At 35.6% G+C, this 72089-nt stretch overlaps 7 protein-coding genes and 2 non-coding genes across 10 annotated transcripts; 7 read left to right on the forward strand and 2 right to left on the reverse strand.

Annotated features, from left to right (window-relative positions):
• Positions 1 to 2028: 2028 nt before the first annotated feature.
• Positions 2029 to 2746, forward strand: LOC145068733 (large ribosomal subunit protein eL27x-like). Its single transcript, XM_079015734.1, has one exon. The coding sequence runs from the start codon at positions 2107 to 2109 to the stop codon at positions 2512 to 2514; it is 408 nt and encodes a 135-aa protein (XP_078871860.1). The 5' UTR covers positions 2029 to 2106; the 3' UTR covers positions 2515 to 2746.
• Positions 2747 to 14022: 11276 nt separating this feature from the next.
• On the forward strand, positions 14023 to 14637 carry LOC145069626 (histone H2B.3-like). Its single transcript, XM_079016575.1, has one exon. The coding sequence runs from the start codon at positions 14091 to 14093 to the stop codon at positions 14511 to 14513; it is 423 nt and encodes a 140-aa protein (XP_078872701.1). The 5' UTR covers positions 14023 to 14090; the 3' UTR covers positions 14514 to 14637.
• Positions 14638 to 17902: 3265 nt separating this feature from the next.
• LOC145069984 (histone H2B.4) lies at positions 17903 to 18494 on the forward strand. The gene has a single exon (XM_079016910.1). It carries the CDS (start codon positions 17981 to 17983, stop codon positions 18386 to 18388), a length of 408 nt encoding a protein of 135 aa, XP_078873036.1. The 5' UTR covers positions 17903 to 17980; the 3' UTR covers positions 18389 to 18494.
• A 5969-nt stretch (positions 18495 to 24463) lies between these two features.
• On the forward strand, positions 24464 to 25996 carry LOC145066523 (phosphoserine aminotransferase 2, chloroplastic-like). Its single transcript, XM_079013806.1, has one exon. The coding sequence runs from the start codon at positions 24503 to 24505 to the stop codon at positions 25775 to 25777; it is 1275 nt and encodes a 424-aa protein (XP_078869932.1). The 5' UTR covers positions 24464 to 24502; the 3' UTR covers positions 25778 to 25996.
• On the reverse strand, positions 25930 to 30073 carry LOC145066521 (pyruvate kinase 1, cytosolic-like). The gene is made up of 16 exons (XM_079013805.1): positions 29778 to 30073; positions 29409 to 29505; positions 28812 to 28909; positions 28517 to 28672; positions 28343 to 28420; positions 28138 to 28269; positions 27976 to 28056; positions 27814 to 27885; positions 27622 to 27711; positions 27359 to 27503; positions 27174 to 27262; positions 27007 to 27102; positions 26852 to 26919; positions 26573 to 26672; positions 26420 to 26479; positions 25930 to 26258 (listed from the first exon to the last, which is right to left on the reverse strand). Exons 1-16 carry the CDS (start codon positions 29844 to 29846, stop codon positions 26106 to 26108), a joined length of 1584 nt encoding a protein of 527 aa, XP_078869931.1. The 5' UTR covers positions 29847 to 30073; the 3' UTR covers positions 25930 to 26105.
• Positions 26718 to 26802, forward strand: TRNAM-CAU (transfer RNA methionine (anticodon CAU)). The gene is given in 2 exon segments: positions 26718 to 26755; positions 26767 to 26802. It is a non-coding gene; the product is annotated as a tRNA-Met (tRNA).
• Positions 30074 to 30748: 675 nt separating the features above from the next.
• On the forward strand, positions 30749 to 31694 carry LOC145065501 (uncharacterized). The gene is made up of 2 exons (XM_079012497.1): positions 30749 to 31167; positions 31415 to 31694. Exons 1-2 carry the CDS (start codon positions 30841 to 30843, stop codon positions 31553 to 31555), a joined length of 468 nt encoding a protein of 155 aa, XP_078868623.1. The 5' UTR covers positions 30749 to 30840; the 3' UTR covers positions 31556 to 31694.
• A 44-nt stretch (positions 31695 to 31738) lies between these two features.
• MTM1 (Myotubularin-like phosphatases II superfamily) lies at positions 31739 to 37866 on the reverse strand. 2 transcript variants are annotated; one of them, XM_079012496.1, is made up of 19 exons: positions 37672 to 37866; positions 37459 to 37527; positions 36737 to 36808; positions 36297 to 36368; positions 35639 to 35708; positions 35488 to 35537; positions 35124 to 35410; positions 34947 to 35020; positions 34742 to 34805; positions 34582 to 34647; positions 34402 to 34501; positions 34195 to 34308; positions 33950 to 34119; positions 33767 to 33851; positions 33478 to 33702; positions 33320 to 33379; positions 33167 to 33231; positions 32793 to 33072; positions 31739 to 32714 (listed from the first exon to the last, which is right to left on the reverse strand). In XM_079012496.1, exons 1-19 carry the CDS (start codon positions 37789 to 37791, stop codon positions 32202 to 32204), a joined length of 2556 nt encoding a protein of 851 aa, XP_078868622.1. In that variant the 5' UTR covers positions 37792 to 37866; the 3' UTR covers positions 31739 to 32201. The 2 variants fall into 2 exon arrangements, with proteins under 2 accessions (XP_078868622.1, XP_078868621.1); XM_079012495.1 differs by having other exon boundaries at positions 37459 to 37530.
• A 31463-nt stretch (positions 37867 to 69329) lies between these two features.
• On the forward strand, positions 69330 to 69436 carry LOC145071571 (small nucleolar RNA R71). The gene has a single exon (XR_013690577.1). It is a non-coding gene; the product is annotated as a small nucleolar RNA R71 (small nucleolar RNA).
• Positions 69437 to 72089: the final 2653 nt, after the last annotated feature.

The following is a 72089-nucleotide window of genomic DNA, read 5'->3' on the forward strand; positions in this document are numbered from 1 at the left end:
TTTGATGTTCATAGTCCCATACAAGCTTACTTTAGTTTAGGATCCTATTTTCATACGAGACAAAATAGTATCATATATTCAATCAACTCGGATTTCATTCAAATAGTACGTTTATGGTTTTTTAAATACAAACAATACTACCAAATAATTTTTTAGATTATAAGATATCATATGTTTTATTGAAAATGCCGAGTTTTTTTTTTCATGAACCTAAGTTTAATATATTTAGATAATGACAAAACTTCAAAAATGGTCCTTGTGATTTTCGAAAACATCAAGTTTAATCCCTAAGTTCAAAAAACTTCACAGATCGTCCCTGTGGTTTCAAAACTTTTAACATTTGGTCATTCCAGCTAACTCCGTTACCATTTAACCGTTAAGTCATGAACATTTTTGTTATTTCACTATACAGGGACCATTTATGAGGTTTTCAATTACTTTTTTTAAATAAATAAATAAATAATATTTAATATGTAATGGGTCCCACCCTCTCTCTCTCTCTCTCTCTCTCTCTCTCAAGAAATGCAGAACTTCCCCTCAATCCCATGCCCACCACCACCACCGGTTACCCATAATCACCACCAGTTACCGATAACCACCACCAGTCACCGATATCCACCACCCACTTATTCCGGCACCACTACTATCTACCTATTCTGGAACCATCACAACCCACATTATCGATTCAGCAAGTGTTACCCCAAGATCAAATCCCAAAAATCAAACTTGAACCTAGAAATTAAGACCACAACAAGATCAAATTCTGAAATCAAAACCTAACCAAAGTCAAACCCTAAAATCGTGAATCAAAACCTAAGCTGAAATCAAAACCAAATTTGGAAATCAAAACCCAAACCGCAAATGAAAGCAGACATGAACACCATTGTTCCTCTCTTTCTGGACGATGTCGATGAAGCACATCAAAATCCTACCCCAGATCAAGCAACATTGGAGACCCCAAATCAAGTAACATTGAAATCCGACCAACATCTAAGTATCTAGTCTCGTTTTCTTCCGTCTTCAATCTATTTTACTTCCTCTCTTCTCTTGATAGCTCCGATGAAGAACACCAAAATACGCCCCTAAAACTAACATGAATCAAAAATCAGACTTACGATTGCAATCAAAACCAAAATCCGTAATTTCACACATCGATTAATCAAATAAAGTGAATCAACTGTCAAACCTGAAACTAATACATTTGAGACTGTAATCAAAATCAAACTTCATCCAATTTATGTTTCAACGAGGATTTTAATACCGGTGGTGGTCGGAGATGGAGAGGTGGGGCAATAATGGTTTTGAATAAAGAGAGGAGCCAGTGATGATGGGATTTGTAAGAGAGTGTTGCGAAAGAAGAAGGGTGATGGGAGAGGCGGTGATCGGAGATGGAAAAGTGGTGGTGATGATTCTCTTAGAGAGAGATGGCGCCAAAATATTATGATGTCAGGTGAGATACGGAGAGGGAAGAAGGGTACTTGAAGCCTGCCGCCTGAGCCTTGAGTGAGAAGTTTAGCGAGAAGGTCACTGGTAGTAAACTTAGGTTGTCGGTGGTGAGTTATTGCACTTTTTATGTGGAGAGAGAGAGAGAGAGAGAAAGACCCATTACATATTAAATATTATTTATTTATTTATTAAAAAAAGTAATTGAAAACCTCATAAATGGTTCTTGTATAGTGAAATGACAAAAATGTCCCTGACTTAACGGCTAAATGGTAACGGAGTTAGCTGGAATGACCAAATGTTAAAAGTTTTGAAACCACATGGACGATCTGTGAGGTTTTTTGGACTTAGGGACTAAACTTGATATTTTCGAAAACTATAGGAACCATTTTTGAAGTTTTGTCTCAGATAATTGTATAGTTAAAAAGAAAACAAACATGGAAGAGACACTTCAAACTTCAAGGCGCTCGTCTGCACCATGATGAAAGAACAAGGGTATAAACTGCATAAGACCAAAGAGAAAACCTAATGGCAATTCCGTGATTTTATTAATAAGTACATTATAAATAGAAATGGTCAGTCGAGTTTTCGAAACCCTAGCAATAGCTTGGTGCATACTTTTGTGTGAGCAGCGGCGGCGGAGGACATCGAGAGGAATCGGAGATGGTGAAGTTTTTGAAGCCCAATAAGGCCGTCGTTGTCCTCAATGGACGCTTTGCCGGCAGGAAGGCGGTCATCGTTAGGCAATTTGACGACGGCACTCGTGACCGACCTTACGGCCACTGCCTCGTTGCCGGAATCGCAAAGTACCCAAAGAAGGTGATTCGCAAGGATTCAGCAAAGAAGACAGCGAAGAAGTCTCGTGTGAAGGCATTCATCAAGCTCGTTAACTACAACCACATCATGCCGACGAGGTACACCCTCGACGTAGATCTGAAGGACATTGTAACGGTTGATGCGCTTCAGTCACGTGACAAGAAGGTTACTGCTTGCAAGGAGACCAAAGCACGGCTTGAGGAGCGATTCAAGACTGGAAAAAACCGTTGGTTTTTCTCGAAGCTCCGCTTCTAAGTATAAGATGAGTTGTCTCTGGTTTAAATTTTGTTGTCTTCGTCAATATCATGATAGACTTTGATTACTGGTAGTTCACATTTATTTTTCAAGTGTTTTATTTTGAGTGATATTTCTGTTACATTTGATAGTTACTGAATCTATTAGGTAAACATTTCTTAATCGAGTTTATTGCCCAATGAGTATGGGATTTTAGCATCATTGAGGACGATGATGCCTAATTTGGTTCGAATACATTGGGCAGGAATGTGTCTTATTATCTATTTCCTCCAATGAACATGAAATGATAACGTATGAAAATAGCAAAATTTGATGGAATTAGATGTGATTTCCTTAATCACTGAATGATTTCAGGTCCTTGTGTATTGAATTCAGTTTCGCCTTGCATCCAAAGAATCTATTAAGATTAGGGATTTGATTTTTCTTTAGGGTTGGCTTAAGAATCAATTTTTCATGGATAGATCTGGTCTTTGTTATCATTCATATCCTGTTTTTGTTTGGAAAAGATTTTGTTCGCATAAGCAAAAGTTATCTCTTTGATCTTTTGGATGTCAACATCATTGGCTATCAATCTGTCAATTTTTTGATACAATGGTGATTACAAGGATCAAATGTTGGCAGTTTCATATATAAACAATTTCAATTATGTGTTTGATAGAGGGATAGCAGGACTGAAGTGATTAATCATAAACAATTTCAATTAAGTGTTTTACCTTAATGCTTTTTATTGTTCTTTTTGCTGCATTATCTTTGTTTATAAACATTTTTTTTTTTTAGATTTTTGTTGCCTTTTTTGATGAGTATAACACCTTTCATGTTAACAAAAAGCTCATAGATTTCGTGACAAATTTACAAGATTACCTTTAAATTATTACTTATATATTTTTATCTTTTCTAAACATTTTTTCTCTAATTTTATGTATTTTAAAACATTTATATACAAATAGAAGTTATTGCTTCTACTAGCTACAACTTCTTGCACTCATGTAGTTTTGTTGTTTGCGTAAAATAGTGATGATATATACAACTATATATAGTTGTTTTTTTATTAACTTAAGGCTGTTTGACAACCTTTTTTCAACTCTGAATATTGAATGATTTGGTTGATTCATGGCTAAATGATTCAGATACTCTTAATGAAATTGCATATGGACGAAAATATATTGTTTGGTTGTGTCTTTGAATGTTTGTGTTGAATGAAAAATGATTTACCCTTCAGGCCTTAACTTTAGAATTGCATGACAAAATCAAATCAAGAACTTGCATTAAAACGTGAATTGTCTTAAATAAAAAAGAAAGAAATTTATGAAGAAAAATATCAGTTAACTAGACACTTAACACCAATACAGATAAAAGACGATGAACGACAAAACCAACTATAGCAAAAAACTTTGTATATTAAAATCAGATTGAAATAAACAAAACCACAACCTCAATTGAAATTCATGTCAAACAAAATTCCATGATTGATTAGCATATACTTGAAACTTACTGGAGTAACAGCAAACTGAAATGTTATGCTTACACTTAGATGCATCATTTTTCTACTACAACAAGCCAGCTATCATGGGTACAAAGATCCACGTGGTTACTTGTCCCACCAGCTTCCCTTCCTGTTTTCCGCTGCAAACATTCGCGAACATGACATCACCTATCCTCCTTAATTCATACTAAAATGAAAATGCACCTCCAAACATCAAATTTCACTTTTAAATGCACACAAGCATATAAACATGAATATACAAATTCCAAGCCAAAATTATTTCAATTGCTAACGTTACATATGTGATAACGATCATAGGACCCTTAAGTGATTAAAGAACACATTTCAGCACGTTTTTTTCCAAATGAAATTACATGACTTAAATAAGAAAATGTTACCTAAACTAAATGCACTTTATTGGAGGACATGGGCAATGGAAAGGAGATCATACATGCTGGGAAAACTATTTCTTCCACTAACTAAATTAACATGTATTAACATGTGTTTAATGTGATTGACTAAATTCTTTTGAACCTCCTGGAGCTTTTATCTCGACAACAACTCCCGGCCCAGTTGTGGTCAATGGATCTTCAACAATGGGCTTGTGGTGTTGAGTTTAGTCTAGGACCGTATCAAACACTATCATTAAATTGGCAAGCCTCCCACCACTATAACCCCATGTTTAATGTCATGGTTCACAAATGCAAAGGAAAAAAAATTGCAGATATTAAAGTTAGGGGTGTTCAAAACCGGATATCCGAAAATTCGGATATCCGAAAATTCGCATAGTTGATTTTTAATATCCGAATCCGTATCCGAAATTTTGGATATCCGAAATTTCGGATACGGATTCGGATATTAAACCGGATATCCGAATTTCATTAATTTTAAACCGCATCCGAACATTCGATCCGTAAAATCACCGCAACTCTTAAAATTAATAATAGCAACTATGTTAAATCTTGGACAAAACTGCAAATTTAGTCCTTGTGGTTTGCAAAAAACTTTGGATAGGGTCCAAAAAGTTTCCGACTTGCATGGAAGGTCCAAAATCAAGGTTTTTCTGAGTTTTTGGTCCAAAAAAACTTGAAATGACGGTTATACCCTTTTAATTTCTTTTTTATATTTTTTTTAATTTTTCAAATACTATTTTAATTTACAAATAAAAAGAAAAGAAATTAATTATCCCCAACACACACATTCTCTCTCTCTCTCTCTCTCTCTCTCTCTCTCTCTCTCTCTCTCTCTCTCTCTCTCTCTCTCTCTCTCTCTCTCTCTCTCTCTCTCTCTCTCTCGCGGAAACGCAAAGTGAAAGGGGACATCCTTCTTAGTTCTTCATTCATCCCCCATCTGATGCGAACCCTAAACCTTAAATCGATCTATGTATATATACGACTAACTAGATGAAATCCTTTTCATATCTTCATCTCAAACCAAAATTATACAGATAGATATAGCGATATGTATTTAAATCGAATTTCTTTTGATCTGGAAAAAGAAAAGGATGATCAATATGTATGAACAACAACAAGAATGAAGACAAAAAAATACATTAAATCCAGAAATCGACATCAATCCACATTCAACGAATCCACACATATATGGGTTGCTCTGATGAATGCTTTGAGGATAGTTTGATGGGCGGTTGATGCTCCTCCACCACCAGGATCACCGAAGCTTGGATCTGAAGTTGTTGATGTGTCGTCAGTAGTGCTCGTCGATACAACATGTCCAGGTGCCTTAAATCGCTTGATGGACAGATCAAACCAGAAAGCCCTAAAGGAAGAACGATGAAGAAGACCCGATTTTCAATCTCAGAATTGATATTGATTTGAAGTTTTTAAGAACCAAGATGTGCCCCCTTTCTTTCCCCTCCACACAGGTCCAATAACAATGTTTATTCTCCAAGAAACGTGAAGAACCGATGAATTGGGTCTTCTCCACCTGCAATTTGTGTTCATGTTGAAGGTGGATGAAGATCTGTTATGTTTTTCGGAAAAACCCTAGCATCCGACGCCACCAACCTTTGATCTGTAAGGAATCGGGTCTTCTTCATCTCATGTTTTCCCTTTTTCTTTTCCTAATTGTCAAGTTAAATATAAAAGGGGAAAAAGACGTTGAAGAACGGAAACAAAGAATGATAAAACCATGGTGCAGAGAGAGAGAGAGAGAGAGAGAGAGAGAGAGAGAGAGAATGTGTGTGTTGGGGATAATTAATTTCTTTTCTTTTTATTTGTAAATTAAAATAGTATTTGAAAAATTAAAAAAATATATAAAAAGAAATTAAAAGGGTATAACCGTCATTTCAAGTTTTTTTGGACCAAAAACTCAGAAAAACCTTGATTTTGGACCTTCCATGTAAGTCGGAAACTTTTTGGACCCTATCCAAAGTTTTTTGAAAACCACAAGGACTAAATTTGTAGTTTTGTCTAAATCTTGCGACATAGATGGATATCGATAGCAACAAATAAATATATGTAGCATTTACGAAATAGTTTTTGATTAAAAACCAACGAACCTGGATTATAACAAACAAATATATAACGATTGTAAAAAGAAAGGTTTGCAATAAAATTTGGAAAGAATGTTCACTAAAAAGTTGAAAATAGTGGGAAACATTAGTCCATTAAGCATGTCAATGTTTCTAATTTCTCATTTTAAAATATTAAAAAATAAAGAAAAATTATTTTTTTCGGATATCGGATATCCGAAATATCCGAAACTTTATAAATTCACTATCCGTATCCGAATCCGAAAAACCGGATATCCGAAATTTCGGATCGGATTTTCGGACCGGATATTTCGGATGCGGATATTTTTGGACACCCCTATATTAAACCAACGAAAGTCCAAGTTCAAAGTTAAAATGGTTGAGAATCTGTAAAATCCTCAAAATGGGTCTAAAAGATTTTTCCTTTTTAGTGAAAAATGTTTTTTTTATGATTAAGGGTCAAAGTTGTTAAATCGTGAGAGTTGATAATTGACTTTTGATTGACAAAATAGCACTTTAAAGTAAAAAATTATACGGAGAAGGATTATTTAGGAAGTATTAAGGTACTAACGAGTAGGGATGTTATTCGGGTCGGAACCGAACCGAACCGACCCGAATCCGAATAAACCGAAAATCGAATAAGGGTAATTATATGAACCGAAAATCGAACCAAATAAGCAATACGGTTTCGGTTCGGTTCGGGTATTATTCGATTCGGTTCGGTTCTGGCCCGAATAACCCAAATAACATGTACAAGATGATTAAGGAACCGAATAACCCAAATAACATTTACAATGTGATTATAAATATTGTATTTTGTATGACTTTTGTAGCTTATGATAAACACAAATAACACGGATTAACTATTCTTGATATATAAAATGTAAAATTCAACCACCACATTCTTAAGATATAGTTATTAAGCAACATATTAAACACTAAACATTAAACATTTAAAACACCCAAAAATCTATATATAAGTATATAAGTTAAACATTAAACATTACGTGGGTATTTTGGGTAACGATCGATCGAACACAAGACCGAATAAGCAATCGTGCAAGTGGAAAAAATGTGACTTTTCATATTCGGTTCGGTCCTTTTGGACCGAATAAGACCTTATTCGGGTAACCCGGACCGAATAACCCGAAAACCGAATAAGCCTTATATAGATACCTGAAAACCAAATCGAATTTCTTATTCGGGTCTAATTCGGTTCGGTTCGGTTCGGTTCGGGTTTTCGGTCCAAATTCTCATCCCTACTAATGAGTTTCCAAGTCAATATAACGACCTCGGTGTGAACTTTTGAAGTTGGATGAACAAAACTGCCAATTATGCAAACTTTAAAGGACTTTGACTTACTCATGACCATATTGATATTAATGGGAAATTTATTAGGCAATGTATGAGAATATAAGTTTCATTAGAAAAGTTGTCAAATTGTGACTATGTTGAAAATAATAAATCTATATAACAATCTTATATTTATTTTTCTTATTAAGATAATTAGAATAAAAATTGTTAAAAGGTTGTTGTATGTTCAAAATGGATTCTTTAGGGTGCTAAAAGGAAACTTGAAGGTAAAAGAAGCACGCGGGTTGTAATCCTGAATCGGATTTAGTCCGGATATTGATTGGATCGGTATATAGCTAGAGAGAGTGAAAAGTTGTTCATTCAGTCGATATTTTCAAATCAAACGTTAGGGTTTCTAAAAGAGGGTTTCTTTTCGTCTCTTAATCTCTCAATTGTTCATCTGTATTTTGAGTTTGTGTATACTCTTTGTTTGTGTATTGATTTGTATAGGTTTTATATATTGTTAGATTAGATTAGGCTGAGTGTTTCAAATCAAGAGAGTAGATTAGGGTTTGTGTAGTGAGTTTTCAGTTGTATGTTCTTGAAAACCTTCTATTTCTTAATCCTCTAATGATATAAGAAATGAAGATGTTGGGAGATATTTGTCTTGTTCAATTTTAACATGGTATCAGAGCTGTAAGGCTCTTGTTTCTCGATCCTGATGTTCGTCGGTCACTTGACGCTTGGTTTCGACGACGATCTGTGAAAGGTACTCTTCTTTCTCTGTTGATCCTTGTATTTAGGTTCACAGTTGTTTCTAGTCTGTGTTAGACTAGTTTTTTTGTTTCTTTAGGGTTTCCGCTTTAATTTCCCTGAAGATAAACTTTATTTTGTTTAGATATTGGTATTGCGAGGTTTGTTTTTTGGTGTTTTGTAGATCTTTGGAATTGCTCACTACCGATGATGTTTTGTTAACAACCCGTGGTTGATTTTCCGAATCAAAGTTGACTAATCCCTCTAATATGAAATAACTTTCTTGAGGTCGGATTTCATCACCGATAAACTCTTGTAGAGAACGGATTCAGGGAGTCGACTCTCGAACTTCTCTGCTATTGCACTGTGAGGGTTTCTTGTTCCCTTTTTCTTTTTCTTTTTTTAGTTGTAGTTTTTGAGATCCTGGTTGTCTTGTGTACACCAGTTATTGTTTCTTAATCTGTTTTTTGTGCTATGTGTTGATTGTCTTGGGCCCCAACATACTGTGGTGACCATTTGGACATTAAGTCAACACAGTTGTTCTTGTTCTATTTGATTTTTTGTTTCTGTTCATCATGACTGGTGAGATACCTGAAGGGAGTGGTACTCCTAAATATCTTATTGTTGACTTTGATGACCCCCTATATGTTCATCCATCTGATAACGTTGTAACCTCTATTGTAACAATTAAACTAACTGGGAATGAAAATTATCGTTTATGGCGTAGTGCTATGACAAGAGGTCTTAAGGCTATGAATAAACTAGGGTTTGTAGATAGAACTCTTACTCTGTAAAAAAACTTAATCTTCTAAAGCCTCTAAGTGGTAACGTGTTAATGATGTTGTTTGCAGTTGGATCTTAAGGTCAATTTCTGAAACTATAGATGCTAGTCATGTATATTCTGATAAAGCTCAATCTATTTGGAATGAGTTGTTTGAAACTTATAGTAAAGTTTATGGGTCTGAAATCTTTAATATTCATCAACAAGTTAATATGTTAAAACAAAATGGTTTCTTCACTTTCTAATTATTACAACAAACTTGATTCCTTGTGGAAAGAGTTTGATGGATTGACTAGTTTAACTGAATGTGTTTGTGAAGCTGCTACTAAGCTTAATGATCATTATAAATTGATGAAGCTAATGCAATTTGGTAGTGGTCTTGATGATGTATATAATCAAGTAAAGAGTCATATTCTTTTAATGGAACCATTACCAAATGTTAAGTCTGCCTTCTTTATCCTTTCTAGAGAAGTGTCACTTCAAGAGAATGCTTCTTTAAACTCCACTAGTTCTTTGAAACCAGAAGTTTTTGTTTTTAATAGTAAAGTCAATGGTTTTAAAAAGAGACAAAGTCAGGATAGATCTAGAAATCAGGGATTACAATGTAAACATTGTAATCTTAAAGGTCATTCGATAGAAAGATGTTTTAAATTGATTGGATATCCAAAAGATTTTAAACCAAGATATGAAAATTTTAATCAAAATAGATCATTGTCTGTAAATTCTTCATCTGTTGAGTCTAGCAGCAACATCATTGCTCCTCCTGAGTCTGTACATGGCAATGATACTCACTATCTTACTAGTGAGCAATACTCCAAGTTCCTTCGTCTCATTAACAAGGGTTCTACTAGCGAGGATGTACCTGCTACTGCAAATATGGCAGGTATATCTATGTTTCAATGTTGTAATTATTTTGTCAATTCTAATGCTTCTTAAAGCTGGATTGTTGAATCATGGGAAAATCAACATAAGATAGCCTCTGAGACTCAACTTAGTGCTGCATTAGATGTGTCTAAACTTGATCTTTTTGTTAAACATCCTAATGGATCATCTGCTTCTATAAATAAAATAGGAAACTTTCCGCTGTCATTAAATCTTACCTTATTTGATGTGTTTGTTGTTCCAAACTTTAATGTCAATCTTTTGTTTGTTCATAAGATTTGTAAGGATAATGGTTGTGAAGTTGTCTTTTCTGAACATAAGTGTAAAATTCAGGATTCACTGTCAAAGTAGATGGTGGATAATGGTAGAGAATCTGGGGGACTGTATTACCTTTACTGTATTCCCTTAGGTATTCCAACAAATTTAATTAACTATAAGTGTTGTGTTTCAAAACTCGCTTGGCATAGTAGACTTGGTCATCCAGCTGACCAACCCTTTAGTTCTTTAAAATAAATTTTAAAACTTGGTAATGAGTCCCTTCCTCGTTGTGATGTATGTCACAAGGCAAAACAGACTAAAGAGTTTTTTTACACATAGTCAACACAGTTCAACAAAACTTAGTGAGTTGATTCATCTAGATGTTTGGGGACCATATAGACTTGCTTCTGTTGAGGGCTTTAAGTATTTTTTGAATGTTGTGGATGATTTTACTAGGACCACTTAGGTTTTTCTTTTGAAATCAAAAAGTGAGGTTTTTGATTGTTTTAAATCTTTTGTTAATATTCTTTTAAATTAAAATTAAGAAGGTTCATTCAGATAATGGAATTGAATCTATCAATAATCAAATGAAATGTTTTTGTTTTGAACATGGTGTCATATATCAAACATCTTGTGCTTGCACTCCACGATAAAATGGGGTTGTGCAGAGAAATGAATCGACTGAATGTAGGTTATTCAGTGTAGCAAGGAAAATACGATCAAAAAATGACTTTTCGATTTCGGGTTAGGTATTTAGAACCGAATAAACCCTTATTTAGGTAACCCCAAACCGTATAAGCCTAATATGGATACCCGATAACCGAAACAAATTGCTTATTCGAGCCTAATTCGGTTCGGTTCAAGTTTCCAGACCAAATTCGCATCCCTAATGCAACCCATGATATATTTTGTTTTTTTCCCAATCTCCCACTTTATTAATATAAAGGGGTTTGAGAAATGTTGGCAAGACTGCCTCCACAACTGCATGCCCGTATTGTCTCCACTCATGAATACGAACTAGTCTGCCGCAATGCGTATAACAAAATACTAGTTTTAATAATAAAAAATAAATTAAAATAGGTCGATGCTTATTTATAAAAAGGAGTAAACTACATGATTCATCACTGATCCAAGTGCCAAATTGCACGTTTAGTTCCTAATTTCAAAAATTAATTCAAATCATCCCTTGTATAATTAAAAGTTGCACATTTCGTCCTTGACAGGCATGAAATGACTATAATATCCTTTGTCTATTTATTTTTCATTTGTTTATTGTTTTTTATTTCTCTTTATCAAAAACAATACCCATACTACTCCTTACCCTCTACTCTTATCTACCCCAACATTCTCATACTTTTTTTCAATCCTCGTGAAAAAGAACCACCAACAATGTCCGGTGGAACCACCATCACCATCATCATAATCTATGGCGAGATGTTTGTAGAGGATTTATGGATCTGAAGGATCGCCATCATCTCGTCTCTGATGGAACCATCAACAACTCCATAACCATCGCATATAGAACCACCAAATCCGCAATCACCATCACACTAGTCTCCAAAGAAATACCCAACCGGTCTCCACCATCACAAAAAACCCTGAAACAGCTTGTCCAATCATTCCACCACCGAGAATCTTCGTTAAAACCCCTACAGTTAGGTAGTGTTTGTTTTTTGTCTGCAGATCTGCTTGACCTCTTCTGTCTGCGCCGCGCATACCACGTGCATACATTAGCCTTCGCAGACTGTTTGTTTTTTTGAAGACTGCAGACCTAAAAATGTATGTGCGCCTCTTCTTGGCGCAGATGTGGATCCGAGTCTTCTAACATCTTCATACATCTTTTAGCCTAAAAAACATATATGTATTTATTTTTTCTAAGTTTTTTTTAATTATATTTTTTTCAACTTTATTAATGATAAACAATTTGAAAAAAAAATTACAAAACTTATAAAAAACGTTCGGCGATACAAACATGATATTTTTGACAAATTTATAAATAAAGATTTATTACAATAATAGTCGTTGAAGTTGTTTATATAAATATGAAAAAAAAAATCAAAATATATTCTTATATTTTTTGCCAAATTTTGTAAAATATTATTTAATACAGTATCGTCAATTTCTCGAGAAAAATATTTATGGTACGTTTTTAATGAATTTAATTGAAAAAATTGAAGTTTATTTCCGTCTACTTATGTATCAAAATTTTTTATCACTAGTTATAATGTTTAATTATAACTTTGCAACAAGAGTTGTTGTTTTTTATCAAATATATACGTTAATTCATACTATTTTTATTTTTATTTTTTATACAATAATACATAAAAGCTGATATGGATTCGTTAATTATTTATAACAAAGTCATAAAAATATTAAAAAATCATTTTGAAGTTTAAAAAAAACAGTTCATTTAGATTTCAGTTTATTTTAGTAGTCCGCAGATGTTAAAAAAACAAACAATCTTCTTTTTTCAGACTGTAAACATTTGGTCCACCTCTTCTACTGCAGAGGTCTACAGATGTGGTCCGCAGACTGCATACATTTTGCTTCAGAAAAAACAAACAACACCTTACTGTAGCAAAAAATCAAACCCACAACCCAACGAAGAATTTGCCATCAATATGGTGATGTGGATTGATTTTCTGAAATAAATGTCTGCTTCTGTAATGGATGATCTCTGTAAGCCTAAAATCGATTTTCTGAGTAACTTCTCATTCTCTCTGTTTCAGCAACCCGAGTTCTTGATTTATGGTTTTACCCATTTTTTGTTGCAAATGATTTTAGGGTTCGAGATGGATGGTTGTTGTCAATGGAAATAATTAGAATAAGATGGATTTGAGCCACTAGGTATCAACCATATCATGTGTCGTTGTCAATGGCAAGACGGGAAGAAACTAGATTCCATTAATGGCACTTATCAAGCATAGATTTTAGATGGAATGTGCATTTTGGGTTTTATTGGATAACAAATTTATTGTGTGTTTGTTTGTGTATGTCATGTTCGGAAAATAGGAGGGAGTAGTCTTTGATGGCTGAGATTTAACAGTCGGAGTTGAGCGTGGTGTCGGAAATGTAGCGGTGGTGATGCCGAGAAATGTATTTTATGAAGAAGGGGAATGTGAGAGCTGGTGGGTCTCACTAAAATACTAATCACGATATTTCATTTCTTTTAATGTATAAATTGCAAAATAAATGTTAAAAAACTGAAAAAAGAAATAGAAAAGGGCAATATAATCATTTTATGTTTGTGAGGGACAAAACGTGTAACTTTTAATCATAAGAGGAACCACCCAAATTAATTTTTGAAATTAAGAACTAAATGTTTAATTTTGACACTTAAACCAGTTTTATAATTACTCAGTAAAAAGTGAAAATAAAGAACCCCACGTTAAGCAATTTCTTTCCCGCGACAACAAATATTTGAAATATTCCCTCAAATACAATCTAACTGCATCTACACCGTCAAATCCGTATCCATGTAGATCCACGGTGTAGAATGATTATCCGCGTCAATAAACATCGACCAATCAAAACGCATATCTCGCTTGTATATAAACAACCCAAAACAAGTTTTATCAGCACAACCGGGTTCATTTCCATTTCGTTCATACACAACATTCCCGTTCTCTCTACAAATGGCACCAAAGGCGGCAGAAAAGAAACCGGTGGAGAAGAAGCCAGCTGCTGAAAAGGCTCCGGCAGAGACAAAACCAAAAACTGAGAAGAAGCTACCAAAGGATGCATCCACAACCGATAAGAAAAAGAAGAAGAACAAGAAGTCGGTGGAGACATACAAGATCTATATATTCAAGGTTCTGAAGCAGGTTCACCCTGATATCGGAATCTCAGGAAAGGCTATGGGTATCATGAACTCATTCATCAACGATATATTTGAGAAGCTGGCCCAGGAATCTTCAAAACTAGCAAGGTATAACAAGAAGCCTACCATCACTTCTAGGGAAATTCAGACCGCTGTGAGACTTGTACTTCCCGGTGAATTGGCAAAACATGCCGTGTCTGAAGGTACCAAGGCTGTCACCAAATTTACCAGCACTTAAAATGTCTTGAAGATGTTAATCGACAATTTTCGATGTAAAAGTTTCAATTTTGAAGTGCTTGTAGAAATCTTACAGTAATCCACCAGTTTTAAAAGATATGAATCTAGAATTTGTTCAGCTTTAATGTCAATTTCTGTAACTGAATTCGACTGAATATGTCTTCCGTTAATTTCATTACGTCCATATCTTAATTAGTGAAATGCGAAGTTATATGGTACGTTTGATAGGAACGGATGAACTAATTCTTCATTGTTCCCAAATTCGTCATGGATTTGTAGTTTTCGTCCGTCATTTTAGTTTTATTTTACTTTGGATTATGAACTCTTATTTGAAATGATGATATAACTGTGAATTTGGATTACGAACCATTATTTTATCTTATGTAATTGAAAAGAAATTCGATTGCTAGGGTTTGTTGAAGGTTAGAAAGAAGTTGTTGGGCCTAACTTGGCGAAAATTGAAGTTGAAGGAACTATGGTTTTCCTCATGTCATTTTCAATATTGAACTTCAAGTATTGGTATTTATATTGATCATGGCTTGCCGACGTTTTGAAGTTTTAGATTAACGAATAATGTAAGATCATGATTGTAATACCCATTATGTACCATGACATCTTGATGTTGATTAACATATGAATGATGAAATCAAGTTTATTTCTTTAAACCGGAAAACAAACAAGATCATGACGACCATGATTAGGGCTGGCCTTACGTATTATGAAGTTAAATATGGGTTCATTGTTAGTGATTTTATATCATCAATATTATTTAAGTGTAATAGGATTAAATTTGTTGATCAAAAATAATATCGTTAAATATTGAACAAGTTAGGATGGTGTAGGAGTGCACACTTGTTCAAGTTTTTCAAGATTCAAAGTACATTGTTATTTAGAGGCGAAGCACCTAAACAAACGGGATCCGGGGGCAGCGCCCCTGGGAGTGGGGTCCAAGGGCAGACAGTTTTTAACTGTCTATTGACAGTTTTCAGACATGAATGATATATCTGTTTTTTGGTCATTTTTCTGGTACATCTTGAAGAACATTTTCACATACATTCTCAAATTTCATTCTTTGAATTTCATCCAATTGAGTGTTTGATCTGTACTATCGAAATAGTTCAGTTTGATAATGAGCCACGACTTTCAGAGAATCCAAACAATCTATTCATTCCCTATTTTCTAACATTTAGTAGGGGTGTTGATCGGGTAATTTTTTCGGGTTTCGGGTAATTCGGGTCGGGTTCGGGGTTTCATGCTAAAAAAATACCCTTTACCCGATCCAAGATTATAGTTTAAAATGTTTAAGATAACTGTAGCCATAAGTTTTGTCATGTTAGAAGTTTCGTCAAGATAAATGAGTTTGTTACTTGCAATAAAAACTATAATCTAGAAAACGGTTACGTTTTAAAGAAGATGATAGTATATAAACAATTACTTTTAATATTGCTAGTGACATATTGTCATAATAAAATAGATTCATGTTTTTCAATAATGATAGTTAGTTTAAACATGATCAAATACCTGCTACCCGAAACCCAGCAAACGTACCCTTTACCCGAAAAAATTTACCCGATACGCGAAAAAATCGGGTCGATTTACCCGATACGCGAAAAAATCGGGCGGGTAATTCGGGTATTTTCGACAGGTCTAGGGCTTAGGGCCCTATTTTGTAAAGGGCCTCATTTAGTCAAATCCTTTAATGTCGATCGTCGATACATTTTTCTCCATTCGCTGATATTCACGCCTGACGCCTCAAATCAAAAGCCAGGATCACACTTTTATCTTGTTCCTTCCTTCTCCATTATCGCACTATGAATACTGATTATTGATTCGAGGCTTCTATAATCTCGATGTTGAACATTAAATGGCCATTTGACCCGATGAATTTTTTTCCTGCCTTCTTTGATGAATTTCTCTTATTCTTCAATGTTCAAAAATCTTTGATAATTCATTGATTCAAGGTATATGTATTGTTTTCACTTGATTTTTACATCAGTCTGAATATCTATTAGGGTTAATTGCCGATAAGGGGTAATTTGTTCAATTATCTGATTTTTCATTGTTCTTTGTTCATTGATTAAAGATCGATTTCTTTGTTTCTCATTGATTTTTAATTTTTGAGTTCGTGTTTCCACTCATATTTTGTGTTGCTGGCTTGCTACTGAAGCTAAGGAATGTAGTCATTTTAATTAAAACATTGTAAGTTTGAGTTAGTGATTATTTCTTTGTTTATGTAACCTGAAGCTAAGAAATGTTGGTTATTGATTGTTTTCTACATATGTGGCTTGTTCATTGATTCCTATGTTGATTTGTGCATATTTGAGTTAAGATAACCCTACAAGTTTGACCTGTCCTTTTAATTAAAATCGCAAGTATGCAAGTTTAAAAAAAAAAGACAACCTTCATTTTTATATTCGTTTTTATTATAGAATTTAAGTATAGTATAGACCAAATGGCCCAAAAGTTTTGTTTCGATTAGAACCCTCAAACTCGTTGAGCCGCTCCTGACCATAACAACTTAAGGTGTAAAAAATCACAAATTGACTAACTTTAGTGTTATGATGTTGTATTTAACTAGAGATTAATGAATGAGGTGATGATGGTCTGTGAGATTTTGGGACTTTTGATGCTCGTTTTCTAGTTGAATTGACAATTTTTTAGGTTTCGTTACTTAAAAAATGGTAAACCCTACAATCTGAACGGCAAATATAAACCTGTACAAAACATGTGTGTTGTTTATCACTTACAGATTTCGGGTTTGCTACAATTTGAGTCTTGGTCCTTTGTTAACCTTTTCAAATTTATAAAACCAACACTTATTGTGACACATAATAATAAAGTTTTTATTTGCTGTAAATTTATAATATTTTTTTTTGCAGAGAAGTCATAATATTTTGGGTCAGTTTATGAAATAGTCAAAAATTAATTTGTTACCGGTTTCAACCGGTCAAAAATGGTAAAAATGCAAGTTTTTGCCAGTTTAGGACTTTTTCGTAAACAAAAATTAGTTTAGAACTAAAACGTAAACCGGACCAAAATTTTAGAACTTTATCGGATATTTTCATTTTATTTATTTATAATAGTGAAGATGAAAAAAATAAAACGTGAAAAAAAAAAAGATAAAGTGGTAGAACATAAAGAAGGGGAAAACATAGTAAATTTACATTTTTAAAAACCCTCTACCACCAAATATTTTCACCATTTTCACCAATTTCTTTTCAGCGGGAGAGAAAACTTGAAATATTTTCGACAAATACCAAGTACTTTAATCTACACTGTCAAAAGACGTATCCCATATCAATCCACGGTATAAAACAACGATCCGCGTGAACATATATCCACCAATCAAAACGCTTCCCTGGCTTATATATAAACATTTCGAACAAGTTTATTATCATCATCGCTTACCTCACCAGTCCTATTTCCTACACAAAAGCGCGCCAACTTTCAGTATCCCTCTCACTTAAAATGGCACCAAAGGCGGCAGAGAAGAAACCGGCGGAGAAAAAACCAGCTGCGGAGAAGGCACCGAAAGCGGAGAAGAAGCTACCAAAGGATGCATCTACCACCGACAAGAAGAAGAAGAAGAACAAGAAGTCGGTGGAGACTTACAAGATCTACATATTCAAGGTTCTGAAACAAGTTCATCCTGATATCGGAATCTCAGGAAAGGCTATGGGGATCATGAATTCATTCATCAACGATATATTTGAGAAATTGGCACAGGAATCTTCAAAACTCGCGAGGTATAACAAGAAGCCTACCATCACTTCTAGGGAAATTCAGACAGCTGTGAGACTTGTTCTTCCCGGTGAATTGGCAAAACACGCTGTTTCTGAAGGTACCAAGGCCGTCACCAAATTTACCAGTGCTTAAATGTTTTCCTATTTTCGATGTAGAAATTTCGAAATTTAAATCATTTGTCTAGATCTTACAGGAATCGACCATTATCGAATTATATCAAACAATCATTAGTTCTTTATGTTGTTTCTTAACTTGGAATTAATTTAAATAGTCTATTCGAGAGTGTTCAATTACATACTTGAAATCGTTGGTTTAAGTTGCTTTAATTGATGCCGGATTTAATCCTTGTCTAACTTAAAGGGCTTTTGTCAAGATCAATCAGAACCTGTTTTGGGTATGTGACAGAAACAAAAGAAAAATCGTTTCGAATAATATTTAAATTATTTTTTTGCAAAAAACTTTCAAGATTGTACGTTAATGTAAAAGCGAATTAAAGCTAACTCTTTGTTACAACTGGAATATCTTTGTTTATAAAATAAATTGAAGTTGTAGAAAAAACAAATAAACCAGTATTCTGGAAGAGAAAATAAATGAAACAGAAAGTTCAACAATTGCGATTAAATTGCTTTTATTTGACAATCACAATATTCGGAAGCAACAATGACCTTTAAATAAAATATTAACCTTGTAAAATAGTCATATTTTAGGTAATTTTAATAGAACAAAAGTACAAAGATGGCAAACCCGATAATTATGTAGAAAGGAAGGGCATTTTTGGGAATGTGACACTCTTCACCTACCCAACCAACGACGGCACACACCGCTGCTTTTACTTATTCCTGGCCCCTCACCAACCAAGTAGTTAACACTTTACTCTATTTTAAATAGATCTAATATTTTGACTAGACATGGGTTCTGAAAGTATATTTATCAATAAGATACGATTTGTGGTTCACAATTATTATCACATAATAATATAAGTATCATAATTATTCTCAGTGCATAAAATTATTTATATATAGTTTGAAATATTACTAAACGCTCTATTTTTAAAAAGCTAAAAATAAAGATAATACCACATATATATATACATCACATATTGGGATAATTATAAAGATAATATTTATTGGGATAATTATAAAGATAATATTTAGATATGTATTCTTTTCTTGAAGAAATTCATATAATGACCATCCTCTTTGAAATAGGACATTTTCAGATCGATTGATTTTGATCAAACTAAGTGTCAAAAGATCTGTTGATACGAGATTAAATCAATATGAACTATGATATTACATTACATACACTATTTCAAATTCAAACTACTCAAGCATGGCAACCAATCTAATAATGACGATGCACTCTTGTTCAAGTGGTTCAAGCCTAAAACTTACCAATGCAAACTCAAACTCAACTATTTCCTAGATGCCATTGTGATATTTAAGGTATGTTTATAGTTTTTTCGACTAATAAAAAAAACCCATGTAAACGTTTCTTTGGGTGTGTATGATGAATTACTACTTAATAATTGGTGCAAGGAGAAAATTATTGAAATGCAAAAAGCTTTTGAGTAAGATGACTCAGTATCAACCAAATATGTAGAAACAATTGCAAGTATGGTGTTTTTGTTTGTTTGTTTGTTTGTTTGTTTTTTTTTTTTTTTTTTTTTTTTTTTTTTTTTTTTTTTTTTTTGTAGTTTTCATTAGTTTGTGTTTTGGTTATTTTGATGTTGTTTAAAACTCATATGTGAGTGAATGTCATTATAAGGTTCTCTTATCCTTTTGTATAATTTTATATCATTTTTGTTAAAAAAACAATAAACCAAAGTTTTCAAACATCAACGGTTCTTATATCATTTGAGGATTAAGAAACAAGAGGTTTTAAAGTTACTTACAAATCAAACCTCACTACAAAACCCTAATCTACCCTAAGAATGAAACACTCAACCTACACTACAATGATCATGAACAAAAGGATGATCAATCACACATAATGTTACAACTATGAAACCCTAACCGAAGGAGAGAGAGAGAGAGAGAGAGAGAGAGAGAGCTCTAAGTATTGGGAGCAAAAATGATTTGAATATTACGAAACCCTTCACCTCTCACCAATATATACCCTAGGTCATGTATATGAACCGAGTCTTGGATATTATCCATGGATCAGATCCGCGTGTCATACCTGTAGTTTGAAAGAAACGAGCCGCAGTGCACAACATTCCCAAAATATCAAGACTAACCCCTTACAACAAATTTATTTTATTAATGCGAGAAAACCAGGAATTGTAATATTAACACAAAACACCCAAACTCAATAATTAATAAATATGATATTGAATATTAAAAATATTTAGTATTTTCAACATCCCCTCAATCGAAATATTTATTTTTCCTTTTTAAAAACATCAATAAACCCCATTTTATTCGAAAAAATTCATGTTGTTTAAAACTTAAAACTTAGTAAGAATGTCAGCATTTTGATCAGAAGAACTGGTCTTAACCATTTTCAACACACCATTAGAGATTTTTTCTCTAACAAAGTGAAGATCTATTTCAAAATGCTTAGTGCGTTCATGAAAAATCAGATTAAGAGTCAATTTAATTATTGAATCATTGCCATAAAAAACAGATACAAGAGTAAGATCTTTTATACCCAATTCAAACAAAATTTTCAAAATCCAAATGTTTTCACAAGTAATAGAACCAAGGGCTCTATATTCTGATTCAGTAGAAGACCTAGAAATAGTAGATTGTTTCTTAGTCTTCAATGAAACCAATGATTTATTACGGTGAGTCATATAACTAGTTACATACCTCCTCGTGGATAAACACTTAGCCCAATCTGCATCTACAAAATCTTTTAACTTAAACCCATCAAACTTAGACAAAACAACCCCTTTTCTTGGACTATTTTTCAAATATCATAATAGTCTGAAAGGAATTTTCAAATGTGACTTTCTAGGTTCGTCCATATATTGACTAAGAACCTGAACAACATAAGAAATATCGAGTCTAGTAATCGTGAGATATATTAACTTTCCAATAAGTTTTTGAAATTCAGTTTTATTTGCCAACAACTCATCATTTTTAATAAAATCACCAGAATTAACAACTAGATTAGTTTCCAAAGGTATGCTAATAGGTTTGCACTCTAGCATATCATACTCATGAAGAAGCTCAAGAGAATATTTCATTTGATTTAAACATAACCCATTATCAAAATTAACAACCTTAATTCCCAAAAGATATTTAAGAATACCAAGATCTTTTATCAAAAATTGAGTTTTCATAAAATCTTTGACCTTTTGTGATTCAGTCTCATAGCTTCCGATTAATATTCTATCATCTACATATACCAATAAAATAGTAACAGAATATTCAAAATTTTCTAATAAACAAAGAGTAATCACTAACACTTTGTTGAAAACCAAACATGAACAAAAAAACACATAATTTTTCATTCCACTTCTTGGGAGCTTGTTTTAAGCTATACATAGATTTAACAAGTTTACAAACCCTAGAGTCATTATCAATATAATATTCAGGTGAAAGAGTCATATATACATCTTCAGATAAGTCTCCATAAAGAAATGCATTATTTATGTCCAATTGATATAAAGACCATGAATTATGAACAAACAAGACAAAATTGCAAACTTGGTCCTCGTGCTATGTCAAAAATTGGATGTTTGGTACAAAATGTTTTGGAGTTGCACCACTAGTCCAAAAAGTGAATTCTATTGCAGGTTTGGTCCAAATGTTTTTGGAAAAACTTAAAATGACTGATTTACCCTTCACGCTTTGTTTTCTTATTTTTCTTTTATTGCATAAATTAAAAAAAAAGACAAAAAGAAAATACCACTCTCTCTCTCTCTCTCTCAACACATAAAAAACCACTTTCAGGAGCGCACCACCACCATTAATCTCACCTTTTTCACACCAAACATATCAAAATCCAACAGAGAAGTATAATGAATGATTCGATACTTCGAGATATGGGTTTTATCTTTTTTTGGCGAAGGATAGATCTGAAAAGTAAGCATTTATCAGAAAAAACACCACCACCGTCGAAACCCCTTCTGTTCTTGTCGGAAACCTCTTGGCCGATGTCATTGGTTGCTCGATTTCACCGACTGAAGGATGATCTGCGCGTCTCATCTCTATGGATGTAAAAAACACCACAAATGTCCAGCTGGAACGAGATCTAGGTTTTTGAGGGTATTTCTATAGAAAAAATTAATTAGATGTTTCTTTTCATTGATTTTTTGGTTGAAGTTTTGATCCATCCAGTGAAAATGGGGAAGTTTTGATTGATCATCCAGCTGGGATTTTCAGAAATCAATAGTTCTTGAACAAACCCAGAAAATCGCCTCCTCCATTTTTCCAAAATCGATAGCTCTTGAAAAAACTCATCATATGTTTCAGATCCAAATCTAAGCTCTCTATTTTTAATTCCTTAGTTGAAACAGAGGGATTCAGAGGGATAAGAATGGAATTTGGTTCGTGAAGCACACCAGTTGAGGGAAAACCATCCAACATAAGGATTCTAATTTCAAATGGGTTTACACTGTTCTTCACTGTGTGTGAGTGTATGTTTTTCAAATTTTCAATGTGTGTAGAGAATGAAGCAATTTTCTGAAGAGCCGAGGTTGCAGATGGAGGTTTGATGGAAGTAACAGATCATACAAGTTTTGATCCATGTGGGTTGGGTTTGAAAACAATATTGATGAGTTTGAGCATCTGGGTAACTGGAAAAAGGTTAAGGAAAGAGGGTGTAGCTTGATAAATTTCTTCTTGGTGTGTGTGTGTGTGTGTGAGAGAGAGAGAGAGAGATGGTGAGATGGGGGGAGAGAGAGTGCGTGTATGTATGGGTGGGTGATATTTTCTTTTTGTCTTTTGTCTTTTTTTTTTTTTTTTTTTTTTTTTAAATTTATGCAGTAAAAGAAAAATAAGAAAACAAAATATGAAGGGTAAATCAGTCATTTTAAGTTTTTCCAAAAACATTTGGACCAAACCTGCAATACAATTCACTTTTTGGACTAGTGGTGCAACTCCAAAACATTTTGTACCAAACATCCAATTTTTGACATACCACAGGGACCAAACTTGCAATTTTGTCTTACAATAAATAACAATACGAATAATAACAATTTTTGCTACTGGAGAAAAGGTTTTTTTCAAAATTGATACATTCCATGTGATTATATCCTTTAGTAACTAAACGTGATTTATACCATTCTACTTCCCCAATTTGACTTATACTTAATCTTCTAAACCCATTTGCATCCAATGGATTTTCTATTCTTAGGTAAACTTGTTATATCCCAAGTGTGATTTCGATGAAGAGCTTCCATCTCTTCCTTCATCGCCTTGATCCAATTAGGATTAGCCGAAGCCTCGTTATAATCTTTAGGTTCAACATCTTGTTAAGATTAGACACAAAACATCTAATTTTAGCATTAAGACATGAACAGTTAACAATTCTTTCTATAACATACTTATATTTACCCTCTACTACATAGTCAACAAACTTGAAAGACATATGTGATTCACGTCTAGACCCAGATGACCCAATAAAGTGATCAATTGAAGAAGCAATATGCAACTAACTACTTTCCTTGGAGACACTTTGAAAATGTTCATCGTGTTTTCAGACCGAGTTATCATTTCAAATAGCATTTTATGAAATTTTTACTTAACTACAAAACCAACCATGAGTTGTGAAACCTAAATACTACAAAACACATAAGAAATATCCATTCTAATACAAAAAGTCAACACATTTTAGTTTAGTTTATCATATTTCATACTGAGATTTTCATTGAAAGACAATAAAACATGGAGATTACAAGTTTAGAACTACCCTCATTTACCATACTTGGTATTGTCCAAATGTTTGAGAGGGTATGGAATGCTGATAAGGGATGTAGTGTATATTTTGGATTTTTATTTAATACATCGACAACTAAATGGATTGTATAAATAGGATCTACTATCTAGGTCCAAAAAAAAACTAATTTCAGATTATGTGAATCATAGTCATTTTCTATAATTATGAACAATCATTTGGTCATTTTTGTGATTAAAGATAATGCGATACATTTATGCGATTACTTAAAATGTTGTTTTGAAATAGTAATTGATTTTATAAACATATATTAATTATTATTTTTATATTTTGTCCTATATATACACATACATACACGCCCTCAAAATCTGCATCCAACCTTCTAATTTCAAGGCAGCCATGGCAATGTCAGCCAATACCCCTCACACCCTCCTCTTGAAAAACCCTAGCATCATTAAAACCTCAACCACCACCACCCCTTCCATCCATGCCTTCCCGATCAAACGCGCCACCAACAAGCCCATCTCAATCACATGTTCATACTCCGCCACCGTCGCTGCACCACCAGCTTCGGCCTCCGCTCAAGATCGGGTTTTTAATTTCGCCGCTGGACCCGCCACGCTGCCCGAAAATGTTCTCCGGAAAGCCGAATCGGAGCTCTACAATTGGCGGGGAGCTGGAATGAGTGTTATGGAGATGAGTCACAGAGGGAAGGAATTCCTCTCCATCATCCAAAAAGCAGAGTCAGATCTGAGAAAATTACTGGATATCTCCGAAGATTACGCCGTTCTGTTCCTCCAAGGCGGCGCCACCACCCAATTCGCCGGCATCCCTCTCAACATCTGTAAACCCGAAGATCCCGTTGATTACATTGTAACCGGATCGTGGGGCGACAAGGCATTCAAGGAAGCAACAAAATACTGCAAGCCTAAGGTGATTTGGTCCGGTAAATCGGAGAAATACACCGCGATTCCGTCGTTCGATGAGTTGGATCAGAACCCGAACGCCAGGTATTTGCATATATGCGCGAATGAAACTATTCACGGCGTCGAGTTCAAAGACTACCCCACACCTAAAAACAAAGATGCGCTTCTAATCGCTGATATGTCTTCCAACTTCTGTTCAAAGCCGGTTGATGTTTCCAAATTCGGGATCATTTACGCCGGAGCTCAGAAGAACGTCGGCCCATCTGGTGTCACGATAGTGATCATAAGGAAGGATTTGATCGGAAACGCTCAAGAGATTACACCGGTGATGTTGGATTACAAGATCCACGCCGACAACAATTCGTTATACAACACACCGCCTTGTTACGGGATTTACATGTGTGGATTGGTGTTTGAAGATCTGTTGGCGCAGGGTGGTTTGGTGGAGGTCGAGAAGAAGAACATGAAGAAAGCGCAGATTTTGTACGACGCGATTGATGAGAGCAAAGGGTTTTACAGGTGTCCGGTTGAGAAATCTGTGAGGTCGTTGATGAATGTGCCGTTTACACTTGAGAAATCGGAATTGGAAGGTGAGTTTGTGAAGGAAGCTGCTAAAGAGAATATGGTTCAGTTGAAGGGGCATAGATCGGTTGGTGGAATGAGGGCTTCGATTTATAATGCAATGCCTTTTGCTGGTGTTGAGAAGTTGGTTGCTTTCATGAAGGATTTTCAAGCAAAACATGGGTAGATTTTAGAAATTAAACAGCATTATTTGTTGTTTGTTTTGTAGCGTTTTGTTGTTGGTTGATCTGGTTTTTGATGTTTTTGTTATGTTATGTTACAAGTCTTGTTTGTTGGTGTCATTTGGGGAAAAAAAGGGATACATGAAAGATTAGGTAGTTTTGTTGAATCATTCTGGGTGATGAATATTTCAAATGGAATGACATAATCTGGTTGTTTTTCTTTCTGGCTAGTTGCAGAATATGTGTATTTATTGTACAGACATGTCAAATTTAGTGACTTATTAGCCGAATCAGAAATACCTCATAAAAGGTAATTTAGTGACTTATTAGTCTTTACTCTTGAAGCTCGATGATTTTGACGACAGAATCATCACCAACCTTTTGGCAAATGACAACACGATCATGGGACTTGATGAGACCAATGGCTTTTCCATGATTCAGTGAGATGTTTAAGATTGACTCATTTGTTGCACCTGTTGACTCGGCCTGTTTCCAAGTAATGGAATAATATAAAATAAGAAATCGTGCCTCCATTGAGTTGTGATCAAATTAGAGATGACTTTGGAATATGGATGCTGACGTGACGTGGCACTTTAAAATATATGGAAGTAAAAAGAGATTTTGGAGAAGTGAGAAATCTTAGTTACCGGATGTCGAGGATCTGCAAGTATTGGAAAGAGGCCTCTAACAATAAGAGTTTGTCTTGCCTAGAAATATAATTTTTAGAAAGCAGAAGAATTAGATGTGTTAATTTTACGCAAGTAAATTAATTAAACCATTTGATAATGTGTTGTGTGTACCTCAAAAGCGCCAGTAAATGTCCATCGTAATTGATTTGTTTTGAGCCGAGGAATGACAACAGCGATGACAGGCATAGTTGGTCTATATTTTGCAATCAATCTAAGATAACAAATACAATGAATCAGATAAGTGTTAAATCAAAATGGGGTGGTGGCGCAGTTGGCTAGCGCGTAGGTCTCATAGCTTAAGAGTGATCCTGAGGTCGAGAGTTCGAGCCTCTCTCACCCCATAAATATATATATTTTTTTTATCTTTTTCTCTCAATGCTACATACAGACCTTGCAGTTCTCCCTGATGATGTGAAACAGATGATAACAGAAGCCTTGACCTTGATGGCAGCACGCACCTAGATCAAGAAAAGAAAATGAAATGTTAGTTGCACCAAAACTGAGGTGAAAAGGAAGATTGAATTGAATACTAATAATAATACTACCGCAGAGGAAGCAATGGATTCCAAATGGGACATGGGTTCTCCAACATATTTAACAGTCGTCTTGAAGTATAAATCTTGATTGAATACCTTCTCTGACTGCAAACAAGATTTAAAAGAATTATTAAAGTAATCTTTAAAAAAAAGAGAACAAATTGAAGGAAATCTACCTCTGCACAAATTTTACCAACAATGGAGATAGTATCAACAGGGTATAATCCTCGCAAAGTCTCAGCACCTAGAATAATTGCATCGCTTCCTGAAGTGAAGAACCACAACAAGAATAATATCAAATTAATGAGATAACATAAACATAACATAAGATTAGAAGAATGCAATAAACAAACTAAGTTACCATCCAATACAGCATTGGCAACATCAGTTGCTTCTGCTCGAGTGGGCCTTAAGTTGTCAGTCATGCTGTCCACAACACGGGTAATCACTGCAGGCTTTCCAGCCATATTACACTTGTAAACAGCTGCCTTTTGAAACAAAAACACCTAAACACAACATAAACAATAAATAGAAAAGTAAGGATTTAGGATTTATATTTATAACAAAATATTTTAGAAAGAGTGTTGAGATTGCAGAAGCTGAAATGACACAATTAAAATGAACCTTTTCTGGAGGTAGATCGATACCAAGGTTTCCTCTAGAAAGGATTATACCATCTGCTTCCTGTAGGATCTCATCAAAATGGGTTAACCCCTGCAATAAAAACCAATATACATATGTGTTTCAACACTTAATACAAACAAGACAAAGTTTGATCACCTAAAACTAAAGCTTAAAATACGTGGGCAATCAGACCTCAAAATTTTCAATCTTTGCAAAAATCTGAGTTTGACTGAGATCACCCGATTTTGAGAGGTAGTCACGAGCCTACATGATAACATATTAGCATGACAAGAATAATAGAGAAATGAAATAATACATGTCTAATGTCTAATCATAAAATATAATTATGCTTACATGTCTAATGTCTTCTGCATGACGTGTATATGACAAAGAAAGGAAGTCTATCTTGTTACGCACTCCCCATGTGCTAATAACCTACAATTTTCCATAAATATTACAACTTAAATGAGTATATGATAAGAAACATTTAATGGAATCACAAAAGAGAAACTTCACCTCCTTATCTTTATCAGTGAGAGTTGGCAGCTCAATACGTATTTGGGATACATGCAAGGTGAATAACGAACCAGATAGAGTAGCAGAATTCTTTATCAAACAAACAACATCATCTCCTTTCACCTCATTTACCTGTGTATTAAATATAAATAAATCAAATTTTGATAATTTGCAAATCATCAAAGGTTATATAATTTTGCCTTACCTCCAACCATACTGAAGTTGTTTCACTTCCTGTGAACAGATATTGACCGATGAAAATTGTATCACCAGTCTTCACTGCCTGTAAAGATAAAAGTTCAAGCAATATCATAAAGTTTTTATATTGAAGCTCTCATATTCTGAATCAAGCTTTAACAATCTCAACATAATTATTTACCTCTGAAAGCCCACTAAAGTTTATTGGTAAAAGATTGGAAGTGGCTTCTTTTTCTTGATCGGGTGTGAGAATGACCAAGGTTTCTGCTTCCAGAGAAATAGGATGCTCAGTTTTGTTGACAACTTGCAACTCTGGACCCACAGTGTCCAACATCACCTGGTAGAAAGGATGCAAATAAACTTATATATAATTATATATATTAACATCATATTATGAATTGAAAACCCTTGCTTCACAAGTGAGTGAAATTCAGACAGATAGTTTTTCATTCTTTTGATGCAGGAAACAAACTTACAGCACATAGTTTTTTTGTGCTCCTAATAGCCATCTTAAGATTTTCCAGTGTCTCTTGATGAAATTCCGTGTCACCCCAAGAAAAATCAAACCTTGCAACTACACATACAAAAAGAGAGAGATAAGAAGGTTTCAGGGACAACATGAGTCCAAGATAGATAAGATTATTCAGTACTGTAGTACACTTAAACACTTAAGACAATACATCAGCAAGTTTGTTATGGAAAATTCGTCAAACTAATGAAAGCATTTTCACTTTTCAGTTCAGCTATACAAGTTTAATAAGTTTCCATAACATAAAGTGGATAAACACAAAGCAAAATCCTCCAAAACCATAGATGTATTTCAACTTGTGTTTTCACATGATAAGCAACTGAATCAGATGCTTGGATATTTGAATGAATACAATCGAAATATGTTAAACTGCAGGAAAGTGAAGTATTAATAGAGAATTAATGAATCATTAAAAGTAAATATAAACTCCTGACAAAGTCAAAATTCAAAATTTCGACACATTTGACCGTGAAGTCAAAATGCATATCCGATAAACACGAGGTAGTTCTAAATTCTGACTTAAACAATAGAAAGTGAAGATCACCTGACATCCCAGCTTGAAGGCAGCTCGAAATGATTTCAACAGATCGCGATTTCGGTCCCAAGGTTCCGACGATCTTCGTCATGGCGGGAAAGAAGCTCTAGACAACAGTAATCAAACAGGTGTCCCGTTTACATTTACAAAAAAAAGTTTATAAGAAAAATTCAACACAAAAGTCTCTAACTTTCCGATTAACATCTGAGACCGAAAATTATCACATAAAACCTCTGGCAATCTCACAAGTTCGAAATTCATGTAATCAGAGACACGATTACTGAAATATACTGCAACATATATTGACCTGGAGCTACAACAACAAAAAAAAAATGAAAATAAATTGTAATTGTAATGGTTTGACTTTTTGATCCTTACAGGTTTAGAAGGCTCGAGAATTGAAGCCATTCGGATAGGTTCCTCAAGTTGCAAGTGATGTGAATGCATTTTCTCCTATGAATTTACTACTACAAACAACTACTAATTATCAGGTAAATTGGAACAAATAATCGATCGGAGTCTGATGAAAAGCAGACTTTCTGTTTGTGGAGGGAGAACCGACGCCGATTAAGATCCAGATCATCAGAGAAAGAGAGAGGTCTTTTTTCACGTATGAAATGGTTGAATCTCCAAAAAGGTACAAGTATTAAGCGGAAGATGCAAATCATTAGAGCTTTATTAATTTGAGTTCAACATTTGTAGCTCTGGAAGATGGATTCATTTTAGATAAACCCAAGTACACGTGGCACTAGGACAAGTTCTCATGCGTGGTTATTCATGGTCCCCACAAAACTGTTATTTTTGCAAAAATTTTCTCCAACTTGATACTGGATGACGTGGATACTGTAATTAGAGAGATTGTTTTGTACACGGAAAAGAAAAGAAAGAGATAAAATGGATCCATTAACTAGTTTGCAGTTTAAAAAATAAATAAAATAAAAGAAATTTCCACATAACCGTTGAAATAAATTTATTTTCCACATAGTTTTTTATGAAACTGAAATATAACTAATTTATTATATAAAAATTATTTTTAATAGAAATAATCACAAAAATGATGTTTTGACAAATTTTTAAATAAATAGAAAAAATAAAACTCGATTTCAATATTTATCAGCTTTAAAATAATTTATAAGTTTTAAAAGTATTTGGCAACTTTTCTACGATTTTTTTTAACTTTTAAAATACTTTATAATTGTATATTTATAAAAGTTATTAAATGGGTCATCAAACCCAACAGAAATGGGCCTAGAACAAGAAATTAAGGCCCGCATTACCCTGTCATGTTGTACACGCGTCTCGTACAGCGAGTGGCTGAGTGCCACCCTCGTTAGCTTCACCAAACGCTCCTCTAGGCATCTCCATTACGGAATCTCCACCGTTTTGACGCGCGCGCTCACACTCACACTCACACATAACATTTCTTCAAACTGAAAAAACAATGGCGGAGAAAGGAGCTTCGATGGTTCGCAAACCCGAAGACGAATCCAGTGGGCCTCCTAATCCTTTGCTTTCGGTCATCTCGAAGTTCACTAAGTTTGTTAATTCCCGTTTTCCACCACCACCGGCGGAGAAAGACGTAGTGAAGGTGGAAACGGAGAGCAAAGGGAGTGGAGATTCAATTTTTCGCAGTAGTGAAGTCATGGAGCCGGAGGCGTCGAATCCGGTGGTTGTAAGGTTTCCTGATGCTCGGACGACGACAGTTCCTCCGTTGAAGGTCGAAGCGGAAGAGTTGGAGCAAGATACCAATCCTGTTGTTCTTTGGCAGGTATGAATGGATGCGTTACACTTTTTTTGAATTCATCTATCTGAAGGTAATCAATCTCTCTACTTTCTATAGAAAATATACTCATTAATCCAGTGGAAATAAAAGAATCATGCTGTTTTGATCACAATCAAAGAGATTAGAAGATATTATTGAAATTTCATATTGCAGTTATGGTTAGGTGATGTAGGGTTATTGCATCACCATTCATCGTTGATTACTAATAAATAAAGATGATATTTGAAATCAGGTTTATGCAATTGGAGGATTTTTCGTTTTGAGATGGGTGTTGGCAAGATGGAAAGAGCGAAGGGCAAATAAGAAGAAGTCAAATGAAAATTCACCACCACCACCAACAGCATCAGCATCAGCATCAGGAGCCGATGAATAGGCATGTAAAATGGTGTTTGGATTCAGTTTACTTGTAAAATGGCACATAATCAAGGAGGAGTACTCTTTGTTTTTACCATGTATAAAACCCTGAATTTAAATGTTGGTCGTAATCCTTAATATATCCCATGCTTCATCTATCGAAATGCAACATAAAATACAAAAGTAAAAAGTAAAAACAGCATGAAACTTAACCAGCACATAAGCACATTAGTATTCTAGTATGAGTTGCTTGTTTTAAGTTTTGAAGTTTTAACCAACAAAAATGTTGATGAACTACTTTTACATCTCTAGTTTCAGAAGTAATTAATACACCTACACTAACTAGTTACCTAACTACCAACAACAATCTGTACAGTGTACACAACCAGCCACCGGCCACCACCTCAAAAACATAACCATGAGAAACGCCACCTCCTTTACACTTCACCTGTACAATTAATTCATTCCTAAAACCAAACATCATCCAAGAATATAATTTAGCAAGTTTTTCCCTTTCAAACTAGGGATTTTTTTTTCAGTTGAGTAGATAATTTTCTTTATCCAGTGGTTTGTTTGTTCTTCTTTCTCCCTCAGACTAGACTGTACAATATGCCGAATGTCACCTATTCTCTTCCTATGGCTTAGGAGGGTAAATTTGTGATTTGTCATTTTGGCTGAAAGTAGCTATCGTAGATTGACAAGCGGTCAAAAGCATCATAGTTAGCTCTCAAACCTACAAATTGGCTCTCAAGTTGAGCACAACCAGCATCAGGCCACTTACACCCTCCCTCTCGTGTCCTTTGTGGACAAAGAGACTCGCAAACCCTAAGAATCGGGTTTTCAGACACATCATTGTTATCAGCAGTTATGGTAACCGAGATGGGCATATCCGTCTTTTCCTCACTACCTCCTGTCTCTCTCATTGAAGATGATGTTATTCTTTGTGGTATGTCGGCTACATTGGTTTCAATGTCGATTGTACAGTCATCATTCCCAGAAACATGAATCCTACACCCGAGTGATTGTATGGCTCTCTTTATCATATCATTTTCTCTGTTTGCTTTTCTTGCCAGATTCATGGCTGAACTGCTCACTTGTTTTTCGTTTCGTATCTCTGCTTTTACTGCCTCCATTGATGCAATCGCTTCTCTTGCTTTCCTCTCAGCCACATCCTTTGCCTGTTCATATAAATATAATATCAATTTTATTACCAATATTTTATAAATATAGAGGTGGTTGTGAAATGTGAATATTACCTTTTGAAGTTCAGAGATCTTTTCTACCATATTCCTACACTGAGCTTCGACCTCCCCAGCTTGAGCTTCTGAAGGACATGCCCACCTGAGATGGAATTGGGGCCACAAGGTCGGGGCCAAGGCGGCAGCTGGCGGCAGTAAAGGACCATTGTGTTTTGACGGATCATAGAAGAGGTTGTAGTGCACGTGAGAATTCCCCCCTGAAGCACGTAAATCATCTAAATACATCCACATGCACCCACACGCCTCAGAAACACCAAACTGTTCCCTTTCCTTCTCACTGATTTACAAAAATCACAACTCTTTTACTTTAGTAGTGTCAAAAAAACTATAAATTGTAATGCTTGGTATGTAAAGTTGAAAGTTATACTTACTTATTGCACAGAAAGTTCCCAAAACGACATGAAAGCATACAATCTAGAAAATCAACCAAAAAAACCTGCAATGCAAGACATGTTACATGTTAAAAAACAGCAAATGATTATTACTGTCTTAATTAAAAAATAAAAAAAGAAAAAAAAACGTACCGATGAGAACTCAAATGCAAAAGGGTACATTCGTAATAACTGGGAGACGCAATCAACCCACTGTGCATTACAACATTAACGAACACATTAAGTAACGATCTATAAATAAATAAATAAATAAAAATATGTGAACATGGAAAGTGGGAAGGAGACAGAACCTGAAGAAATATTGGAGAATAATTGTTTGAAGTTTGTGTTTGTGTTTGTGTAGAAGCTGGGGATTGTGATGAGAATGAACCAGTTGTTTGACGCATGGGTGATGATGGGAAATTTGTACTTGAAGACTGTCTGGGTAATTCTGATCCACTCCCAGATAAGCTTCCCATTCCTGCCCTATCTGAAAATGGATGCCCGAATGCAAGCCAATCTTTTTCCACAAGTGCCTACATGCATAAAAGTATTAAATTTTTATATCCTATTTACATGAACAATATTTCCATTGAATACCTGAAAGCCCTTTATGGTGCGATAATATGGATCAAGCAACAAACTTGCAAGTGCAACTAGCTGTGTTGTTCTGTCCCATCCATCACTGTACAAAAACAATTATTGTATACTTTATTTTTTAAGAATATAAATATAATACCTTTTTAAAATAATAATAATAATAATAATGCAAATAATTTTTACCTGCAATGAACAAGCACAGATGCAGACTCTATTGCCACACGAGCAGCAATCCAAGCAGATCCAGCCAGAACATTCTGGATGTGAATTAACCAACCACTGTCGCCAAGTGTCGATACAGAAGCAGACATACTGCTTAAATTACCTCCACCCCATGTCCATCCCCCATTTCTCTGTTCAAATATTAATGATTTCAAGATAGATAGAAATTTTTCAAACTCAAAAAAAAAAAAAAAATACAATTATACCAAAAATGATGACATTCCATCTGAAGATTTGGTTCCATGTGTATCCAGGTAGTCTCTGAGGCGAACAAGGCTTTCCCTCATAGCATGGATGTTATCTATCCCAAAAAACACAATCTAAAAACATAACCCAATGTTAGCAATTTAAAATTGTGGAGACTAACATTTTACAGAAAATATATTTATTTATAGCTCAAACCTTTGACAGACCTCAGACTGGAAATAATTGGAAGACGACTCCGATCCGCCTCCCATTGCCCCATTTGCCAATGCATTTTTCCGAGGTCTTGCATCCGCTATATATAACTTCCTAAAAAAAAACAATATTCATTTTATTAGATCAGAAAAAATATATGAGTGAAGTGATTGATCATAGAAAACTCATTTTACCTGCGCCCTGTCTTTCCACCAGAAAGTTGAGTACAGAGAGCACCAACCAGATTTTCATCAGCATTGCTGCATTAAAAAAAATTTATAAGACAATTTTACCCATGCATTCTCAGGGGTAGTAAATAGTAATAGTATGGTAAAGTTAACATAGCAGCATTACCTTCTCATATTCATCATCAGCCCAACTAGTGGTTGGGATGATCTTGCAAGAACAGCTCCAGTGCCTACATGTCATTAGAATTTACAACATCAATCAGATGCCAGTGATATATATATATATATATATATATATATATATATATATATATATATATATATATATATAAATTGTGAAGAATTGTTCAAACAAAAGTGTGCATTCTTACGTGCATCACACCATGATATTGTAGGCAATCTACAACGTGCACGAAATTTACAAGCTTGCAGCACATCCTCATCTCTAAAAATCAACAAACAGACAAAGTTAACACAAGATTGAAACCATTGGAAAGTGGGAATTAGGAAAACAACTGACATATTGACATATATGCAGGCAGCATTACCTGATGGATTTTGGTAATAGTAAAGAAGAAGGGTAAGTTGGACACATGTCATAGTTTGCATTGATGTCACTGATTCTCCACCAATCATTAGACAAGGTGAATGAACCATCTTCAATGGAGGTTACTGGAGTATGTGATTCCATTCCAAGGAGGCGTATGTATTCGTTCACTAGACGCACTCTAGGGCTTGTATTGCTGAACCTTGAAGGACCAGAAGAGAAAGTGTAAAGATCCCACAGCCTTGGAGGCCTTGCACACCTCAGTAATGCCTCAAAGACAGCTCGTCTCTGTAAAATTCAAATCACATGAAAGAAATATATTTATCATAAAATAATGTGATCTTAAATGCCATAATTAAAATTACCTGTTTGGTTCGAGGGCGAAAAGCAAATATAATAATCCTCATGTCTTTTCCTGAAAAACAACAAGCATGGATATGTGATTTCTTAGTTGACATCGATTTGGAACGAATTAATACTAATTACATGTTAAAAAAATAAAGTATTGTATCATACCAACAATTTGAAGAAGCCTTCGTGAAGGAATCTTGTCAGATTGCCTAGGACCTGATTGTTGCTTTGTAACCTATATTCTCATAACAGATTGTTCATAAAATCAGTATATCATGAAAGAAAAGAGCTATTGATTCAACATCAAAGAACCCAAAACTATGCTTCTAGGGAAAAGAATTGTATTACTTGAAGTTTAAATTAATTCCTAGGATAAGATTTAAAATAAGATTTGAAGTAAACAAGGATCCTAATGCTATCAGATTCTTGCAAAATTCCAAAAAAATGACCCAAGCTTCTCAAGTCTTGACTTTGTAATTAGATAGAGTTATAGGCTTTGGTAAAATTCATACTGATCTTGAGCATAATCAGCTTCTAACATCTGGATAAAATGATATTAATTCTGATTACCTGTGATTATTTATGGGTCAAATAATCAGTTCTAAGCAAAAGAAACTAAAACTACTTATTACCCTCTATTTGCCCACATTTTGCATTGTTAATTATACTATCAATAAAAAAAGATAATTATTGGAATTAGAGATGACAAATTTATAAATGAAAACTATTAATAAATCATTTATAAGAAACTTGAAGAAATGGTATGGAACCACAGAAGCTGTAATATCAAACAAAATTTACATAAACATAATGCATAACTTACAATCTTGCTAAACTTTTCAATAGTTGCCAATGGTATAGTTCCTAGTGCGATAATATCCCTGGACCCTTCACTCTTCAAGAAAAAATAACAAAAAATTAGATATCACATATAGGAGCATTTTCGAATATCATCAGATGCATAGTGTTAATACTTAATATAACCAAATATTATACGATGTGTTATAACAGGAAGAAGAGCAAACATTCAAATTGAAATAAGTAGACAATGCATGTCCTTGAGTGACACAATGTTGAGTGACACAAATTTCTTTCTATGCACTACTAGCAAAATATTGACCTTTTTGGTCAATCCCATACATAGATAGTTGTTTATATAGATTTAAAGTGTGTGGATTTTAAACAAACTGGGAAAGTACAATGAGTATAACTGCTATGCAGAAGGAGTGCATAAACTAAAAAGTTCAGTAATGGACAACTTACCAAAAAAAGAAGACGAAAATTGGTCACAAACAAGGTACCGGCTTCATCAGTGTTAACAAGAACGCCATACCCCTAATATCAAATTACAAAAACTCAGAAAAATATTTTCATTATGTTTATAAAATTTCAGGAGCAAGCATACAAGACAATCATATGGACATAGATTAAAAAGCAGAGAACAAGGACTACTCAATCCATTTTCTATTAGTTGTTACTGTCATAATAAATACAGTTGTTTTAACTAAGAAAGCATCCATATCCCTTTGATAACAAAACACAGTGTAATAAAAAGGACAAAAGTATTCATGTAAATGTTATCATGTACATTGTAAATAATGTCTTCGAACATGGAGATAAACAGTCATCTGCAGGCCTGTTAATCTCTATTCAAAACAGGCCACAATTTGATTATGGATGGCAATTGTGTTACTGTTCAATTAGAAAACTGAGATTAATCGCCAAAATTTCTTTTTCCTATTAAATTGAACTTTATGTCAAGGACTACAAAAGTACGTAAGTAAAATTAGAACAGGCTGGCTTTATATCATAACAGATTCCATATGAAGTTCGTATTCCAGATGTACTTGGTTGCATACTTATTGAAGTTGTCCTTGAAGGGAGGCACTAATATGTACAGAATATAAACTATAAAGCATGTATGTAATTAAAAAAACAAACCTGAGAATTAGTCAATTGAAAAGTTAATCAAGTCAAAATCTTACCTCAGCGATAACCTCCTCAGCTTCGTACAAAAAATCAGATAATCCATGAGGAACAGGCCTTGAAACAGGCTGCTGTGAATTCCACAAAAACAAATATGACCAAATATGAATTCAATTACACAAGATCGAAGATACATTTGTGATATGGCGAGGAATAAAAAAAAATTGAGTAATAAAACCCTAGGGTTACAAGGCAGAAGAAGAGTATATTACATCGATCTTGGTCCACTCAATAGCGTCCCAACTACCGGCTCCATCAATCTTGTCCGACTCACCGAGTCGACTATCGGAGTCACGGAGGGAAGTTGTCCGTCGATTTCTTGGCATCGCCATGGACGTCGAAACTCCGGTGATGATGGTGAGAGGAGAGAGAAAAAAGAGGGATTCTGATTTTCGGACGAGTTTGGTTTTCTCAGCTGTTTTTATGGGGAAATCATTTATATTTATAAATAATATAAATATAAATTATTACTCAACGAAAAAAGAAACAAATAAAATAAAAACAAGATTTTGGTTATCGCCACGCAAGCAAGACAAAGTGGGTCCCGTATAATTGTTATTTAGAGGGGTAATAGTACAAACTCAGTCCTTTAATTATTCATTACAGCGCATGTTCAGTACCTGGAGAAACGTTTTTCTTAATTTTATCTAAAATAGTCGATTTCACCTTATTTAAATCTCCAATAGTGTCAACAAATGACGATTCGGATGAAGGGCATTTTATCTTTATTTTGACTTTTTCCATTTTCAAATTTTCATTTTATCTTTATTGACTTACCAGATTATGAAACGCGGGAACATAAATTAAATATATTGTATTAACAGGTGACATTATCTTATGTGAAATTTTAATAAAAAATGTTAGTTATATTCATTTTACAGTTTTTGAACCAAACTTATTAAATAAAATTATTTAATATTTATATTAGAGTAATTTGACTTTTTAATACAGTAATTTTTAACATTAATGATCCATGTTGTCTTTGTTTTATCACGACATGATGCGACTTTTTGATTAAAACATGTTACATAGTAGTTTTATGAATTGACTTTGTTCGGTGTACCAACCCCATGAACACTCATATGATTCTTTTCATATTGGCCCTGTAAAATCAAAAGCAACAATAAGTTGTTATATGTACCAGCAACGTTAAATTCTGCAAAGAAATTCAATAAACATTACAGTTAAAGAGCATTGTCATAACCATCACCATCAAATTCAAATATTTTAATTTGGTCAAGATGATATAAGCAATTTGATCTAAGGATGGAATATGTATAAGTGAAACACAATCAAAAGTATTTATTTCTTTAGATGATGAAATAAAGTTTCTCTTTTAGACATAGAATTCAATCTTCTATTTTGTAAATGTAAACGTTTTAGTCTTCGCCTCTCTTTAGCATCATTATAATGAGTTTTATTATTTGAATCTATAAAATTGTAGGGTATCATTAATATCTAGAAATAATAATATTTTAATGGTAAATATTTACTAATAAATTTATCAATAATTTCACAAGGATTTATAAATAATTGTTTCAAAACGGTTACAGGATTTATAAAAGTTTACAATTTCATAAAAACTAGTGGTTTTCTAATATTTATATTGAAGTTGTAATGAATAACATTGTAACAATGCTGACAAATTTACATTCAAACGAAATAACAAAGTAAAATATTATTAAATTTCTAAATTAATCTGAGTTTAAACCTAAAAGGCAAATAGATGAATAATTCAGCATTTCATAAAACCCAAAATGTATTCAAATGATCAAAATTCCAACCCAAAAATAAATAGTATGAAACAAAGTCATCAAAAATCAAACCCCAAAACCAAATAGTATGTAAACAAAATATGAGATTAATAGTATTCAAATGAGTCAGTTACTTAAACAAAATCAAGAAAATCATATATTATTTTTCTTGCTTTGGAATTAACAGTTTTGACTTGCCTTCTCTAGAAGTACGATCTGTCATTGATGTTGATGGTCGTTTGTTTGAGGACATTGTTGTCAGACTATCAACATCATAAACATCTTCCAGCATGCATTTTAATTATGGGTGAGCAAAAACCAAACCGCAAACCAAAAAAACCGAAAAAACCGCATAAACCGAAACCGAAATGAAAGCCGATGGTGCGGTTTTTAGTTTTACAAAAACCGAAAATACTCGGCGCGGTGCGATTTCTAGTCTCGCAAAAACCGAAAAAAACCGAACCGCACCGCATATATATATATATATATATATATTAAATGTTGATATTTGTAAAAACCAAGAACTTATGACAATAAAAATTTCTATAAATGTAAATATCTACCTTATCTATCGGAGGATGACTATATATTTTTAAGCATACATTTAGTGGTATTTATAATAACAAATAATGTTTATAACATTTTTTTTACATTTAAATATGAATAGTACTAATGATATAGTATCATTTTTATGAATACATTAGTTGATATTATCATATGTACTTGTGAAACAAATATTATATTAAATTCATATTATATTGAAACATTAGAAACATGTTGGATGAGTGGTTATGTAATTTGATTTCAAACCAATAGGTGGTGGTATCGGTTTATCTCCAATAAATGATTAGCATTCCTCATCTAAGTCAAAGTAACTCGCTGAGTTACTTGAGTTTTAGTAAAAAGGCAAAACGAAAAAAAAAAAAAAAAAAAAAAAAACTAATAAAAAACGCAAAAAAAAAAAAAAAAAAAAAAAAAAAACCTCAAAAAAACCGCAATAAAAAACCGCAAAAACCGAACGGTGCGGTTTCTAAATTTCAAAAAATCGAAGTTGCGGTTTTCGGTTCGGTTTTGACCAAAAACGCACTGAACCGCACCATGCTCACCCCTAATTTTAATTCTTCGTGTCCATGCACTTTTTTAAAGGGTGTCCATTTAGTTAGTGGACTTGTTGCAGCGCATTTAACAAGATTCGAAACGGGTGTGATGTTATCACCAATAAACGAAACAACATCCTAAATGTATAAAATAAATTCATATGTCAATCTAGAAGTTAATAATAATTTAAAGTATTAACATATTAGTTTTAGTTATATTATATTTAAAACTTTCTAACTTAATGTGTCTTGAAATCTGAATTCTGCTAATAAAACGTTAAATGAATCAGATTATGACGCCTACATTTTTAGTACATAGAAATATGTTAGTTGATAAACTGAAATAGAAAAAAAATGAAATTCAATAAGTGCAGTGTTTGTAGCAGTCTTTGTAAAAGAATGTTTCATGTTCGATGTTAAATTTTTTTCCAATTCAATAATGATTGTATTATCAACAATGAAGTTTGAGATTGCATAACCATCAACTTTGTTCTTCAAATTATAATGTAAAATTTGAATTATGAACACCAACTTTTTATTCAAAAGTACATTTAAAGAATATGGATAAATCTCCACATTACCCTCCTAAAAAAATGATTATAAAAATCAATAGACAAAAAGTAAAAAATTAGTATTATATAAATGAAGTTAATATCGATAACCTCGTTAAACTTTTGAAGCAACTCTTGTACGTTTTTTTCTAGAAGTTTCTTCGCATCACGATCAAATAACGTAAGTAACATCGCGCCGATAAATTCTTGTACTCAAATGATGATTTTGAAACTAAAACCATTAATATAAACAAATTCAGTAAAATAAAATTATAAAATTTAACCGAAGAGTATAATAATATGTATAAAAGAATTCTTAAAAACCTTAAAACAACATATATGTATTTGTTCATGCAAGTTGAAGTGTAACAATAAAAAACTTATTTATCTTGCTTTTGGTCCGTTCCACGAGTTTTGCCATTATGTATTAAAATGACTTTTATGACTTTCTCTTGACAAACATAGGTCATCACATTATATATATATATATATATATATATATATATATATATATATATATATATATAATGGATATAATTTTGTTTCTGTAACTAAGTGAATGAAACTAATATGCTTAAAGTAGATTGATAATTTTATTAATGACCTCTCAACGAGAATAAAGTATTAATAAGAATAGAGTAAATACAATAAATTGGAGAAGAATAAGAAGAACGGGGTAAAGAAAAAACACTATAAATCATAGGACTCAATCCAAAATCGTAAGAAGAACAACTTCAATGTAATTGTATATATAGGTTGTTTTCCAATAAAGAAATCATTATCTTCCAAAAAAATGAGATCCTAAGATATCATCATGGAGAATTTTGGCTATTCATCTGAAAAAAAAAAATATATCATTTATGTTGAGTCAAAATTTCAAATTAATTGATTTTCTTAATTAATGAGTTTTAAATTCAAAACCATTATCTCAAATTGATTTATTTTACTTGGGATATATCGGGAGATAAATTATGAATAATATTTACTTTAATTTTAACTCTTAAATATTTTACAGATTTAATATGATTATATTAGCTTTTATAGGTTAATAACTGAATTATTTATATGCTTATTTAATGAGTTTTTTCAAAAAAATAAAAATAAATAAAAACTAAACGGGTTTGAATTTTGAAGCCAAAAGCTATAAATAAGGGAGTTAAATTAGGAACAATATTAATTAGAGAAGCTGATATCTGATATATAAATAGAATGATATGTTGTAATTGATAATATAATTGTTGAATTTAAAGATTCTATAATTATAAAAATTATATAATTGAATGTTATTGTGTTTGAATTCTATTTGAAGAAGATGATGTAAGCAATTTGATCTAATGGTGGAAAACATAGGATTGAAATGCAATCAAGGGTCCCGATTGTTTCATTGGTGAATTAAGGGTTCTCTTTTAACACACTCTTCTTCATTTTGCTTTATTATTTATTTTTATAAAATCAAAATGTTAAAACTAAAAATAAAATAAAAAAACACATTGCCAAATACAAAAAATCGAAATTGATTTTGCCTCAACTTGTTTGCTAACATAAATCAGATATATCCAAAACATAATTTATTTATGCTGAAGTAGACAAATGTTCGTTTGTTGTGCAAAATATAAAAATTGTTTGATAGTTATTGACCGGGTAAAATCTGACCGAGTAAGAACCTGACTGGATCAGAAGCTCTAACTATATTTGTCTCTGAAACCATATTGTTTGATTACATATCTGATTAGGGATGAAAGTGGGTCCAAACTCGGATTGGATGGATCCAAAACCGGTTAATGGGATTTTGTAGAAACGGAAACCGGATCGGTATATAGGAACCAGTTTCGGTTCGGTTCCGGGTAAAGTGAGTTTAGAACCAGAAAACCCGGAAACATCAAAGTGTCTAGGTTGGAACCGAATAAAGTGGGTTTAGAACCGAAAACCCAGAAAAACCATAATTTTTTGGTAATTACTTACTAGTTAGTGGTTTGAACTTTGAAAATTTTCATATTGATATCCCGATTTTGTGGGACTGTAACTCATTGAATATAAAACTAAAATTGACAAAGTTATAGTCCAAAATCATGTACAAACTCTAGACTACATTCTGAAAAAAAAAAAACGCATATCAATCCGACTTTAAACAAATGAGATATGCATTTGTTAACATTTTCAGAAAATACAAAGTACAAAGACATATAGCTAAAAAGTGAAAATTTTCAGTTTTGATATCCCACCTTCAGGGAACTGTAAATCATTAAATATTAAACCAAAAATGACAAAATTATAGTCTAAACTCATGTACAAACTCTAAACTACAAGTTAGAAAAAATCACGTGTCAATCCGACTTTAAACGAATTAGATATGCATGTTTTAAAACTTTCACATAATACAAAAAAAAAAACTAAAAAACTAAAAATTTTCAGTTTTGATATCTCGACTTTGGGGGGCTGTAAGTCAATGAATATAAAACTAAAAATGATAAATTTATAATCTAAAATTATGTACAAACTCTAAACTACACGTTTAAAAAATCTCATGTCAATCGGAGTTGAAACAAATGAAATATGTATCTTTTAAACGTTTCACAAAAACTGATTTCGGTTCTAAAAGTGGTTCCGGTTCCTAACACCGGTTCCGGTTTTTAGACCCGGTTTACCCGAACCCGATAGACCCAAACCCGGATAAAGAAAAATTTTAAATCCGAAACCGGTTCTATATATATTCCGGTTCTAACGGCTCCGGTTCCGGTTCCAGTCCGATTTTCCAGTTCTAAATCTCATCCTTATATCTGACTGATTGTGTTGAATTCATAAAATAACTATTTTATCCTTATATTGTGTTTTGTTCCGAATAAAATCTATTAATTTGAGAAAATAAAATATATCGAATAACCTCTTACAAGTAAGAAAGGAAACTATTGTGCGAGTATTTTTCATTCCAAAAGTTATCGAGGGGTTAGGCCGGTGAGTGTACAGGAAGCTTCTTTCACTTTTTGTATGTCACGTCATCATTTCCCTCACTTTTCTTTCCCTCTTCAAACATCAGGGTGTGTGCGTGAAGTTTCCTTCACTTTTTTTTAAATAAAAATAATTGATTTTGATGATATATATATATATATATATATATATATATATATATATATATATATATATTAAATGAGTAATAAACATAAAAACTACTTAAAAATAAAAAACACTTCATTGATTAAAAATTACATTAAAATAAGAAAGATTTAAAAAAACAAAAAGAAGTAGAAAACAACAAAAATTAAAAAACACAACCTAGAAAACATAATTAATATCCGAATTTGATAAAACCAAAGTACGTCACTCGAAATCGTCATCATCGTCATCGTCATCGGAATCCTCGCTCTCGACAAACATATTTGAATCCTCATTTGATTCGTCAAACAAATCATCGTGTCAATACTCTATCGGCGGTTGAATGTGAGCCCTATAAAGGTGATCCACCAAATCAGCACGAAGGGCATGATGAATGCCGCTATCGTATATTTATCTTCTATTTGCCCTATACTCTTTCATACCTTCGACATTTGGCAAAACTTCGTTCTCGTTGTATCGACATATCGTTCTTCCTCCGTCTTTAAGAATCATATTATGCAATATGATGTATGCACACATTATGTGTTGCTACCTTTACACTTCATATGACCGTGCCCCGACTGCTAGTACTTGCCAACGCCTCTTGAGTACACCAAATGTTTGCTCCACGTCCGTCCTAGCTGACTCTTGTGCCTCTTTAAACTTTTTTTTTCATCATTCTTACATGTAAACGATTTCATAAAAACAGATAAGGGGGGATATATACCGTCAGTAAGACAGTACTTGCACTTATATGCTACCCCGTTTGCTTGAAAAAGTAAATCGTGCGACTTTCCAAGGTAGATATCGTTGAATATCGGCGATTGGTCCAAAACATTGATGTCGTTTTTTGCACCAGTCAGACCAAAGAATGCATGTCATATATAAAGATCATGTGATGCGATTGCTTCTATAACAATCATCGACTCTCTGTGGTCGCCTCGAATGTACTGACCACGCCATGCATTGGGGCACAATGCCAAAGCCCAATTCATGCAATAAATACTACCTAGCATTCCTGGGAACTCATGATTTCCTTCATGCATCGTGTATAATTGGTGGACATCGTTGATAGTTGTTTTGCCCAAAAACCGTAGCTTGTACACCAAAGTAATAGCTTTGGAGAACTTGACACACATTTCCCGTACGGTACGCTCAGACATCCTTAAATACTCGTCCCATTTGTGTACGTCCATGTCATATGCTAACTGACGAATTATGGTCGTGCACTTTTGAATTAAAGATAAACCTTTTTGCATTTACCATCCAACTTCCATTGGAACTATGGAAAACGGCCTTCCAAATCGCCAACAACACATAAGAATAGCTCCTTCCTCATCCGGAATTGTCGTCAAAACTATTCAGCGTACACATCGTTATCTACAGAGTAGTCTTCTATAAGATGATTGTGTCCGGCTTCACGATTTCTACGCAACGACGATTTTCTTGGTTTAGTTTGTGGACGTAAAGTTTGACCTCGTCGGTTTTGAAAATATGCAACGGTCTTCGCAATGACGGAACCGACAAATAATGCCTCCTCTTGAGTCGTCGAATCGGACGACGAATATGATGACATTGTGTTTTAGTGTTTTTTTTAGAGAATATGTAGAAATGAATTAAAATAATGTTGGGTTGGGTTGGTATTTATAGTGGGGGGAGAAATAAAAAAAAAAATTAAAATTATACATACATACATACATATATATATATATATATATATATATATATATATATATATATAGAGAGAGAGAGAGAGAGACATATTTCCAATTACATTACTGCTACCAATAAATAAATAAATAAATAAATCGGCCAATAGGAATCGGGGAGAGAGTGCGGCAACCGGCTCCCCCATCTCTTTACCACACCACCGTTCCCACAATCACAATATGGCGTTCCGATGTGCAGGAACGGCTCCCACACCCTATTCCCGCTGCACACCGACGAGTCTTATATATACAACACACATACACATTGATCGACTCTTACTCATTTTTCTAACGAACAATTTTAGGGACCATCAAGTCATGAAACATTTGGTTTCCTATAAAATTTGTCTTCGTGAACGTGTTAATGATTGTTGATACATGAAAGTGAACCTCTAGCAATCCGAAGCCACACCAAAACTGAAGTCAAAGTGCATTCCGAGGGTCATGAGTTCCAAAATGGAGATATTTCTGAAATGAAGATATGTCCAAGAAACACCTAGTATTTTATGTTATTTTGAGTCTGTGTCAGCATTTAATGTTTCTTAGCGTTTGTTTTATTGTAAAGTTCATGGGACAAGATCAAGAAAATCTTGTATGTCAGCTTTTTAACTTCTCATATTTACATTCTCTGTGAAAATTTGTATTTTGTCTTTTTATCACTCATTGGCTACTTAAGTAGATGAATTTTCCATGCAATGTAGCCTTTAATCAACATTCTCTTTCACATCAATACTAATTTGCAAGTCAAATCATTATCTCTATCATTCTCATTGTTCTTAAGTTATCTTTACATTGTTCGTGCTCATTTTCTCTTACTTAAATACTTTGTTGAATACTTTGTTGAACTTATTACTTTAAGAAAAGACTGGTTTACTAGACTTGACTGGACTCTTAATATTAGCAGCATACATTGATCTTAAGTTAATTCAAGGTTTGATTTTTCAAACCTTGTCCATGCACATATTCTTGCACTCTCAATTGGTATCAAAGCATAAGTGGTTGTCCTTTGAATCCATAAGAACATATTATAATTGATCTAAGATTACCTTGGTATCTCAGTCATTTTTGTGTTCAGGATAAAAGTTCTTCTATATACCACTTCAGATATAATACTTTAACTTCAATGACTGCTCTTAATCCAACTCAACAAATATATTCAATGCAAATAACAAATAGCATGGGTTTCCCAACACGTGCCCCATTGCTAATTGTTGAAGAGTATGATCATTGGAAAGTTAGAATGGAGAGATTTTGTAACACCTGCAATCTAGAAGGTTAATTGTGGAATTATGCCAATTTCAAGTTGAACTCGGCGAGTTGGAGGAGCCAACTCGGCGAGTTGAAGATGAAGAATCGTGAGGATTTAATGGGTCTACTCGACGAGTTGAGAAACATCAACTCGGCGAGTAGAATTTGTTTTGGTCGCGAGATTAATGAGACAGCTCGGTGAGTTGGGTATTGTTTAGAAAACCCTAATTTTGGGGGTTTGCACCCTATTTAAACACCTTAAGTTCTAGGTGTTGACCTCATTTCTAGCCTCCTTAGCCCCTAACCCTAATCTCGAAACCCTAGATCCTCCAAGAGTGTTGTGAGTCCATTGTATGTGTTTTGGTGTGTGTTTGAAGCTCATTCAAGAGGAGAAACTTGGTGCAAGATGGTGGTTCAAGAAGGAGCTCATAGATCTTGATTCTCTTCTCCATTTTCCAGCACATTTTGGGTATAAAGTTCTAACCTTTCTTAGTATTGGCTTAGATCTCTTCTTGGGTTTATTTGCATGCTTTTAGCCATAGATGGGTGATTTTTTAGGAAGTAGAAGTCCCGACTTTTTATCCTTTCCAAATCTATGATCTCCATGAGCTCTTTTAGCATAAAGGTGCCAACTTTATGGTCTTAAGGGCTTCATGCATTCATTAAGTTCTTCTTTTTGCCTCTTTTAAGCTTTTGAACTTCTTCTAATCATGAATAAGTTTAAAGTTGGAAACTTTTCATGGCTATCTAGCCTCATATGGTGATATTTGCATCTTGGAGTTGTGTCCATGTGGATTAAGTGCTTAATGATTAAGTCCTTACCCTTTTAAGTTTAGGGTTTGGGTTTTGAACCTATTTTGGTGGTTGTTAGGAGTAAAGTTGGAAACTTTACCCTTCTTGAGGCCATTTCAGTTAAGATCTGGGTTGAGAAGCCCTTAGTTTCGAAAAGGTCGGCTTAATGAATTTAAGAGGTTGGGTTTCTGGCGAACTTGGAACACCCATAAAAATCAAGCCAATTTAAAACTTTTTCAACCAATTAAAACCATTAATTATTACAAAGTGTTTTCAAAATAGTTTCATGTCAGAGTATCCCAGAAATCAAAATCTTAAAATGTGAGGAGTTGTACAATCATGCATTCGCCTTCCCGCGATCATCCGAAGTACCTAAAACCAAAACTGAAATTGTAAGTTCAAAGCTCAGTGAGTTCCCCCAAAATACCAATGCATAACAAATAGTACACATAATAACAGTATGTAATGGGTCCACAACTCTACGCACTGGATTACCCATGAGCCTACAGTATAAGTCTGGCTTATCTTACAAGCCCACAACTCATATCTGGCTTGCTCCCTCAGTCCTAGGACTGTAACAAAATGATTAGCCCTCAGTGCGAGTCTGGTATGCTCTCCTAGCCCTCAACTCACATATGGAATGCTTAGGAGTTCTTAGTATGAGTCTGACATGCCCTCCCTAGCCCTCAGCTCATTCTGGCATACTCCAGGGTTTGTTGGTCACCGCACGGAGCAGTGCAACCTCAACCCTACCCACATAACATGTCGATGTGTAACATATAATGTTCGTACAAATAATCACACAGTATCACAGGTAGTCCTACAGATCTACCATACTAGCATATCGAACTAACATGCATATCTAACTCATACTCAACATATCAATAACTACTAGAATATCAATTCAATAGGTCGATCTTGGTGCCTTAGACCCCTTAGTATAGTGAGGATAACTCACCTTACAAATGTCGAACTGTAGAAATAAGGTCAACTCTCGAATCACAGCCATGAATTCCACCACCTATACTCACCATAAAACTACTTCCATAAATTCCCAATTTACTAAAATACCCCCAGAAGTCAAACTGGTCAACCATTGGTCAAAGTCAAAGTCAACGGTCAAGGTCAACAATCCATGTTGACCAAACTCATCAAGTGCATCTCACTGACTCGTCAAGTCCTTCCAGAACTCGAGAAATTGCGAGAACCCTAGTTGAATCGTCGAGTTTCTAGACAACTCGTCAAGTCCATGTGTGTCCAAAAGTCGGGAAAAACCCTAACTGACTCATTGAGTCATCTCACTGAAATGCCAAGTCTATGCAGAAACTAACGGTCAATCTTCATCGGACTCGTCGAGTTGACCATGCAACTCGTCGAGTCCCTTCAGTCCATTTATCATACAAATGTTTTTTTTTTCGTGAAACCAAAGCCCCAAGTTGTAGATCTAGGCTCCTAGGGTGTGATTATCACGTAAAGTTGCTAACTTTACGTGCATGCAAAGCTCCATTAAGCTAAAAACACTCATAAATAGCCTTAGAAGAAGGTTCTAGACATGAAGAAGAGCCAAAGCCTCATAAAGCTTGAGGCTTTATGTCCATAAGAGCCTAGAGGAGTCCAGATCTGAAACTATGCCCTTGTGATAAGCTCAAATCTGAAAGTAACTCCATTTTTGCACCAAAATGCCCATATTCTCACTTAAGAAGGGGTCTAATAAATGGAAGACCAAGGTAAAGGCTTTTTACATTTAAATGCAAGCCAAGACAATGTAGATATTGGATCTACCATCTTCTTCTCGTTCCAAGCTTCTAAAACCCCAAGCTTCTTCAATCAAAAGCACCAAAACCACACTTTAGTCTCTCAGAAACTCAAGAACAAGGTTTAGACTGATTAGGGTTTCTTCTGGCCATCAAAAGGTGGTAAGGGGGCTGGAGAAAAGGACTTAAGGTCCTTTAAATAGGGTGCAAACCCTAAAAATTAAGGTTTCCATGCACAACCTTTACTCATCGAGTCGGGGTCTTCCGACTCATCGAGTAGGAGTCAAAAACCACGTGGGATGACTAGATTCGACACAACGAATTGGGGCCTCTAACTCGTCAGGTTCCCTAAAAAATGAATAAAAAGATTTTAAAATATACCTAGGAGTCGGGGTGTTACAGTTCTCCCCCACTTGAATTAGACTTCGTCCTCAAAGTCTGTTGCCGTAAATAACTCGGGGTAATGCTCCCGCATCTCTGCCCCCGGCTCCCAAGTCCACTTTGATCCCCGCCGGTGCTGCCATTATACCTTTACCAATGGTACTTCCTTGTTTCGTAGAACCTTCACCTTCCTCTCAAGAACGATCACTGGCTTTTCCATGTAATTCAGGCGCTCGTCGACCTATATGTCATCTAATGATACCACTGCCTCCTCATCTGATATGCACTTTCATAACTGTGACACATGGAAAGTAATGTAGACCTGACTAAGCTCCTACGGGAGATCCAGTCTATATGCCACCTTGCCAACCCTGACAATGATCCTGAATGGCCCAATCTATCAGGGACCCGATTTCCCCCTCTTCCTGAAGCGAATCACACCCTTCCAAGGTGAGACCTTCAGTAGTACCATGTCTCCCACCAAAAAATCCAGCTCGGATCGGTGCCTATCAGTGTAACTCTTCTGCCGACTCGCTGTCTGATCTATTGAATCCTCTCGGTAGTATCAAAGACTACCTTTGTCCGTCCCATCACCCTGTGACCGATCTCACCCCAACATACTGGGGTGCGACATCTCCATCCATACAACAGCTCATATGGTGGGGCACCAATACTGGAATGAAAGTTGTTGTTGTAGGAGAACTCTGCAAGGGGTAGGTAGGACTCACAACTCCCAGCGAAGTCAATAATGTAGTCTCTCAGCATATTCTCAAGAGTCTTTATGGTCTGCTCACTCTGGTCGTCCGTCTGCGGGTGATAGGTTGTACTGAAGTGCAGTCACGTGCCCAGTTCCTCGTGGAACTTCTGCCAAAAACGGGAGGTGAACCAAACATCGCGGTTTGAGACAATAGAGACCGACACCCCATGGCGAGCAACGATCTCGTGGATATACAAGTCGGCTAACTTCTCGGCCGATGAACTCTCGCATATAGCTAAGAAGTGGACGCTCTTAGTCAATCAATCCACGATGACCCAAATAGCATCGAAGCCCTTCGCCGTCCTCAACATCTTGTTAATAAAATCCATCATGATTTGTTCCTACTTCCACATGGGAATCTCCAGGGGCTGCAGCTGGCTGTGCGGCCTCTGGTGCTCGACCTTGACCATCCTGTAGGTCAAGCACCTCTCTATGTACCAACTGATTTTTCGCCTCATGCACGACCACCAATAAATCAATCGCAAATCCTGGTATATCTTGGTGGTGATGGGTTTTGAGCATTCTAACACTCTTTTGGTGTACATGCAACCCTAGAAACCTTGGATCTATGTTTTCTCTAATATTCATGCAAATAAGAATTTTCCAAGGTTTACATCCTAACTAGCATGGCATGGGGTACTTGTAATATAAAAAATAGTAGAATGACATACCTTTGTAGTTTCTTGGATTCCTTAAGACTTTGTGAGCCTAGCACCTCAAATGTGATGCCTCAAATGTTTCACACAACACCACAACTCTTGGAATAACTTGAGAGAAGAACATTTTGATCAAAAAATTCGATTAGCCCTCCTTGTCTTGCAATAGTGGCCAATTTTGCTAGCTATGGAGCTCTTTATTATAGTGTGCCACGTGTAGGGTTACACCATGTAAACCCTAATGTGCATGGCTTTTCATTTCCCCCATGATCCATGGGTTGTAACCTCCATGGAGCATCCATGGAGCACCCAATGGGACCTAGCCCAATCTAGTGAATCATGAACCATAAACCCACTATATAAAAATGAATGATTTACAAATCAATCCACATATATTTAATTAGTCTCTTTTTTATCACAAAATTAATTCCAAATTAATTCTTGATCAATACTAATTAAATAATATGATTTCATACTAATATATTAGAACTTATAATATATTGACAAGTCATAAGTGTCCTTTTCTCATTTTGTCTATCCAATAGTTGAGTTGTCGATGCAACCCAAATGGACCATGCCAAACTGGGTTAAGTACATACTAAATATAGTTATTGACTTAGACACCTTATCCAACAATTTCCCACTTGGATAAGTCTAATAACTATAGTTACAGGTATGACTTTTGGAACCGGCCTGCAATCGTAGCTCTTTCAAAGTCTCGCGAAACTGAGATGATGATGCGTTGTTTAAGATAAGTGATCATATAATCCTCTGTTATAAATATCAGCCGGACAAATACATGGAACAATGTCATACTTATTGTCTAGCAGTTTGTTTCCCGATTTTTGATTTGTTTGACATAGAACTAAACTGAACACATCAATTTGGTTCTGACCAGGCCCGGTATATAGGTCAAAACAAAATCATCGAGGGGCCCATATATCGCTTATAATCCTCCAAGGACTAGAAGGAATAGATAAACTTCGACTCACATGCTTGTACTAACCACTTGTTGAATCATACACAAAAGCACATTTAAAACATCGAGTTACCGATGTGTTTTTGTACAATCAATGTACAACCAACTCATAATCAACAACTCATATATCTAGGTTTGAAGACTTATATGATGTTACCGTCTCACGGTCATTCGAGATAAATTCCATGAAGTGATACAAGTGAGCGTGGGTTGAATCCAATACTCAGAACTTATGAGCACTCATGAATGTTGTGGCAACCATTTGCTATGTCTAGCACCTTAGACATCTACAAACCCAATTCATGACAGTCTTGATTCATATCTACTTCCAACATATGACTGACTGTGGAAAGTTTGAATAAAGAAATTATTCTGGAAGTCAAAACATGCAAAATTGAAACAATAATAAATAATTGACACAAGATAGCAACACTTTACTTATAAATAAACATCAAATTTTATTTAATCATCAAATGTCAATTTACATTTTACAAGTTTCATAAATAACTATCTAATCTGTAAAACTAATATCATCCTTCGTCCCGATGCGCCTCGCATGCTGCAAATGCTTAACCCTACACAGTCCCTTTGTGAGGGGATCTGCTGGGTTCTCATCCGATGATACCCTATTTAACACGAGGATTCCTTCTTCTATCCGATGTCTAATGAAATGGTATTTTTTGTCGATGTTCCTGGATCTCCCACGATCCCTAGGTTCCTTAGCTAAGGCAACTGCACCTTCGTTGTCACAGAAAATCCCCATAGGCTCCTTAATAGCTGGTACAACTCCTAGGTCTCCAATGAAGCTCTTTAGCCATATAGCCTCCTTTGCCGCCTCGCTTGCTGCTATGTATTCTGATTCTCAAGTTGAATCAGCCATTGTTTCCTGCTTGGAACTTTTCCAAGTATTCGCTCCTCTATTTAGGGTAAAGACCCAACCCGACTGAGAGCGTAAATTATCCCTATCAGTCTGGAAGCCATCATCACTATACCCCACTACTCTAAAGTCATCACTCCCACCAAGGGTAAGGACCCAGTCCCTAGTCCTTCGTAGGTACTTAAGAATATTCTTCACCGCAGTCCAGTGAGCCTTGCCAGGATTCCCTTGATATATGCTAACCATGCTCAAAGCAAAGGCTACATCAGGGCGAGTACAAGTCATAGCATACATGATTGAGCCTACAGTGGAAGCATACGACACTTGACTCATCTCATCTATCTCAGCCTCTGTACTCGGGATCTGAGTCTTACTCGGTTTGGCGTTAGTATGGATCAGTAAGTCACCTTTCTTGGAATTCTGCATGCTGAACCTTTTCAACACCTTATCCAAGTAGGTACTTTGAGTAGGTCCAATTAGTCTTTTACTCCTTTATCTCAATATCCTTATCCTTAGGATATAGGCAGCTTCTCCAAGGTCCTTTATAGCGAAACACTTCCCAAGCCAGGATTTAACTTCCTACAAGGTTGGGATGTGCATTTCCTATGAGTAGTATGTCATCCACATACAATACCAAAAAGCTAACTATACTCCCACTATCCTTAACATATACACATGACTCATTTTCGCTCCTCGAAAAACCAAACTCTTTGACTTTCTCATCAAAACAAAGATTCCATTTACGAGATGTTTGCTTCAATCCATAGATGGATTTCTCAAGCTTACACACTCTATTAGGGTGCTTTGCATCGACAAAACCATCTGGATGACTCATATAAACATCCTCAACCAACTTTCCATTAGGGAAAGTGGTTTTGACATCCATTTGCCATATTTCATAATCATGAAATGCGGCTATGGCTAGCAAAACCCTAATAGACTTAATCTTTGCTACTGGTGAGAAGGTCTCATCATAGTCAAGTTCCGGGTTTGAGTAAAGCCCTTCGCAACCAGTCGTGCTTTATAATTGTGTACATTTCCATCCATGTTGGTATTCTTCTTGAAGATCTATTTGCACCTGACCGTCTTACGACCCGGTACATTGTCAACCAAGTTCCAAACTTGATTGTCATACATGGACTGAATCTCGCTGTCCATGGCCTCTTTTCATTTGGCGGACTTAGGGCCTGCCATGGCTTCATTAAAGTTGTTAGGCTCATCCAGATTTACCAGTGTCCTATCACTGATAAATTCATCACATTCCGCAGTAATATGAAAACCATAGTAATGCTAGGCGCTACCTTCAGCAGGGTTGCGCCGGATATGTCACCTACGTCATGGATACCTGGGAGGAGGGTAAGGCGACTGTGAGTGATGTGCCGGTGGTGCGAGAGTACCCAGATGTGTTTCCAGAGGAGTTGCATGGGATACCTCCGGAGAGACGGGTGGAGTTCAGGATCGACATGGTTCCCGGTGCGGCCCCGATAGCCAAGGCACCGTATCCGTTGGCTCCTCCCGATATGCAGGAGTTGTCTACACAGCTTCAGGAGCTGCTAGACAATGGATTCATCAGACCGAGCAGTTCAACCTGGGGAGCCCTGGTTTTGTTCATGAAGAAGACAGACGGGTCGCATCAGATGTATATAGATTACCGGGAGCTGAACAAGGTAACAGTGAAGAACCGTTACCCACTCTCGAGGATTGATGATCTCTTTAATCATCTACAAAGGGCATCATGGTTTACTCCAAGACTCAGGAGCAGTACAAGGAGCACTTGTGGGAGGTGTTGGATACCTTGATGAGGGAGAGCTTGTACTCCAAGTTCTCCAAGTGTGAGTTCTGGTTGCGCGAGGTGCAGATTCTTGGGCACCTTGTCAACCAGAACAGTATTTTGGTTGACCCGACCAAAGTAGAGGTCGTGATGAGATGGGAGGTTCCGAAGTCTCCATTTGAGATTCGGAGTTTCCTAGGATTGGAGTTCTATTACCGGAGATTCATTCAGTATTTCTCTAAGATATTCGTACCCATGACCCGACTGACGAAGAAAGCTGTTGTTTTTCGCTGGGGGCCTGAGCAGCAGGCATTGTTTGAGACATTGAGACAGAGACTATGCAAGGCGCCGATCCTTGCCCTGCCAGAGGGCGTGGAGGATTTTATGGTATATTATGATGCGTCTATCTCAGGTTTGGGCGTAGTATTGATGCAGAGATGACATGTTATCGCTTACGCTTCAAGGCAGCTGAAACCTCATGAGGCGACTTACCCGACGCACGATTTGGAGTTGGCGGCAGTTGTCTTCTCCCTCAAGATTTGGCGACACTACCTCTATGGGGTCCGTTGTACCATTTACATGGATCACAAGAGTCTGAGGTACCCTCATAGACCAGCCGAATCTGAATATGAGGCAACGTCGGTGGCTAGATGTGGTGAAGGATTACGATTGTGAGATCCTCTACCACCCGGGGAAGGCCAATGTGGTGGCCGATGCTCTTAGTCGCAAGGCTGCTTCGATCAGAGACGTTTGCTTGTGGATGATAGTGGTGACTCCGCTTCCGGAGTAGATTCGAGAGGCCCAGTGGTGACTCCGCTTCCGGAGCAGATTCGACACTACCTCTATGGGGTCTGTTGTACCATTTACTTTAATTACTAACTAAGATTGGTTAATCCTAGCTCTAACAATTTAATGTTCACTAAATCACTGGGTAAACAAGTTCATGCAGTTAATGGTCACTAAGCTACACAGAACATGAAATTAAGCAACTAAAGAAACAAACATAATCATGCTAGGTAACGATAAATCAAACACAAGCAATTCACCAACTAAATAAATCCATGTAAAATTAAGCTATTCATAAGTTAGAAGCTTCATCTAGCTAGACAAGAGTAGCTAGATTCAGCTGCTCATAATAGCAACTAACAAACAAACACAAACTAAATAGGCAAGCATGTTCATAAGTATTAAATAAGTAAACTAAATTATGAACCTCTACTCCTTTGGTGTTGAGAACCTTTTTCCAGAACTTCTCCTCTACTAAAAATCGTCTTCTGGAAACCCTCCAATCAGCCAAAAGTTCTCCAAGTCGTAATGGCCAATAGTATTTATATTATCTGAATTTTCAAATGCCACGTCGTGACTAGAGATTCATGACATGATCCATAAGTAATCCATATTCGCCATGGACTCTTTCTTCGCGTACCTATCTTCTGGAAAGATCATGACCACTTCGTGGCAGGAGGCTCCACGTTGTTATTTCGGTTGAATCCGTGAATTTCTTCATCTTTTGTACTCCAAGTCTCCAATGTTCCATAATATTGTCACTTCTGGTCCCTCTCTTCGAAAATGCTTTATTTTGGCTGCAAATAACATTTTATCCGTATAGGTACCATAATTATGTTGGATTAGTGTCTAAGTCCATAACTATTTTGGTATGTACTTGACCCGATTATGAGCATGGTCCTTTTGGGTTGCCTTCACCATAACAATGTGTAGGATGAATTAAGGAGAGAAAAGATTAATTATGATTTATTAATATATTATAAGAATAATATATTAAAGGAGAAATCATATTGTTTAATTAATATTAGTCAATAATTAATTGATAATTAATTTTGTGGCTAAAAGAGATTAATTAAATATAGGGGACTGGACTACAGTTATTGGATAATTGAGTTGTTGGGCTAAGGAATGCTAAAGGAACAAGGGGTGAACGAAATTATGATGGGAGCCCATCATATTTTCGTCCATGACCTTATCCCAGAAGGTTCCATGGGTTGCTTAGAGTTTAAGTTGTCCATTAGGGTTTTAACCGAAACCCTAGCAGGCTACACAAGTATATAAAGAACCCCTTAGGCCCTAAAAACGTGGCTAACTGATTCCTTAGGGTTTCTAGACATTTTTGGGTGCCTCCTCTCTTCTCCTTCTTCATCTAGTTGCTTAGTGGTGTTTGTGACTCCATCAGAGGTGCAACGCTTGAGGCATTAAGCTTTCTAAAGCCAATCAAAGCAAGGAATTGATTGTTATTGCAATTTAACAATCAAAGGTAATTACTAAACCCTTATTTTAGTTCTTATTTAATAGATCTAGGGTTTATAGCTTTGGATATTCAATTGCATGTTCATTAGACAAACTAGATCCAAAAGCTATTAGGGTTTGCATGTACACCATAGGATTGTTGTATTGCTTGAAACCCATCAGTGGTATCAAAGCCTAGGGTTGTTTGTTTGATGTATTTGATGCTGTTATGGTTTATTCTTTCTTAAAAATCGAAAATTAGGGTTTCTTTGAATTCACTTCTTTCATGATTTTTGGCATCTTTAACTTTTGATTCTTAAGAATTTTGATCTTTTGATCTTCAATCTTGACAGCTCCAAAAATTCTCTAATTTTTTACTTTTCGGTAATTTCTCTCTCTCTCTCTCTCTCTCTCTCTCTCTCTATTTCTCTCTCTCTCTCATTTTTACATGTATAACTCACTTTTTTTCACTCCAAACTCTACATGCTTAAGCAGGGGCGCTTAACTTCAACCTTTATTGGTTAAGACATAACTTTCTTGGATAGATTTCAGGTTTAGGCTGCTAAACATATTGCATCCCTCAAACTAAGCGGGGTTATGTTTTTGTTCCATGACTTCACTAAAATAAGGGAGGCCACAAATGCATTATAACGTATATTGGCTCAACTAAACATTTGAGCTCTTATCGGATCATCCCATATAACACTAGCAACAACAGTTCAAATTATTACTACTAGATCCAATTAGTAAAATTTTTAAAAATTTACCAAATTATCTAACAATTCAATTTTTCTACCCCCTACCCCACACTTATTTCATATAATGCCCTCATTGTATGCATAAAATAAATCAAAATTATGAGAAAGGAGAAAAACGAACAGACTCCCCTGTGATAGCGGTGTGAACGAAACTCCAAAAGTGCGGATAAAATGTGCATTTCGAATATGAACCTCTTCAAAATATGAACTTGGACATGAACTTGATAGAGAAGTAAATGAGCCATTAATCAACAAATCGAAACTTCCAATCTTCAATAAGAGTGATGCAAATGTGTATAAGAACGTGGGAAAGCATACGTCACAGTATATGGTGGAGGAAACGAGCCATAACGGTCTTTAGAATGATCCCAAGAAGATACGTGGAAAGCCATAAGGTAAAACACCCAATGGTTTTAGAAATGGATAAAATTTCGAAACCACGTCGTGATGTAGAGTACCACGTCGTGGTGTCGTGAAAAAGACATGTGCAGAATTTCTTATTTATACCAAACCACGACGTGGAAAAGGGTGCCACGTCGTGAAAACTGGGCCTTTAGAAAATATTAATATCCCACTTCTTCATGAACCTTGTACTTTGACCAATATGTTAATGGGTTAAGACTCTTCTAATTCAGTATGTAAAGACACTTCCAGACTTTATCCTCTCTTTCTCTCTCTTTAACGTACCCCACACTTATGTCGAATTGTGGGTCGCGACTCTTGACTTCTTAGACTCTAACGATACTCGTCTAAATGAACACAACCCACGACTCAACTTTACTCCTTCCCAAAACTCCTTAGCAAGTTGTAATCAAACAACCAAAAGAAAATAAAAGTAACATAATAAACCAAGTCTTACAAACCAAAATAAGTTCAAAAACACACAAAACAAAACCAAATAAAAACTAAGAATAAAAAAGTCAATCATCATCGCCATGTCCTTGTACTCCACTAGGTCCTTCTTTATCTCCCCTTGGCATCCAAAGCTCCTCCAACGTAGGTATGTACGGGCACTGCGGCGACACGACAGGTGGTCGAACTACACCCATGTGAGAAAACATGGCCTCCAACATCTGCATGTTGTAATTCATCCCACCACAGATATTATCCAAATAGGACCCAACCCGACTTTGAAATGGGTCAGTGGGCATTCCTTCCTCATGTTGTTGAGCAGCACGGCCTCTCTCAACTTATCCTCGGGCTCTAACATTTCTTCGTCTTCTCATAGGAGGTTGCCCGGGTTGTTCCATCTCTTGCTCTCCATCTTCCGGGGGTATAACATAGCCTCCCCCAACATTGACCACCACTCGCATAACACCCAAAAACTGAATAGTTAAATCATTGTCCGGAAAACGGGTAAGATTCCCTACAAACTCGTGAGACAAAATCCCATATGACCGGGCAAGACGGGTGACCAAATGTCCACCCGTAATCGGACTTTTTTTCGTGAACTGGCCGTTTTCTTTCCCATAAATATTGCGAACATGTAAGGAAGATCACAACACACCCCAAGAGTAATAATACTCCACAAAAAGAACAAATCTTGTAAAGAAACCTTATCACCATGGTGTTTGTGATTGATAGAAAAAGTGATAAGGTGGTGAAGAAAATGATACACCGGGTTCCGAATCTGTGCTTCACTTGAATCACGAGAATTGTGCTCGTGATTGGAGATAGTCCGACAAAATTGAGCATAAAAAGTACCAGGCGTAAACTAAGTAAAAATGGAACAAAGAACGGAGATTGAGTCTCCACTTCTGTATAGATATCCATGCGCCAAGCAAATTCCCACGGACTACATTCCGGATACAGCCCGCCCAACCGGAAAACTAGTGCCCAGTTATAATAAAAGTTAATGGTGCATTCTTCAAAGCTCACAGTAGAGAAAAACTCCACTGATAATTCCCAGTACACGGGTTCTTGGATCACGAACAAGTTCCTCCACCCATGGCAAGTAAAGGAAAAATGGTCCCCCTTGTACACTTTAGTCTAATAGCGTTCCAATTCAACAACCATTGCAACACCGCCAAGCCATCCCCAACCGACAATCGGAGCTATAGCAAACTCCCTATTGTAAAACCATCCCAAACGGTTCTGATATGTCGTCAACAAGGCCCATGAAATGTTTTGCGGAAAGCGATATAACCGATGAATACTCGCCACACCAATCGGATCATTATCTTGTGAACAACCCTTCTAGGTGCCATACCTGAAAATAAAATTAAACCAAGCAAACAAAACTGTAACGCCTGTGTTTCTGGGCTTGTCATTAATGTTGATATAATAGTCTAGGTTAACCTTTGTAACCCGTTTTGAAATAATAGAAGTGTATTATTTGAGTATTATGTGTTTTGTGCTTAACTGTGTGACTTAAATAAATTAAGGATAAAAATAAGCGTCAAAATAAAATGTTAGATAATTCCGATATCTATGAAGGATGTGGTAGTGGTCGTAACTAGGTTTCCGAATATATAAAGAATGTCGAATCCGAGTTATAATGAAGAAGTTATGACCTGTCAAAGCTTTGCGACAAAACCGACACGACGTTGAATGACGTAAAATAAGAAATTAAGATAGAACGATACTTAGCCCTAGTAATCTAAACGAAAGTCGTAGAGTTCATTAAACCGAGAGCGTGCATGAAAAGAATGCCCAAATCTGACTTCGTATCAGGAAGTTATGATTTTTTCGAAGTTTCGACTTAACAGTATGCAGCCCGAATCCTCGATTTGAGATCGAGTGATTTTTAGCCGAAACAATTTAAACGAGAATCGAAGATCTCGTTAATAGTAGTGAAACGATAAAAAGATAGGCGAAAACGGACGTCAAATGAAGAAGTTATGAATTTATAACGGAGTTTTCCTGTCCTGACCTACTAAAAATAATATAAAAGTAATATATTTATAACATATTAAAAACAAAGTCAAAATTAGCCAACAGAGTCTAAACAAGAGTTGTAGATCGTATTCTCACCTACGTGTCGATATAAAGAACGTCGAAAACGGAGTTCGTATGCGAAAGTTATGAATTTCTGAAGTTCATGCCGCGAAACCCCAAAACTGTCAGCCACCACGACGTAGTAAAAGTGCCACGACATGGCAGAAGCTCTGGAGTCTGTCAGACCCACTTGCAATGACGCATGCAGTGAAGACCCAGCCACCACGACGTGGCAAAGGCAAATTTTGCCCTATAAATAGATTTGAAGGGCCAGCTGAGTTTGGTTGCTCAAATTCTCTCCTTCCACTCATATTACCTCGATTTATGTGCAAAGAAGTTCCCCCGAAGACCCGGTATCATCTCGATACCCGAAGCAAGTCCTGAAGCTGGAAGATCCTGCAAAGAAAAGAGTTTCTGAGCCGAAGCTCTACCCGTAAGAAGCCCGGTGAGTGAAGTGAACCCAGTTTCACCGAAGAATACTACTCTTAGAGTCGTAGTGTTGTCCGATCATCTTCTGATCAAGTGAGTGTGTAGTTACTTTCTTCTAATGCATAATTATGAAGTATTTTATACAAAATACGTGTTATGTGTATATTTTGTTGTTATATGTGTGAATGTATATTCACTTTCTTCTATCTCATTGATATGATTTATTCTCTATGAAATACGTGTTATGTGTATGTGTCTCATAAGTTGTTTGGAATATGTATTGAATGAGAATACTATACAGGTTTTAAACTATGTATAAATATATATATTTTTATCTACTAATATGTTGGGTAGAACATGGGTAGATAGTTGATGTGTGATAAACAGATGAGAGGCCTCGATGTTGTTGTTGTTTATCTAGTTATTCAGCGGAGTATGGATAACGACCATATACTCTTTCTAGATAGTCCTGTGGAACGCTAGCAGGCTCATAACCTATAGGTGTTGTGAATGATGTGTTCATCGGTGTACTCTATCCCCCTTATGGTTGCCTTTAGGACATCTACTATTGAGGAAACCTCTTCGCAGTAATGTCCGTCCCGATGAAAATCCTAGATCAGGTCCCTTGAGATAGATGTTGTTTTAGGAACGTAAAGTGAGGATAACGGGAATGAGTAATTGGGTTATTGTTGGTTGGTGAAATTAAATGTAATTATTTATTGTGGGTTGAAAACCCTATATGCTCACTAAGCTCCCAAGCCTGACCCACTCAGTTTTGTTGTATTACAGGTAGTGGCGCGAGAGCATAAGTTGGATGACTTATCATGATCTTTTGATATTTGACCAGTTGTTATATGTAACTGTTGTATGGTTTATCTTTTGTTGTTTATGCTTTTGGTCTGTTTATCGGAACATGACATCCTAAATATTGTTATATAATGAAAATGCATCTCTTGATGAAATGCTTTGATAAACTTTATTTTATCATATTTTATTTTGGGAACAAATTCCGCAACTCTTTTAAATCAAAGGATTTACTCTGAAATTATTTTAAAAGCATAAATGAAACCGGTCTTTTTTGGCTGTTGTCACACCCCCAAACCAAGGATGGCGGAAACGTCCGGGGGTGGAGGACTTCATGTACAGCATCACAACAACGTGTATAATAATGCTCAAAGTAAATACAACCATCATAAATATAATTGAAAAAGTTACACCAAAGTATATGTTCACATGTTTCAAATCAATTACATTATGATGACAAAAGTAAATTATTGACGGTTTAACGTCCTATCCGCAAGGCGCTGAAGTTTTTCCTGTTTCACTGATTTCCTGAGAATACAAGTAGTTTTGAAAGAGTGTCAACAATTAAGTTGGTGAGTTCATAAGAGTTTTGTTTGAAGTAGAAACCGTTTTCCTTGTAAAATCGATAGAGTTTGATTTCCAGAAAATCCAATATTTTCTTAGTTAAGTGTAAACAGAAAATTCCTATATGATGTGTTAATGAACCCTAGATTGACCCGTAGATTTCCCCTATAATCGTCCAGCGTATATAAGTTATATAAGATTTAAGTTAGATAAAACGTTGAATATAGTGGGTCTGCCCTAGGTCCACAACCCAACGAGGAACAGGAGATGAGGCGGGCACCACCAATTCTAAGCCAATCCAGACTAAATTCTTGTATGACTCAAGCATATACGCTCAACGATTATAGTTGAAGTCTAACAATGCGAAAATTTAATGTGGACTTAAATCCAAAAACCGGAACCAAACCCTAGTGTAGTGTATGAAATAGTAATAGTGACTGTGAACATAAACTATACATATCATAGTTCATCGGATAGTGATAGTGACTAGTGAACATGAACTATGCATATTATAGTTTACCAAAAGTGTTGGTGATGGTGAATATAACCTATACATATCATAGTTCATCAAATAGTGATAGTGACTAGTGAACATGAACTATGCATATTATAGTTTACCAAAAGTGGTGGTGATGGTGAATATAACCTATACATATCATAGTTCATCAAATAGTGATAGCGACTAGTGAACATGAACTATGCATATTATAGTTTACCAAAAGTGGTGGTGATGGTGAATATAACCTATACATATCATAGTTCATCAAATAGTGATAGTGACTAGTGAACATGAACTATGCACATTATAGTTTACCAAAAGTGGTAGTGATGGTGAATTCCTTTCTTGTAATTAAGTTCATAGGGTAGATGAAACATAAACTATACCTATTATAGTTTATCACTTTGTTTGTAATATATATATATATATATATATATATATATATATATATATATATGCCATAACTATACCGATTATAACTAGCGTGTTCGTTTGTGGGGGTATAATGGCTTAACTATACTTATTATAGTTTATCATAATTATCCATAGTGGTAATAACTCTTTTGTATGTGTAAAACCTTTAATCATGTGTTTGTTATGTAAAATAACCCTAAACTATACATATTATAGTTTATTAATTATTTGTGTGGGTAGTGAGCATAAGCCTTACTTGTCATAATTTACCAATGTTTATATTTTAATGGATATAGCCTTGTAATATCATTTATATATTTACCATACTTGTGGAGGTATAAATCCATTTGTTTTCTGATGTATGTCTATATAAGAATACAAAATTGTCATATATTGCAACAACACATAATCACATAATGATGTATACCTTGCTCAACATGTTACAAGGTGAAATGAAATTTATAGTGTTTTTCTGTTAATAACATTTTCTGTAACTGTTATTGGAAAAATTGTAGAAAAATCATAAAATGTCCAAATCAAGTTCTGTAACTTCTGAGAGTTTGGAAAATGAGTCTAGTTTGTTCATAATTTTTATTATAATTTTTAATGACTTCTTACTTGTGTGAAAAAGTCCATAATCACAGACTGGTCCGGATTGATGTTTGAAATGATAGGCAGTATTGTAAAAATCACCATAAATTGTAGAAAAATCTTATGGAGATGTGCAAGTAGTCATTTTAAAGATAAGAAGTGGAACTACATGCACCTAAAACAGTTTTGAAAACTAAAATGTTTAAGTTGTCCAAAACAGTTCGTGAATGGGGTTGAACTTTTCTGATGAAGGCTGTTAGAAAAGTTTAGTTATGTTCTTGGTGTTTTAACTTGTATTCCCCCCCCCCCCTAAAAACTTGAGAAAACATGAAAATGTAGGGGTATGAACTCACCTTGAGTGATTTCAGTAGGTAAGTGTTGAAGTAGAGAAGTGTTCAACCCAAGAACACTTGAAGAATCACTTGAAGATTCGAAGATCTAACAAGAATGTGATGATGTTTGTGTAAGCAATCTTTGATTTTGAGTAGGAGGATGTGTAATAATCATAAGAAAGATGATGATACTTACTAATTGTAGGAGAAGAGCCTTGGAGTATGCCTTGAAATTCTCGAATTATAGAGAAAAAGATGAGAGAGTTTGGAGTGTGATTCTTTGATAAAAATGAGAGAATGATTAAAGTGTAAGGAGAGAGGATGGATGTTCCAGCCCTAAGAACGTGGGAATAGTTGAAAATAGTGAGAAAGGACCTATGAAGTGACTAGGGATGGGCTGGTGGTGAATAGTGACATGGAGTGGGTATGGGAGTGGTTGCTTGTGTCATAGAAATAAGTAAAGTCAACACTCTACCTTTGTACTTCACCCACTCTCTTTTGGATAAAGTTTTATCCTTAAAAATGTGATTAATTAATAGTTAAGGGTCCTTATATGTTAAAATAAAGTTTTGGGTGAAAATCCCGTGTTAAAATAATTAAAAACGGGCCTAAAATGCGAATTTAGTCGAAAACCGGGAGAAAAAGCGTTCCCAGCGAGACCTCTCGGTCCTAGGCCGAGGTTCGGTCCTTGCTGGTGCTGAGCCGGAAACGAAGTGCGAACCAGAAGAAGAAGGCGAAGGCGAGGGGCTCAGTCCGAAGGCTCGGTCCGAAGGGTCAGAAGCAAAGGTTCGGTTCGGTTCTTTGAGTGGGGTTCGGTTCGGTTCGGTTCTTTGAGTGAGGTTCGGTTCGGTTCAGCAGCCTTCTTCATCAGGAGGGTTCGGTTCCTAAGGGGACTTTCGGTTCCTAAGAGGGGTTTCGGTTCCTAAGAGGACTTTCGGGTCCTAAGAGGGGTTTTGGTTCCTCAAGCCCGTTTTTCGCGTAGACTTCCGCTTTTGGGCTGTTTTCTCCAAATTCGAGGGTCAGAATGCCCCGAGTGATTATAGAAAGTTGGGAGAGATTTCGAGAGAGATTCCACATACTCAGAGAGATTTGGGAGAGATTTGACATTCTTGGAGAGATTTCACATACAGAGAGATATTTGGGAGAGATTTCACATACTTAGAGAGATTTGGGAGAGATTTGACATTCTTGGAGAGATTTCACATACAGAGAGATATTTGGAAGAGATTTCACATACTTAGAGAGATTTGGGAGAGATTTGACATTCTTGGAGAGATTTCACATACAAAGAGATATTTAGGAGAGATTTCACATACTTAGAGAGATTTGGGAGAGATTTGACATTCTTGGAGAGATTTCACATACAGAGAGATATTTGGGAGAGATTTCACATACTTAGAGAGATTTAGGATAGATTTGACATTCTTGGAGAGATTTCACATACAGAGAGATATTTGGGAGAGATTTCACATACTTAGAGAGATTTGGGAGAGATTTGACATTCTTGGAGAGATTTCACATACAGAGAGATATTTGGGAGAGATTTCACATACTTAGAGAGATTTGGGAGAGATTTGACATTCTTGGAGAGATTTCTAATACAAAGAGATAGAGTGAAAACGATTGAGAGCGGTTTCGTGTGTGATGAATGTGAGTGTCTGGCTTCGCAATGCAAGGTCCGTAAGCCCCGTTAAGCCTTGTTTAAGGATCTTGCATACTCCCGATGAGTATGCAACATTGTTTTATCGGTTTGGCTCGCTACGTACCATAGTTTTAGGTTAAGGAGATCTAGATGTACACACTTTTTGATTTATGATCTCTCATTAGAATAGAGAGTTGTTTAGAATTTACATAACGTAAACTCTAGTACCTACGGGCAAATTGAGTTGACCGGTTTGACTTGTTGACTTTATTTGACTTTGAATTGACCAGAATTTGACGGTTGTCACAGCTGTGATTTTGGGGATGTCACAAAAACACCCAAAGCATAAAAAAACGAAGTAGAATTCTGTTTACCCAGGAACCACGTCGTGGTTTTGCACGCCATGTCGTGGCTTCTCAAGCGGAACGTGGTCACAGATTGAACACTGTATGCGCAAGTCTATCCAAAAACAATACTTGGGGTCTGTTTCTATTGCTATTCTGAAGGCTTGCAACCTAAAAACAGTAATCCATTCCACCCAATTTTGGAAATTTAATCACTCACATAAACCCTAGCCATGAAAATGTATAAATTGCAAGTAATGTCAACAATTAATGGATGAAATACATACCAGATTGAGTTAGAAGACAAGAAAATGCGATAGATTTGGAAGAAAAACTAAAGAAATTGGTTGTGGGGACTCTTGCTTCCGTTCGTGTAACAGTAAACAAGTAAACAAATGGGGAACAACTTGTGCTCAAAGGGTTTATGAACTGGTCCCCACCGGTGACTTTTTAAAGGCCACATCGTGGCAGGCAATACCACGTCGTGGATTTCTTTTGGGTCAAAATCAACACGGGTCCATCTCAATGGTCATCAGTACTGGGCTCACCCTGTAATTTATCTATAGCCACGACGTGGTGAGGTTTACCACGACGTGAACCAAGTCTGGACCCTATAATTTTTAGATAATGATTTTTTTTTTTGTTTTTGCTAATTGTTTACCACTTATTTCTAAAATATCCCACATCTAATTTTTACCACTTAATACTATTTAGATGATGAATTGATAGCTTTCCTAATCAAAAACTCAAAAACTAGAAAGAAAAGAAAAGAAAGTGCAAACCAAACTCGGGTTGCCTCCCGAGAAGCGCTTCTTTTTAATGGAGTCATGAGCTGGACTCCGTGTCTCCTACGTCGAATTGTCAGAATAGCCCACCACTTGGATCTTTTGTTCCTTGAAACGCCTCTTGTAAGCTTGCACTCGACGAATATATGCCTTTTTAGAATTCTCCTTTTTAGCCTTGACTTTGCTTTCATCGAGCTTGCGTTTGATCCTTTGAGTCTTTAATCTTTCATCATTTTTAAGCTCTGTAGTATCCTTTTCCTTCTTCACCACTGGACTAGTCACCCTTGATGTAACATCCTCTTCATCACTTGACATCTCATCACTTTCCTCACTTAGCAAAGATGTTGGTGTTGTGTAAGCAATGACTTCAATGAGAAACGGAACGGATGCTCTTGGTTTAGTGCGTTTGACTTGATTAAGTGTCATGATTTCTCCCTCCATGAGTTTTTCCAATTCTTCAAGTTCATTGTCTTCATCAACATTTAACACTTCACCTTTAACATCGTATCCTTGAAACCCATCTTGCATTCCAAAATCTTCCTTATCATCACCAACCCTTAATGTAAGCTTGGATTCACGAACACCCACTAAAGCTCCAACAGTATTTAGTAAGGGCCGACCAAGAATGATTGGGACATTAGTATCCATGATAACAAAATCAACTAGGAAAACAAACTTCCTAATTTTAACAAGGATGTCCTCTACAATCCCTCTTGGATGAGTCACTGAACGATTGGCCATGTGAATTGTCATTTTTGTAGCCTTCATTTTCTGAATATTAAGCTTCTCATAGAATGTGTAAGGCAATAAATTAATGCTAGCCCCAGAATTGGCTAAAGCATAAGTCTTCAAGTTGTTACCAAATTCACGTGGGAGAGCGAGGCGTCCAGGATCTCCCATCTTTTTTGGTATCTCTCCCAACACAGCCCTCGAGCTTTGCTCACTTAGAATTACCTTAGAATTCTTTTTCAATTCATGTTGAGTGTCTATTAAATCTTGGAGGAACTTAGCGTATTCTGGAACTTTTGCAAGTGAATTAATAAACAGAGTATTAATAGAAATACCCTTTATTTTCTGAATAAACTCTAGATGCTCCCTTTCCAGTGGACTAAGATTAGCTCGAGACGGGAATGGCAAAGGTGGTCGATAAGCCGAGACGGTTTCTGAAATTTTCTGTTCAGACAAGGGCCACGACGTGGACAAATAAGTCCCACGATGTGGTTTCTGTATTTTAGCAACATTTTCGTTCTCGAGTTTTGGCTTCTTCGGCTCTGGATCGAACTGTTGTGGCTCCTCTTCTAGTGCCTATAAAAATTCAGAGATTGCCTCTTTTTAGTATCAATAGCCATAACATGAGGTTAAGTCTTCTTCTCGGGAAATTGTGAGGATAAATTTTTTTTCACCAAAGTAGCGAGTTGATTAACTTGGACTTCTAAATTATGAATTGACGCTTGATGATTTCTTAACGAAGCTTGCTAGTCAATCATCATTTTGTGCTGTTCCTTCATCATATTCAGGTGTTCCCTTAGCACTGCATCGGTATCATTGTGCCTTTTCTCGGATGCTTCCATAAATCGGGTTAAAATATTTTCCAAGTCTACTTTCTTCTTGGGTGGTGGCTGCTCTTTTTGGTAGAAGCCTCGGCATGTCTGCTTAAATTTCTCCTCTTTTTGCTTCTTGTACTCTTCATATGGCTACCACTCTTTCTTTGGTTTTCTCCAATCTTCATCATACTTGTCCCCACTCGAGTAGCAAACTTGAGCCTCTTATTCCCGTACTCATCCAAATGGTAATCTTTGGTCAAATTTGGGCCAGTACATCTCTCGCAACCAACTCGAATTGCATGAATTGATTGGTCCATTTGGGTCAATCTCCTATCCATAGTGTTAAGCATTGCCATCACAACAGCCATTTCTTCAGTTTGTGCACCTCCACTGCCTTTTATTCCGTCACGCCCTGGGTTGTGATACTCACGAGAGTGCTTTGAAAATTCTTCAATCAGCTCCCTGGCCTTATTTGGGTTCTTCTTTGTTAGTGGTCCTTGCGAATCAAGGAGTTTTCTAGTCATCACATTCACCACATCATAGAATATCGACATCTCTTGCTGAATATTTAGGTCATGTTGAGGAAAACTCCTTAACAACCCCTTGTAGCGTTCCCATGCCTCGTATAATGACTCCCCCGGATTTTGCTCAAAGTTGGCAATCGCCTTCTTGAGTTTAGAAATTTTGGAGGGTAGGCAAAACTGATCTAGAAATTTCTCACGCTGTTGGGCCCATGTGGTGATTGTACCAAATGGAAGTGCCTTCAACCAATCTTTTACAGCTCCTTTGAAAGTGACTGGTAACATCCTTAGCCAAGTTGTCTCCCTTGGGATATTAGGAGTATTAAAATAATCTGCAATATCATTGACCTCGTCTAAATGCTTGAAAGCATCCTCATGATCTTTCCCATAAAATGGGATATCCTTGAGTGCAGTAAAGATATGTCCCTTTAACTCGAATGTGGCATTGGCAGGAATCGTAGGACGTACTAAACGCGGCCCTACATCATCTCGAATGCACTTCTTGTAATCCCCCATGGCCATCTCATCAATGTTCGCCATTTCGTTCTCCGGCTCGTTCTCGGGTTCACTAGTATAAAGTCCAAATTCTGTTTTTGATTCGTACTCGGACTCGTGTGGATTAGGAACTTGATCGAAGTCTTCAAACTTGCTCTTTGAGGTTGAACTCGATTCTTCCGTTTTCTTTCCTGACTTCCTTGAAAATGCTGATTTCAGTTCTTGTAAAGGCGACTTCTTATTATTCTTTTTGTGCAGCGTAGACTCCGGATCTTCAAGCGGTGGCACCAAAGGTGTGTTGGATCCTCTGGTCATGAACTCCTGCAAAATACATAAAAATAAAAACGTAAAACTGAACTAAAGCAGAAAAGTAAACCAAAAACTAAAGAAAACTGGAATTCACAGAATCCACGTCGTGTCAGGAGGCTCCACGTCGTGAGTTCTGTAAAAAAAATTCTATGCTAAAAAAATAACTTTTTGTAGGTTTTACCCCACAAAAGGATCGGTCAATCAAGAGCAAATAAATAAATAATAGCTAAGTCGTTCCCCGGCAACGGTGCCAAAAACTTGATGTGCACAAAAGTACCCACTAATTTTAATATTTATAACTTAACAAACTTAGACTAACTATGCACCTATAGGCAGTGTACCTAGTCAGATTATAGTATAGCTTAGGTAAGTCGGGTATCGATCACAGAGAACGGTGTTACTAATTAATCTACTTGCTATCAAATTAACCTAACTATTAACAAGTTTAAAAGGGTTTTATCTGATTTTACAAGATCAGACGAACTTAACTCAAATTCAATCAATAAGTAAAAACACTCTTATCTAGTTCGAATCCACTTCGTCCTTATGGCTAGCTAATAATTATGGATTATCAAGTTGGTTATTATTATATTAGTAATTTAAGTCTAACTTTACCAATAATTAATTAATTCATGTAAAACTATGTATGGTCACACACAATTAAACACATAATCAATTATGATTATGAATACGCTATGTAAGATTTATTATGCAAACTCAATTATAGTCATAATTTACGTTCTCTAGCACAGCTAAATTTATTTACTTTAATTATCAACTAAGATTGGTCAATCCTAGCTCTAACAATTTAATGTTCACTAAATCACTAGGTAAACAAGTTCAAGCAGTAAATGGTCACTAAGCTACACAGAACATGTAATTAAGCAACTAAAGAAACAAACATAAGCATGCTAGGTAACGATAAATCAAACACAAGCAATTCACCAACTAAATAAATCCATGTAAAATTAAGCTATTCATAAGTTAGAAGCTTCATCTAGCTAGACAAGAGTAGCTAGATTCAGATGCTCATAATAGCAACTAACAAACAAACACAAACTAAATAGGCAAACATGCTCATAAGTATCAAATAAGTAAACTAAATTATGAACATCTACTCCTTTGGTGTTGAGAACCTTTTTCCAGAACTTCTCCTCTACTAAAAATCGTCTTCTGGAAACCCTCCAATCAGCCAAAAGTTCTCCAAGTCGTAATGGCCAAAAGTATTTATATTATCTGAATTTTCACATGCCACGTCACGACTAGAGATTCACGACGTGATCCGTAAGTAATCTGTATTCGCCAAGGACTCTTTCTTCGCATACCTATCTTCTGGAAAGATCGTGACCACGTCGTGGTAGGAGGCTCCACGTCGTGATTTCGGTTGAATCCGTGAATTTCTTCATCTTTTGTACTCCAAGTCTCCAATGTTCCATATATTGTCACTTCTTGTCCCTCTCTTCGAAAACACTTTATTTTGGCTGCAAATAACATTTTATCCTTATAAGTACCATAATTCTATGCAAATAACCAAAATATTAATAAAAATGGTGATCAATATTGCCTAAAACTATGTATAAATATGGCAATATCAAGATGCAGCCACTAGATATTCGCATGTGGAAATGGGAAGATATCACCATGGATTTCATAACCAAACTTCCCAGGACCGTGCGGGGAGTGGATTCCATATGGGTCATCGTGGATCGGTTGACCAACAGTGCCCATTTTATACCGATCCAGGAGAGCATTTCGGCCGAGAAGCTGGCCGGTATTTATATTCGAAAGGTTGTAGCCCGACACGGAGTGCAAGTCTCCGTGATTTCTGACAGAGATGTACGGTTCACTTCCATATTCTGGAAGAAATTCCACAACGAGTTGGGTACTCATATGCACTTTAGCACCGCTTTTCACCCGCAGATGGATGGTCAGAGCGAGCGGACCATCCATACTTTGGCAGATATGCTACGGGCATGTGTCTTAGACTTCAGTGGTAGCTGGGATA

This window comes from Lactuca serriola, chromosome 8, assembly GCF_051521515.1.
Source record: "Lactuca serriola cultivar US96UC23 chromosome 8, Lser_US96UC23_V15, whole genome shotgun sequence".
Taxonomy (NCBI): Eukaryota; Viridiplantae; Streptophyta; class Magnoliopsida; order Asterales; family Asteraceae; genus Lactuca; species Lactuca serriola.

Bases quoted from the DNA above. Each gene is read 5' to 3' on its own strand.
- LOC145068733 (XM_079015734.1), top strand. From the start codon at position 2,107: ATGGTGAAGTTTTTGAAGCCCAATAAGGCCGTCGTTGTCCTCAATGGA.
- LOC145069626 (XM_079016575.1), top strand. From the start codon at position 14,091: ATGGCACCAAAGGCGGCAGAAAAGAAACCGGTGGAGAAGAAGCCAGCT.
- LOC145069984 (XM_079016910.1), top strand. From the start codon at position 17,981: ATGGCACCAAAGGCGGCAGAGAAGAAACCGGCGGAGAAAAAACCAGCT.
- LOC145066523 (XM_079013806.1), top strand. From the start codon at position 24,503: ATGGCAATGTCAGCCAATACCCCTCACACCCTCCTCTTGAAAAACCCT.
- LOC145066521 (XM_079013805.1), bottom strand. From the start codon at position 29,846: ATGCATTCACATCACTTGCAACTTGAGGAACCTATCCGAATGGCTTCA. The intron at 28,270-28,342 runs GTAAGGCAAAAT...TTTAATACACAG, and splicing joins CAACTTCAGTATGGTTGGAG to GTAAATGAGGTGAAAGGAGA. The intron at 26,673-26,851 runs GTCTGTATGTAG...TTGTTATCTTAG, and splicing joins TCATCAGGGAGAACTGCAAG to ATTGATTGCAAAATATAGAC.
- LOC145065501 (XM_079012497.1), top strand. From the start codon at position 30,841: ATGGCGGAGAAAGGAGCTTCGATGGTTCGCAAACCCGAAGACGAATCC. The intron at 31,168-31,414 runs GTATGAATGGAT...ATTTGAAATCAG, and splicing joins ATCCTGTTGTTCTTTGGCAG to GTTTATGCAATTGGAGGATT.
- MTM1 (XM_079012495.1), bottom strand. From the start codon at position 37,791: ATGGCGATGCCAAGAAATCGACGGACAACTTCCCTCCGTGACTCCGAT. The intron at 35,411-35,487 runs GTAATTTTAATT...TGAATTTTACAG, and splicing joins TTCGCCCTCGAACCAAACAG to AGACGAGCTGTCTTTGAGGC. The intron at 34,648-34,741 runs GTAATGCTGCTA...TTTTTAATGCAG, and splicing joins CTGATGATGAATATGAGAAG to CAATGCTGATGAAAATCTGG.